Source organism: Lutra lutra, chromosome 10 (genome assembly GCF_902655055.1).
Source record: "Lutra lutra chromosome 10, mLutLut1.2, whole genome shotgun sequence".
Classification (NCBI taxonomy): Eukaryota; Metazoa; Chordata; class Mammalia; order Carnivora; family Mustelidae; genus Lutra; species Lutra lutra.
The window spans coordinates 100,164,664-100,236,752 of NC_062287.1; the positions used below are offsets into that span (position 1 = coordinate 100,164,664).

Here is a 72,089-nt window from a genome sequence, read left to right on the forward strand (position 1 = left end):
GGGTCCTGGGATCGAGCCCCGCATCGGGCTCTCTGCTCTGTGGGGAGCCTGCTTCCTCCTCTCTCTCTCTCTCTGCCTGCCTCTCTGCCTACTTGTGACTTCTGTCTGTCAAATAAATAAATAAAATCTTTAAAAAAAAAAGTCAGAAGAAAAACACATCTAGAAGAGATAATTGATGTAATTCCATTCAATGGCTTCCAGCATTGGACATGCACTGAAGAAAAATGCAACCTCAGAAATCTCTCTGGTTTTGTTCTTTTTTTCATACATTCCTATGAGTGGAAAAACCAGATGGCTATAGTTGCTTTTATTGGCTATTTATTTTGAGTTGATCCAAGTGGCCACTGTCTGTGTCTCCATCCTCTCCTTTGTGAGATAAGCATGAAACCCAGAACTCTGTCCTGGCTTGTTATTAGGAAGCTAAAAGGAATTAATACTTACATAATATTTAGAATAGTTTTCAACACCTAGCAAGAGCTCAGTAAATGTGATCTATTCTATAGTTATATGACCAGTAGCATCATTAATTTTACAGTATTTAAAGGAATTCTAATATGATATTTGTCGCTATGCCCTATAGGAAGAATCTAAGGGATTCTATCATGCTATTAGAAAGGAAGAAATACTCATGCTATTTCATTATGGTCTTAAAGCTGTGTCCCACACATTTGACCCTTAGATTTAATATCACATAGCACCATGAAGGCTGGGAAGGGGCATGTTTAGTCTTAAACAGTTGTTTCGCAAATTGGGATAATTCAAAAAATAAATTTTCCGATGACACGTCCTAAAGATTAATTATTAGGTATGTTACATGACATAGAGTCTCAGTTTGATTTTTATATATTTTGCCCTAGGGATTAGTAATTGGGGCCTAAGGAGCTCATTTCCCAGGAGCTTAAATTACAGTATAAGTCTCTGTCTACTCTATATGTCTTAATGTCTTCAACACCAGGGAGAAAATGTCTGTCACTCAGGTCTGTTAGCTAGAGCTAGACTCTGGTTACTTGAAAATAAAAATGAATGTATGTTCCCTATCCACAGTTATTTTAAAGATGTATTGAAGCCATCTCTCCTCTAATTAGATAATGTTTTAACAGGACTTCTACTTGTATGCAGTTACTGTTTAAAATTCTTTTGTGTTTTAGTTTTCAGAAACACTTATTTTTGAATTTAGAACATTTTCTCTGTAACATCAAACAGGGGTGTGTATGAAAGAATACAGAATAAGCAAATGGTAACCCTCTTCTCTCTCTCTTTCTGATTGCTCTTAACACCTTTTTTTCAGACCAGTTTCTGTGATGAAATCAAGAATTTGTGATCTTGGAAAGGCTCTTTCATTGTCATGCTAATGCCGAGGGTTGCAGTCACCTGCCCACCACACTGTTCACAGACAGTCAAGACCTGTGAACTCACTCTGCTCCGAAAATGAGATTAATTCTTTTGGAGTTGTTTAGAAGTTGACGTGAAATAGTTTCTTATCAACAGCCTAGAACATTCAGAAAAAAATTTAACAAGTTGGCTTTCCTGTTGAACTGGGAAGCCCGCAAATAACTCAGGTACTTTGTTTTGGTTTGGTTTTGGTTTTGTTTTATCTCTATTCTTGGCTAGATAATGAAAAAAACATGACTTCCGGAAAGTGATATGCTTCTACTTCTTTAAAGATAGTTCAATATATGGAGAAAATACCAAGTTATTCTTCTAGTCCAGAACGTCTTCACTCATTTTTCATTACACGTACATGCAGAGGTCACACGTATACTCCTCCTGCTCTTTAGAAGGGAGGCAGAGAATAGAGTCCCTCCGTGTCTATTGGCCTTTTCTTTAAGGAAAGGTCTCAGTGCTAGATCCCACTGTTTTGAGTAGACCAAATAACCACTTTTCCCAGCCAACTGCTTAGAGAACTTGAGAGAGTTTTCAGGTACCTCTCTTTGGTGTGGGTAAAGGATGAATATTTCAGTTATAGCCAAATTAGTAACAGACCTATCCAATGTATTCATACCTCTCTATGTACATTTTTATATACATCTACATATGCACACCAAGTAGTCTATTTGGTATCTCGTTTCTTTTTTTTTTTTTAATTAACCACCAGCATGATAATTCTCTCTCCTACATACGACCCATTGTAATTAAATAATTGCTCTATTGTTGATTAGTATTTTCCATTGTTTCCATTAGTATTTCCATTGTTATAAACAGTTCTGCCAGATAGTTTTAGAATTAGTTTTTCATGATGTTATCAATGTGATTAAATATTTCTAACTACAGCTTATATTATTAAAGATTAACTTTTTATTTTATTTATTTGGGAGATAGAGTGAGCAAGCACTAATGGGGTGGAGGGGCAGATGGAGAGGGAGAAGGAGAAGCTGACTCCCTGCTGAGCAGGAGCCCAATGTGAGGCTACATCCTAGGACCCTAGGACCATAACCTGAGCCTAACGCAGACACCTAACTGAATGAGCTACCCTGGCCCCCCTCTAATGACAGGTTATTAAGAATGAAATCTCTTATAAAATTACATAGATTTTATTGTTGTCAGGATTAAGACTTTATTACTGCAGATCATTACTATGATAATTGATTTAACTAGTTTGTTCTTTGGTATGTAAAATTTTCATTTTCAGTGTATATTTTAAATCTCCTGCCTCATAATTCAAATTTTTTAAAATTTCTTTTCAGCATAACAGAATTCATTGTTATGAATTCATTGTTATGCACAACACCCAGTGCTCCAGGCAATACATGCCCTCCATAATACCCACCACCTGGCCCCCACCCCTGCCCCTTCAAAACCCTCAAAATTTAAAAGGGTTTTGTGAGCTGCAGACCTCAAAAAATGTGTCACAATCTCTAAAGAGGATCGTTAGAAACTTTGCTTCAAATATTTGATCCTGAAAGACTCAGTGAAAAAAAAAAAAAAAAAGAAAGTGTATCTTTTATAGAATCACAGTGGGTACTGCTGTCTGAGCTTCTTAACGGTTTTCAGAGAACAGAGGAACATTTCTGTGTGGCTTTGAAATGTATCATTAACTCGATTTTGAAACCCATCCAGTAATCAAACTTAGTTAATCATCTCAATATATTGTGGTAAAAGCTGGAATCATTTAAGTTTTTTAATGTTTCTTCCAATGCTGAAGTCAATTTTGATCATTGGGATCCAGTGAGACACTTAACATCTTGAATTATTTAGCAACTGTGTTTTTGTTATATTGTATAAATACAATATTTAATATCAATGCTATATTTCTCTGAGGTTAATATGAATCTGTTCTTTTTCTTCCCATTTTAGAAGAAACACAAATTTAACGTTTGTTATCCTAAGGCTGACACATGGCAGAAATGAAGGAGGAGAACTGCACCGCCATGACTGAGTTCATCCTTCTTGGATTAACAGATGTCCTTGAGCTGAAAGTCTTCCTCTTCCTGCTGTTCCTCCTCATCTATGGAGTCACGGTTTTGGGAAATCTAGGCGTGATTGCCGTGATTCAGGTCAGCTCTCAGCTTCACACTCCCATGTACTTTTTCCTCAGCCACTTGTCCTTTGTGGATTTTTGCTACTTCACGATCATCGTGCCGAAGATGCTGTCCAATATCTTATACAGGGACAAAGCCATCTCCTTCCTGGGATGCACGGTGCAATTCTATTTGTTTTGCACGTGTGTGGTAACTGAGGTCTTCCTGCTGGCTGTGATGGCCTATGACCGCTTTGTGGCCATTTGCAACCCACTGCTGTACATGGTCACCATGTCCCAGGATCTCTGTATGGAGCTGGTTTCCTGCTGCTACCTCTGGGGGATGGTGTGTTCTCTGATCCACTTGTGTTTAGTTCTTGAGGTCCCATCCTATAGATCAAATGTGATTAACCACTTCTTTTGTGATCTACCCCCTCTCTTATCACTTGCTTGCTCTGATGTCTCTGTTAATGAACTCATGGTGTTCATTGTGGCCACTGTCAATGAGATCATCACCATTGTGATCATTTTCACCTCCTACTTGCTGATTCTTATCACTATCCTGAGGATGCGCTCTGCAGAGGGAAGGCACAAAGCCTTTTCCACCTGTGCTTCCCACCTCCCAGCCATCCTTGTCTTCCATGGAACTATTCTTTTCATTTATTGCCGGCCTAGTTCTGGCAATAGTGTGGATACTGACAAGGTGGCCACTGTGTTCTACACCATAGTGATTCCCATGCTGAACCCCCTCATCTACAGCTTGAGGAACAAGGATGTAAAAGAAGCTCTCAGAAAAGTGGTGAGCTCCAAGATATTTTCCTAGAAAATATTTTCTTAACAGGACTTGGAGTCCCAAAGTGGAGGCTTGGAGGCTGGTAGAGGGGTGAATGTGTGGACTGTAGTGTTTGAGTGGAGGGAAGAGCCAGGAGGTAGGTGTTTCTGAGTGATTCTTTTTGATTCATTTGTCTTTGTGTCTCTTCACTTGGCCTCAAGTTGAAATGAGCACATTTCAAACTTGAAGTCTACCTCTTTACTTTCCTTCAGTCTTTCATGTCTTAAATGGTTATTAGTAATGGATCCTTAAGATACATTTAATTTACTCTTTAACCTTCATGAGCTTAATGAACAGTGCTTAAAAATCAGTTTCTTTCATTATGTATTATGGAAATGTTAATCCTTTCCAAAGTTGAATTCTTCCTATTTTCCAATAAAGAACACATCTTTTCCCAACACTTTATATATGCAATGAGATTTCCATATGAGTATGTGTCTTTTTAATCTTTTTTAAAGCTTTATTGCTTATTTCTGGTTTTCTTTATTATTTTTGTTTTTGATGTTACAGTGTCTGGTGCTTTTGGAACTTCAGATATGATCTCAACTGAAATAAATGGAAATAATACTAATTACTTCCCATGAAGTTACATGTCATGTGCAAAGAGTCTAGAATGACCTCTGGCTCACAATTAGTTCTCTCCTTCCCATTCACCCACCCTCCATTTCTTATATTGTACTTTTATTACATATCTACTGTCTGTCTTATATATACACACAGACTCACATATACACACATATATAGGAGTGTGTCTATATAAAAATATCCCCCCACAGGTATACTTGCCATCACTGAATAATCATTCCTATAAGTACCTGCATCTCTGACTTAGGTCATCATTACATTGTTTGTTTGTTTGTTTGTTTACTCTAAGTCTCCCTTCTAACTTTCCATTGGAATAGAAAGCTGTCACTTAAAGGTGAATTCTAACCTATTTGTAGAACACATAAGTATTTCATTTTTAAGGCAAATTATGGAAGGAGCCCAAATGTCCATCAACTGAAGAATGGATAAAGGAGAAGTAGTGTACATATTATGTGAAATATTAATCAGCTATCAAAAAGAATGATATCTTGCCATCTGCAATGTTGTGGATGGCACTAGAGAGTATTATGGTAAGGTAAATAAGTCAGTCCTAGAAAGACAAATATCATATGATTTCACTCAGATGAACAGAACAGAAGAACATAGGGGAAGAAAAAGAGAACCAAACCAGAAAACAGACTCTTAACTCTAGAGAAGAAACTGAAGGTTGCTGGGGTAGGGGCAAGCAACAGATGGTTGAAAATAGGTAATGGGTATTAAGGAGGACACTTGTGGTGAGTACTGGGTATTTTATGTAAATGATGAATCACTGAATTTTATACCTGCAACTAATATTACACTGTATGTTAACTAACCAGAATTTAAATAAAAACTTGATGACCAAACTTATTATGATATTTACTAATAATACTGGCTTGTGAGGTTCTTGAACATAAGACTATGTATATCTTTCCTTGTCATCTATTTCACTAAATTTTAAATACAAAAATGATTGTTTATTTAACATCTACAATTTCTCAGTTAGCAGGGACGAAAAGAGAATAGGAATAGCATATATTGCACATATACAATATACCAAAAGATTCAACAAATTTTTGAGCTACTATTTGATGTCGCATACATACAAGGTATGTTGTTAGGTACTCGAAGCAATAAAAAGTGAAATAAGCTAAACCTAAATAGTTTAGATTTTTTCAGAAATAATTTCAGTGTGGGGGATACAAATATTTACAAGTTTAGAAATATTAGGTGTTTCACAAGCTTATAATGAGAACAAAAACAAAGAAAATGTGTTCATATTCTGTTTCATCATTCCTTTTTACCACTATCAATCAGCATAAATATATTACTAATTTATATGGTCACTTGAACAAAAGCAGTCTCAATTCTCTTCATAAGAACTCCCTAGGCATTCTTCATATAATTATTGAATAGATTTCTTGTACATATTGAGAACCATTTGCTTTCCTTAAATGTTGTTTTATTTTTTAAAATATTTTAGTTATTTATTTTAGAGAGAAAGAGAGAGTGCAGACAGGAGGAGGGCAAAGGGAGAGGAAGAGAGAGAACCTCAATCAGACTCCACGCCGAGTTCAGAGTCCATGTAAAGCTCAATTCCATGACCCTGAGATCAAGACCTGAGCCAAAATCAAGAATCCAACCTTTAACCAACTGAGCCACACAGGTGCTCCTTAAATGTTTTAAATTACCTGCCATTTTTTAATAACCTAAATAGATAAGTAATCAAAACTAGATTATTGTGTTTATTAGGAAGAATTAATTTTTTTCTAGTACTAATAATATTTATTATGAAATGGCAAAATAGATATGAGTTTCTAATTTTCAAAATTTTATGACGTAATATTTGCCTTTCTTCTATCATTAATTTTGTTTGGATTATTTATATATTCTTTGTCCTATATTATTTGTTTTTGGACAACTCCCTAATTAGTTCAGAAAATTATTGAGAGAGAAACTACTCACTATTTTGCTTACAGTAAAATAAAAACTGCATAATAATCTTATATTGGCTCATGAAACAATTTTAATGGTGATATGATTTTTAAAAATACACTAAGAAATTAAAACAACTTTATTTCAGAAATTTGTATATATAATTATATCCGACAATATTTTATATAATCATATATATTCACATATATGAAATTGCCTTCCTTTACACATTATCACTTAATTGATTTGTGCTTAACTGGAACACTGTAGAGAAGAAACAGAAAGATTATAGTGTTCCTGTTTGAAATCAATGATGAAAATGAAAACTAAACTATGGAATTTTAATAGGTACTTCCCAGGGTTTACAAGGAAATTTAGGTCTTCAAATAACTATATTAGAAAAGAAGAAAACTCTTAAAACTAGAAACTTAGCTTCCACATCAAGAAATTAAAGAAGAAGAAGAAAAGAAGAAGAAGAAACAACAAAGGAAAGAAATAATGACTAGAGCACAAGCCAATAAAGTAGGAAGATGAAGAGCAGACAAGACCAATAAGCTTATACTGTGAAAAGATTAATATAATTGACAAAATTTTAGCTAGAATTACTATGCAAAAAAAAAAAAAAAAACAAGGAACAAATTACCACAATCATTGAGGAAAGTAATCTTAAGTAAATTAAAATAATGAATAGTATAAAAAATTTTATGCCAAAAATTTAGTCAAGTTAGATGATACAGAAAAAATTGTAAAAGATCAATTTATCAAAATTGACAAAGAAATAGAAAGTCTGAATAGATATGTAACAATAAATTTGATTTCTAATAAAAATATTCCCTCCTTCTCCCTACCAATGTCCAGGCACAGATGGCTTCACCTTTTGTTTTCATTTTTCTTTAATTAAAATATAATGTATTATTTGCCCCAGGGGTACAGGTCTGCGAATCATCAGGATTACACATTTCATAGCACTTACCATAGCACATACCCTTCCCAATGTCCATAACCCAACCACCCTATCCTTACCCTGACACCCTTCAGCAACCCTCAGTTTGTTTCCTGAGATCAAGAGTCTCTTATGGTTTGACTCCCTCCTGATCTCATCTTATTTCATTTTTTCCTTCCCTATGTGCCAGGACCCCCTGCCCTGCCTCTCAAATTCCTCTTAACAGAGAGAGCATATAATAGTTGTCTTTGACTGAGTTGTTTTCACTAAATAAGTATATAACAATAGTATCATTATGTTTATTTTTTAAATTAACATATAATGTATTATTAGTTTCAGGGTTATAAACAATAGTATCAATTGTTAATTACCTCATTTAGATGACAGAGGACATGATGCTCTTTCCAGTTCATGCAGTTATGCTGGTATTCCAGCATACCAAAGCCAAAGACAAAGTGAGGAAGAAAATGCAAACCAATATCCCTCATGAATATAAACACAAGAATTCTCAAAAAAATATTATATCCAATCATGAAATAAAACAAATGCATTAAAACATATAAAAGGATTATGAACCATGACCAAGTGAGATTTATCCCAGAAATGCAATGTTGGTTTAACATATGAAAAACAATGTAATACATCACTTACATACAATAAAAGGCAACAAAATCACATGGCCACATTATAGATGCAGAAAAATTATTTGGCACCAACCAGCACCCATTCAAGATAAAATTTACCAGTAAGGAGAAATAGAGGAAATTACTTCAATCTCTGTGGGATGTCTACTCTCAGTACTCAAACAGAGATTGAAAGGTCAAAGATGCAGCAGAGCAACGCCAAGTTGAGGTTGTAGTCCCCGGGCTGCCATGGTAGCAGGCCAGCTCTCGGAAAAGAAAGGGTGAAAGCCAGAAAAGCCAGCCCCACCCCCAGCAAGAGCCCATGTCTGTCTCACAGTCAGACTGAGGTGTTAATAGATTGATAACTATACATAGAAAGATAAATATACAGATTAATAAATCAATCAGTCCACCAGTTACCCAGATTTAAAGTAAACCTGATTTTATTCACATTATACATGATCTAAGAGGAAAATTCTAAGCAATCCACACACATCCACACATGTGTGTACACTGTATTAGAACTATGAGAACTAATAATCAGATTCACCATGATCACAAAATATAGCATCAATATTTCAAAATAATCTTATTTCTTCACAGTAACACAATAAAATACCAATGTAACACTAAGAAAATAAGTTCTTGAACACGTCAAAATATTTCAGTGCTTAGAAATGAATAACAAAAGACTACTGAGAAACTGAAAGTTAAATATTGTAATTGATACTGGCATATGGTGAGCATATCCTAAAGCATAATAGAATTGAGAGTCCAAAAGTAAACAGATTTATGGTTTACTGATTCTGACAACCTACTGAGGCAGTCTCCTGGAGATGGACAGTCTTTTCAATAAATGGCAATGAGCAACTGGGTAGTCATATGCAAAAAAGATAAATTTCAACTTACCTCACACCATGCACAGACATTAGCTCAAAATTTGGGAGCAAAAAGTGCAAGTTCTATAGCTGAGAAAGGATGTGTGCCCATAATGTATAAAAAACACTTACTAATGGAACATAGAAAACCAAGTAAGGCAAATATTTAGCTAGATGTTGATAGAAGTTGTAACCTGAAACAGAAATTGTGTAAAATGGAAAGAGGGAGAGATGCATGCCATGAGTTGCAGGTGCCCTGAATGAGGAACTAAAATATGAAAAATGGCCTTAAGAGCACCAATAATCACAGCTCTTTCTTTCTTTTGGCCCACGGATTTCTACTCATGGGGCAACACAAAAAAAGATAGTTGGTGAGAATTTGTCTTCTGTTTTGTTGATTATGAGAGGTGATTTGGGAATGGAGAACCAAAGGGAATGTCTCCTCAAACTTGGGTGTTATCTTTGGCACAGTGATTTTAGGACTATATTATGTGATAGTTGAGAGTGTGCAAATTTATTTACTCGAGATTATTTGTTGACTACATATACCTTTAAAAATGTATGTGTACAGCCAGTGATACACAGAAACAAATAGAATCCTGTCCCCTAGAATGATATTATAAAGTCAGAAGAAGAACACATCTAGAAGAGAGAATTGATGTAGTCCCTTCAATGGCTTCCAGCATTGGACATACACTGAAAAAAAAAATGCAACCTCAGAAATCTCTCTGGTTTGTTCTTTTTATCATACATTGCTATGACTGGAAAAACCAGAGGGTTGTAATTGCTTTCACTGGCTATTTATTTTGAGTTGATCCAAGAAGCCACTGTCTGTGTCTTTGTCTTCTTCTTTATAAGATGGGCATGAAACCCAGAACTGTTTCCTGGCTGGTTACTAGGACCCTAACAGGAATTAATACTTGCATAATATTTAGAAGAGTTTCCAATTTCTAGCAAAGACTCAAGAAGTGTGATCTAGAGTTTTCTGACCAGCAGCATCTTTAATTTTATGGTATTTTAAGGAATTCTGATATGATATATGTCACTATGCCCTACAGGAAGGAACTAATGGATTCTATCATGATATTAGGAAGGAAGAAATACTCATGCTATTTCCTTATGGCCTTATAGCTGTGTCCCACACATATGACACTTCGATATAATATCACATAACACCATGAAGGCTGGGAGGTGGCATATTTGGTTTTAAATAGTCGTTTCCCAAATTGGGATAATTTAAAAAATAGATTTCCTGATATGTCATAAAGATTAATTATTAGGTAGGTTACACGAAACATAGTCTCACTTTAATTTTTATGTATTTTGTTATACCATAGGGATTAGTAATTGTTTGGGGGCCTAAGGAGCCCAATTCCCGGGAGCTTAAATTACGGGATAAGTCTCAGTCTGCTCTACATGTCGTACCATCTTCTGCACCAGGGAGAAAATGTCTGTTACTCGGGTCTGTAAGCTAGAACTAGACTCTGGTTACTTGAAAATAAACATGAAATTATGTTCCCTGTCAACATTATTTTAAACATGTATAGAACTCATCTATCTTTTAATTAGATAATAATAAGAAGATTCCTGTGCAATTACTATTTGAAAGGCTTTTTGTGTTTTAGTATTTAGAAACACTTAATGGTGAATTTAGCACAATTTTCTTTATAACATCAAAAATGTGTATGAAAGAATAGAATAAGCAAATGGTAACCTTCTTCGTTCATTCTCCTCTGTTTCTTGTTAACATTTTTTTTTTTTCAGACCAGTTTCTGTGATGAAATCAAGAATTTGTGATCATGGAGAGGCTCTTTCATTGTCATGCTAATGCCAAGAGTTGCAGTCACCTGCCCACCACACTGTTCACAGACAGTCAATACCTGTGAACTCACTCTGCTCAGAAAATGAGATTAATTCTTTTGGAGTTGTTTAGAAGTTGACATGAAATAATTTCTTATCAACAGCCTAGAACATTCAGAAAAAAATTTAACAAGTTGGCTTTCCTGTTGAACTGGGAAGCCCACAAATAACTCAGGTACTTTGTTTTGGTTTGGTTTTGGTTTTGGTTTATCTCTATTCTTGGCTGGATAATGAAAAAAACATGACTTCCGGAAAGTGATATACTTCTACTTCTTTAAAGATAGTTCAATATATGGAGAAAATACCAAGTTATTCTTCTAGTTCAGAACGTCTTCACGCATTTTTCATTACACGTACGTGCAGAGGTCACGCGTATACTCCTCCTGCTCTTTAGAAGGGAGGGCAGAGAATGGAGTCCCTCCATGTCTATTGGGCTTTTCTTTAAGGAAAGTTCTCAGTGCTAGATCCCACTGTTTTGAGTAGACTAAATAACCACTTTTCCCAGCCAACTGCTTAGAAACTTGAGAGAGTTTTCAGGCACTTCTGTTTGGCGTGGGTCAAGGATGAATATTTCAGTATAGCCAAATCAAAGCTATTGGTAACAGACCTATCTGATGTATTCATACCTCTCTACGTACATCTTTATATACATTTACATATGTACACCAAGTAGACTATTTGGTATCTCGTTTCTTTTTTTTTTTTAATTAACCACCAGCATGATAATTTTCTCTCCTAGATATGACCCACTGTAATTTAATAATTGCCCTATTGTTGATCATTCACATTTTCCATTTTAACATTATTAACAATACTGAAATGTAGAGTTTGATTAGTGTTTCACAATTTTATTTAAGGTGATGAAATATTTCTCTAACTTATTAAGAATGAAATCTCTCATAAAAATATATAGTTTTAAAAATATATATATATAGTTTTTATTGTTCTCAGGATTAAGGCTTTATTGCTGTAGATTATTGCTATGATAATTGATTAAACCACTCTGTTTGGTGTAAAATTTTCATTTTCAGTCTATATTTTAAATCTCTTGGCTCATAATTTGAAATTTATTAGTGTTTTGTGAGCTGCAGACCTCAAAAAATTTATCATACTCCCTAAAGATGGAATGTTAAAAAAACTTTGCTTCAAATACGTGTTCCTGAAAGACTCAATGAAAAAAAAAAGTATATGTTTTATAGAATCACAGTAGGTGCTACTGTGCTGGCCAAACTTCTTAAGGGTTTTCAGAGAACAGAGGTTCATTTCTGTGTGGCTTTGAAAATCATTGACTCTATTTTAAACTTGATCAAATAATCAAACTTAGTTAATCATCTTGATGTATTGTGGTAAATGTTGCAATCATTTAAGTTTTTTAATATTTCTTTTTTTTAAATGCTTTTGTTGATGCTAGAGTCAGTTTTGATCAGTGGGATCTACTGAGACATTTAACATTTTGAATTATTTGACAATACTGTTTTTGTTGATTCTTATAAGTACAATATTTGCTATCAATGCTATATTTTTCTAATTATTATTAATCTGTTTTTACTCCCTTTTTAGAAGAAACACAAATTTAACGTTTGTTATCCTAAGGCTGACACATGGCAGAAATGAAGGAGGAGAACTGCACCGCCATGACAGAGTTCATCCTTCTTGGATTAACAGATGTCCCTGAGCTGAAAGTCTTCCTCTTCCTGCTGTTCCTCCTCATCTATGGAGTCACGGTTTTGGGAAATCTAGGCATGATTGCCGTGATTCAGGTCAGCTCTCAACTTCACACTCCCATGTACTTTTTCCTTAGCCACTTGTCCTTTGTGGATTTTTGCTACTCCATGATCATCGTGCCAAAGATGCTGTCCAATATCTTAAACAGGGACAAAGCCATCTCCTTCCTGGGATGCACGGTGCAATTCTACTTGTTTTGTTCCTTTGCAATCACTGAGGTCTTCCTGCTGGCTGTGATGGCCTATGACCGCTTTGTGGCCATCTGTAACCCACTGCTGTACATGGTCACCATGTCCCAGGATCTCTGTATGAGGCTGGTTTCCTGCTGTTACTTCTGGGGGATGGTGTGTTCTCTGATCCACTTGTGTTTAGCTCTTGAGATCCCATCCTATAGATCAAATGTGATTAACCACTTCTTTTGTGATCTACCCCCTCTCTTATCACTTGCTTGCTCTGATGTCTCTGTTAATGAACTCATGGTGTTCATTGTGGCCACTGTCAATGAGATCATCACCATTGTGATCATTTTCACCTCCTACTTGCTGATTCTCATCACCATCCTGAGGATGCGCTCTGCAAAGGGAAGGCACAAAGCCTTTTCCACATGTGCCTCCCACCTCACAGCCATCCTTGTCTTCCATGGAACTATTCTTTTCATTTATTGCCGGCCCAGTTCTGGCAATAGTGTGGATACTGACAAGGTGGCCACTGTGTTCTACACCATAGTGATTCCCATGCTGAACCCCCTCATCTACAGCTTGAGGAACAAGGATGTGAAAGCAGCTCTCAAGAAAGTACTGGGATCTAGATTACCTTTTAAAAAATTATTTTCTTAACTATACTCAGAGTTTCATCAGAGACTTTTAATGAGTGGCTGATTTTGAGTGGATGTGAACAAAAAGTAAAGTAGGAAAGGATTTTATGACCTGGGGGCCTAAGCATGCTTCTTGCTTTCCAGTTGCTTATCTTATTAAACCATATGTTATCTCTTTATGGATCATTTGAATGCACTTGTTGCCTTTTCTGCTCTTCTTCAATGTCTGATTACTTTGAATTGGTTGGTGTGGTATTGTTAGACTTGATATCTTACTTGAGAAAACCATTACATTTCTCACAAAGTACACATCGATAGACATGTCTTTTCATCATCATTAGAGCATGTAACCTTTTTTTTACTAAATTAATTTCATTTTTTTACATGGAATGAATGTACATCTGTCTGATATCCTATGTTTTTTAATAAAAAGTGAGTAAATTTATGTGTATTTTTATTCACTCTTTAATTATTTTTACCTTTGCAATATTATAATTTTAAGACTTTTAAAACTTCTTTCAGGGGGATTAAGAAGCACAAACTTCAAGTTATAAAATAAATAAGTCACAGGGATGAAAAGTACAGCAAAAGAAATACAGATAATAACATTGTAATAATGTTGTATGGTGACAGATGATAACCACACTTCCCAAGGTGAATGCACAGGAATTGTCAAATAATGACATTGTACCCCTAAAACGAATATAACATTATATGTTGAGTATACTTCAATAAAAAAAAAAAAATAACTTAAAAAAAAAAACCTTTTGGCCTACAAGGTAGAGATAATACTCTAATTTTCTAATGAGATTTACATGAAAATTTAATGATGTATCTTAAATTCTTGCCACTATATATGGTATATTATAAGTGATTAATAATGTATTTGCTGATCTTGCTATTGCTACTTTTAGTTTTACCTTTTTTTCTCTATTCTATCTTATTTCTTAATAAATGAGTTAGATCATGTATTTGATGGTTTACTTTTCTTAAGTTTCTGGGGTTTTGTTAATTATTTTTGTTTTGTTTTGCCTGATACTATTTTAGTCATTTACTATATTTTTAAGCCTATTGTATTCTAAGCCTATTGATTGCATTAATTTCCTATGGCTTCTAAAAAAATACTATGCCTTTATTGGCTTACTACAATAGACTTTATTCTCTTACAGTTCTAAGGGCAGAAATTTGAAATCAGTGTCACTGGGCCAAAATTAATGTGTCAGCTGTGCCATACTCCCACAGGAGGTTGTCAGGGACAACACCTTCCCTTATCTCTTTCAGTTTGTGGAGACCACAGGCATTCTTTGACTTGTGGTTGTATTATTTCAGTCTTCAAGACTGGCATCTTCAAAATTCTCTACTCTTCATCTTTCCTACCTTTCTTGCACATACACCCACGCACGTGTGTGTGTGTGTGGAATAACCTCCCCTTCTTCTTTTTTTTTTTTACGATTTTATTTACTTATTTGACAGAGAGAGAGAGAGAACAATAGGGGGAGTGGCAGAAGGAGAGGAAGAAAGAGGCTCCCTACTGGGCAAGGAGCCAGACATGAGGCTCCATCCCTGGACCCTGGGATCATGACCTGAGCCAAAGGCAGAGAGTTTATTGACTGAGTCACTAAGGTGCCCCTAGTCTCCTTCTCTTGTATAAGATCATCTGTGAAGGCATATACAGCACCCAGATAATCTAAAATAATCTCCTGATATTCAGATCCTTACCCTAACCACATGTAAACACCCTTCCTCCAAATAAGGTGGCATTTACAGGTTCCATGTATTAGAACTTGATATATATATAAAGGTCCATTTTCAAACTTAACACACCCACCTTTTAAAGGCCAAAGTATGATTTATTTTTCCTGTATTCTTGCAATGTTAACACCTCGTTTTCTTACTTTCTTAGGATTTCATTTTATATTTGTTATTGTTTATATTTTTATTGGAATGGGTTATTTAAAATAACATAGGTCTTTGATGCTTTAATAAAGTATGATGGACATTGGATTTTTAAATAGCTGGGTCCAGGTTCGGAGCTTAAAAAGTGATTTTGAGGAAGATAGTTAAACTTGCTTAATTTTGAGTCTCTTAAATATAAACTGGAGATAAACTGCCAGCCACAGGGTTATCACTGAACTTAAACATAATAACTAAATAACTGCAAAAACCTGGCTTATGAAATTCATTCTTCCTAATGTTTCTTAAAAAGACATCTTTGAGGGGCGCCTGGGTGGCTCAGGAGGTTAAGCCTCTGCCTTCGGCTCAGGTCATGATCTCAGGGTCCTGGGATCGAGCCCCACATTAGGCTCTCTGCTCAGTGGGGAGCTGCTTCCCCCCCATCTCTGCCTGCCTCTCTGCCTACTTGTGATCTCTCTGTCTGTCAAATAAATAAATAAAATCTTTAAAAAAGAAGAAAGACGTCTTTGATATGGTCATTGAGGAGGGTATATGCTATGGTGAGTGCTGTGAATTGTGTAAGACAGATGATTCACAGACATTTACCCCCTGGGGAAAAAAATTATATGTTAATTTAACAAAAGAAAAAAAAGACATCTTTGAGGGCAAGAGTTATTTAAAAATATTCCAATAAAGACAGCTACTCATTATTTATTTTAATAAATGAATAAATATTGACTAATAGAATAGAATATATTGTGATTTGATGAAAATATGGCTCTGTATTGCTTTTCAAATGTTCTAAGTGGAGCAAATTTCCCACATCACACAAGGGACTTTGGGTTTTAAGATGAAGGTAAAGTAAACATCTTTCTCCTTTGGTCCTCCAACTGGAACAGAGTTTCTCCACCTTGGCACTCTTAGTCAAGGTATACCATACACACACACACACACACCCCTAGCATTATCACTCTTCATGAGGCAACACATCTTCTCTAAATCTCATTTTCATGTCTGCAATTATGCCACACACTTTCCAATCTTTATGCAATTGCTTATGTTGTTTCTTTTACCTTCTCTCATGCACTATTCTTTACCTGACAAACTTCTTAAATGTGTAGTGCAAATTATCCTCTTTTCTGTTTTGCCACCTGGCATACAAATTCACAGAGTATATGTATTTTTTTAAGTTTATTTATTTAAGGAAACTCTACTCCCAACATGGGGCTCAAACTTATGACTGTGAGATGAAGAGTTGCATGTTCTTCAACTGAGCCAAGCCAGTTGCACCTAATAGATGTATTTGTTAAAGAAATATTCTCCGATCTATGCTGGCCTTGGATGGCCAGAATTCCACGTGTAATAGACCCACACATAGCACATATCAGAATGATTAACTTCATTCATACTTGGTTTTCCACTGATGTTTGATTTTCAAGGTCTTCTAATTCTCAACAGCCAGATAGATATATTTTTGCTTCTTTCTAGTTTTTCTATTATCCTATCACATAGAATACTACTCTGATAGTTTGATAAATTGCTCTAAGCTGGTTAAATCAAATTAGACAGCAAATAATACAATCTAGTTTGTATATAATCTACCATTTCAAAACTAAAAATAGATTTTTCTTTGAGACATCCTCAAGATGTATAAAAACATATTGCATTGTTTCATATTGTTTTTAATCAATTCCTCATAGAACTGTTTAATTGCTCATGTATCTTTTCCCACTGGGATTTTCATATCAGATTTTGAGTTCCTGGGATCCTAGGTGAGCTCTGGAAGCTAACCTCAAAAGACTCTAGGCAAATATAAAAGGTCCCACATTATCTTAAGGAACCACTATCTTCCTAAGGGAAGCACAGGTTTCTTTTATGAAAACAAAAGTACTGCCCAAATGGATTACGGAAAATGTTGCAATGGGTTAATTTTTTAAATATTTAGCTGTCAACACTGATTTTTCAAGTGAAAAATGAATTGATGCTGACAACAGTCTCATAAGAAGGTAAATGAAAGATAGAATCTGGTAAGTGCTCTTCACATAATCCTGGGATATCAGAGTTGGGCAAGATTTTAAGTGCTCATCCTATAATTATTTATTTTACATGCAGGAAACTGATGTTTTGAGAATATATGTGCCCAGCATAACACAGGTTTTAATTCTCAAGGCATTTCCAACAAACACACCACCACCAACAAAAAAGCACATTTAATGGATGATAGTCTTAAGACAATCTTTAGTATTATTGGACTCAGATTAGAAATCTAACTATAAACACAGGGTTCATTGCCTATTATTTTCTTTTAAAGTTAAGCAGACTGAGATATAAAATAAAGGCTCACCCAATTTGTATATCATATCATTTATTCTATCCTGTGGTTATGTGTTGATATGAGCAGTTATCAATACACAGGTGACAGGACGGGGGTAAGGTTAAGGGAGTGGATTTGAGGGAACAGAAAAAAAAATGGTTTACAAAGGTAGGGACTAGGGCTCACTATAGAGAAGTGACTACAGGAATAGGTAATTTTGCTAAACACTTTTAGAGTTCATTCTCATTCTCACCTGCCAGTTACATAGAAGAACAGATATATTTGACTCCTCTTCGGACTCTTAATTTTTTTCTCGTATTCCTTTCCTCTTCTATTGTTCCCTTGACTTTCATATTTCATGTTTCAATTCTGAAAGCCTTTTTTGGTCTTAAAGTATATGACATCTTTGAAAGATTATTACAAGTAAATATTCTCTATATAAGTGGATTTTTTCAGTACCTCTACTTCTATGATTAGAAATTAAGGATTTGGGATGCCTGGTTGACTCAGTCGGTTAAGCATCTGCCTTCCGCTCAGGTCATGATCCCAAAGTCCTAGGATCGAGTCCCACATCAGGATCCTTGCTCAACAGGGAGCCTGCTTCTCCCTCTCCCTGCTCTGCCTGTTCTGCCTGCAGCTTTCTGTGCTTCTGCTCTCTCTCTCTCTGACAAATAAATAAATAAAATCTTTGAAAGAAAAAAAAAACAAGAAAAATAGAAATTAAAGATTTGGTAGAAAATAACTTCAACAAAAAAGTGGTTGTTCTACATGGCTCAGAACCCAAGCTTATTTAAGGATTGTCCTAAAGAGGAGCCTCTTTCTTTCATGCCTACTTTTTGATAATAATTTTTCATAATTTGCAAAAAAATGAATGGCACAACAAAGAAACATTTTCATCCACCTTTGCCTTTCTAGCCACTGACTATATATATATATATATATATACATATATATGTATATATATATATATAGTCAGTTTTTTTTTCCTTTTGCCTTGCTAGCAGTGGCCATTGTTCCACTTTTAGGTCGATCTACAATTTTGCCTCTCATATTCATAGACAGGAACAGATGGGATGTCACTCAATGAGAGTTGATATTTTCTAAGGAGGATGCCATATATATTTCAGGAAAGGAGAGTTCCAAATAGTTGACTAGTAAATCTGAGATGCTTCTTTCTCCAATTAACACTTTTTTTAAGATAAAGTATTTGGAGTGAGATGGAATATAGGAGATAAAAATGGGAATATATATGAAAACTGAGTGTATTTAAATACTGAGCTTGTAAGGAACAGGGAATAATTTAAGGGTTTAAGAAGAAGGAAACACATTACAAAATCTCTTTTATACAGGTGACTCTTATAGTAGTTTATGGATACATTTTGGATCATGTTTGGAAATAAGATGGGAATTAGAGAGAATGAGGCCAATTTAGAGGTTTGAATTGAGGAAAATGAGGGATGACATTAAATAATGGGATGTGATGACAAGAAAGAGACATTGGATATTTGCCACATTTCACAGATTGAATCAATGGCTCTTGTTCGGTTTTGAGGTAGAGGTTGTTTCTTATTTGGACTAGCAATGGAGGTGGTAGAGATGAATACCAAGATAGGGATCATAGAAAAGGCATAAGTTGTAGGAAGTGATAGTAATTAAATTTTGTTTTAAGCATGCTGAAACGTACACATGCTTATTTGGTAGTTCACTTTAGTTGGACAAATGCTTTTGGAATGGGTATATGGAAACTATCACTGTATACCTAGTATTGTAAGAAAAGGTGCAGAAAATGTAAGGAAAGTATGCATGGTGAGGAGAGAAGCAGGTTGAGAATGAAGCCCTAGGAAAGTGCCACGATGTATGAAGGAGACTGAGTAGGGGTATACTGACATTAGTACTGAAATCAAGAGAGGTATATAGAAGCCATAAGAGAAGGGGGTTTTGAGAAGAAAGGAGAGGTCAAAGCTCTTACATGGAGTAGAGAAATAAAGTTCACTACCTAACAAAAAAATCTTTGGATTTGACAGTGAAGGTATAGTTTGAGATTGAAACAAAAAGGGTTTTAAGTTGTTGGCATAAAAATCCTATATCAGTAGGCTGAAGTGAGAAAGTGGAAATCAGTGTAGATGTCTGTAAGAAAATTTTGGCATAAAATAAAAGAGAATAAATAGAAATAGATACAGAGTAATATTTTTTAAGGTGAGATTGACTTCAATGGTACATGCTGCAAGTTTATGAAGGAGACATTAGTAGTAATAGTATAAATATATTAACTGATATAGATAGTCAGAATTGGGTGCATAGTTGCAAGGATTAACCTCGGGGCACCTGGGTGGCTCAGTAGGTTAAGCCTTTGCCTTTGGCTCAGGTCATGGTCTCAGGGTCCTGGGATCGAGCCCCACATCAAGCTCTCTGCTCAGCAGGGAGCCTGCTTTCCTCTCTCTCTCTGCCTGCCTCTCTGCCTACTTATGCACTCTCTCTCTCTCTCTGTGTCAAATAAATAAATAAAATCTTAAAAAAAAAAAAGGATTAACCTCATAGAGGAGGGGCATGGAAAGAAAGGGAGAAAGGAGGTCACTGATGAGCCTAAATATTTATATGATGACTTGATGAGAAAGTTGAACACATACTTATTTGTTACCTGATATTTTTCTCTAGAAGACAGAAATCTTCTTCTAGCAGTGAGAAGAAGGTTGCAGAATGAGACGTAGGACAAATTATGAAGTTTTATAATAGTGATTAAAGGAGAAAAATAGTTGTGTGTGATATGCAATAGTAAAGAACAATTTATTCAACCATGTGTGATATGCAATACTAAAGAACAATTTATTCAACCATATATACAATATATATGTCTAACTTTTATACAAATATAAGATGAAACCGTGTCAGTGATTTTACTTCATTTATTCATTAATTCATTCAACTGTTCCAACTGGTATAAAAGATAATGCAAAGAATTATAGAACAAGAATTCACAAATAAATATACAAATAGATAGAAAACTGGCTTTTTCCACAGGAGGGAGGGGAATCAATTATCTCACTGGATTAAGTGTGCATATCTGTAGACAAGTACCACTTGTGTTGCTACTGGTTGTCCAACAACTTTCTAAACTAGAACAAAGACAATGAAAGGCAGAAAGGTAAAGTAGGTAGATGAGGCTTTTTCAACATCTTTTACAATTTTTCACTGCGGAGGGCATGGAAACATTCCTGGATATCATCTTCTCATTGCCTGGATTGAATTTAACACATTTGTGGGCATGAGGATTTCTCCAGTTTTAATCCATAGCTTAAATACCAGAAAAATAAAACAGATGTCTGGATTGACTCAGAATTGCTATGCTGCCAGCTTTAGAACCACAAAAGGACAAGATGGTGAGGAGATTGAATCTGTAGAAGGACATTCATTTAACACTTGCATTTTGATGGGAAAGGTACTATCACTCTCATAGATGACGGACTGAAACTCGGTGGTTCTTTGGCCTGACTGAGGTCTCACAACTTCTGAGCAACAGAGCTGGGATTCAGTGACTTTTATAACTAATGCAGACCTTTCTCTTTTCTCTTTTACCAGTGGATTTCAAACAACTCATAGGATTTCTTTGGTCCTCAGAGGTGAAACCACATCTCAAGGTGAGAAACGTATAACTTCTGCTCCTCTACCTAAATGGGGGTTCACCTGGGCCAGTGATACTGTCTCTTGTGAAAATAAAAACAACACAAGTGGGGATAGAGGCTATTTATTCAGTTTGTTATATAACCATGTGGCTAACCAACATTACTTGACATTGGTGGAAGATGAGGAAGTTGATAAAGAAGTTCAACAACTCATTTGATGGTGGTGTCTCTATGGAAAACAATAGTTTTAAGCAAGACAACTGATGCATTGTCAATTTAATAAAAAGTTGAAAATCTGGGGTACTTGGGTGACTCAGTCAGTTGAGCATCTGCTTTTGGCTCAGGTCATGATCCCAGGGTCCTAGAATTGAGCCCTGCCTTGGGCTCCCTGCTCAACAGGGAGTCTGCTTTCCCCCTCTCCCTCTGCTTCTTCCTGCTGCTCATGCTGTCATTATCTCTCTCTCTCTCTCTCTCTCACATAATTAAAATCTTTTAAAAAAATTAAAATCTGAAAATTTGAAATGCATAACTCTATCCTAGCAGTAGATGTGCCTAGCTGTTACCAGGATGCCCAAGTGGATGCAGAATTCCTCTTGTATCTATGTTGACTGTTTTAGTTCTTATTTTTTTAGTGAATGCTGAGGTTGCTATTAATATTGCCATCATAGCTGTGCCACAACTTCAGAAGTCCAAGGGCACTGCAGAGGATGGAGATTGGGAACCACACTGTGAAGACTGAGTTTTTTCTCTTGGGATTTAGTGACCATCCAGAACTTTGGAGGATTCTTTTTGCTGTGTTTCTTTTTATCTACTCTGTTACCCTCATGGGGAATTTTGGGATGATGTTATTAATCACAACCAGTTCCCACTTGCACACTCCGATGTACTTTTTCCTCTGTGTATTGTCATTTGTAGATGCATGCTACTCTTCTGTAATTGCCCCCAAATTACTTGTGGACTTGGTTTCTGACAAAAAAAACCATTTCTTATAAAGGCTGTGCTGCACAATTATATTTTTTCTGCTCTTTGGTTGACACAGAATCTTTCCTCTTGGCTGTCATGGCTTATGACCGGTACATAGCAATCTGCAACCCACTGCTTGATACAGTTATTACGTCCCAGAAGATTTGCTGCCAGCTTGCCCTTGGAGCATTTTGGGGAGGTACCATGAGCTCAATTATTCACACTACTAATACCTTTCATCTGTCTTTCTGCTCCAAAGAAATTAACCATTTCTTCTGTGATATCTCCCCACTCTTCTCTCTGTCCTGTGCTGATACTTACATGCATGACATTATTCTGGTAGTCTTCGCTGGTTTGGTGGAGGCGATCTGTCTTCTAGCAGTCCTTCTCTCTTATGTCTGCATCATAGCAGCTATTCTTAAAACAGGTTCTGCTGAAGGAAGAAGAAAAGGGTTTTCCACTTGCGCCTCCATCTGACCATAGTCACGATCTACCATGGCACTCTCATTTTTATTTATTTGCGCCCCAGCACTGGTCATTCATTGGATATGGACAAAGTGACCTCTGTGTTCTACACATTGATTATACCTATGTTGAATCCCCTAATTTATAGTCTAAGGAACAAAGATGTCAAAAAAGCCTTAAGGGAAATGATCAGCCGAAAATTGTTTTCTTAAGGAAGAATGAAACTGAGCCTGACAACTTTTCAGCAATGTCAGGAGAAGTCAGTTTAAAAGGATTGTTCCCCAAATCTGTGGGTAATGAGGTCTCAACTACAGAATAGGGCCCAAGCATGACATCAGAACAGAGTCTGTCACATTACCTGTATTATGTCTATCTCTTTATTATTTTAAAGTTGACATTTTATTTTTTTTATTTTTATTTTTTTAAAGATTTTATTTATTTATTTGAGAGAGAGACAGTGAGAGAGAGCATGAGCTAGGAGAAGGTCAGAGGGAGAAGCAGACTCCCCATGGAGCTGGGAGCCTGATGTGGGACTCGATCCCGGGATTCCGGGATCATGACCTGAGCCGAAGGCAGTCGTCCAACCAACTGAGCCACCCAGGCGTCCCTAAAGTTGACATTTTAAATATATATTCCAGGAATAGATTTACCCTTTGCCTAATGTCTATATTTCATATTTTTATTCCTTTTCTCTCCCATCCTAAATGTATTGCGATTATTCTCAATTTTGACTAAGCCATTAAAATACCACAACTCTTTTTTTTTGTGAAAGAAAATAAATGCAATTTACTGAAAACATTTTTCAGTTAATTTTTATTTCCATATAAATATGTGTGCACTGTAGCTTGGCAGTCTAATTATATTCTCTCTAAAAAAATTCTTCCTCCAATTTTAATTACCATATGATTTTTTTTTTACCAATTCAATTCAATTATAGATCCCAAACCTCACTAGAATCTTAAGTGTGCTACTTTTAAGACTCTTAAAATTTTCTATCTAATCTTGTAGTTGTATGTGTCTGTGTTTTGTCCCTCTACTAGACCTTTCATTAATTATTGTCCCTCATTTGATGCATTGCCTCTTTATCACAGTATTTTCTCCAGTGTAGATACTGAGTAAATTTTTATGAAATAAACATGAGTATATTTGTTATTGATTGTTTTTAATTTAGATTATATACCTGTAACTATTTCTCTTGCAGTTTTTTTGTTTGTTTCTTTCTCTAGGATGGTACTGTATATACATGTGACTACTGCAAAATATTGTCAAGTATGACAACTTATTTAAAAACAATTTGTAGGGGCACCTGGGTGGCTCAGTGGGTTAAAGCCTCTGCCTTCGGCTCAGGTCATGATCCCAGGGTCCTGGGATCGAGCCCCGCATCGGGCTCTCTGCTCAGCGGGGAGCCTGCTTCCTCCTCTCTCTCTGCCTGCCTCTCTGCCTCCTTGTGATCTCTCTCTCTCTGTCAAATAAATAAAATCTTTAAAAATAAATAAATAAATAAATAAAAACAATTTGTAAAATCACCAAAATTAAAGTCTGGCTAATAAACTAGTCCCTCAAGAATAGGTTCAGTTTGAGATCTCTTGATTGGTAAGCAAACTTTCTTGGGAGGTTAACCTCTGACAGCAAGAGATGGGATCAGAAGCCAACAGATGGTAGGATCACAGGTGGGCTCCTGGGACATGACCAATAGACAAGGTGTGGCGGAAAGCCTAAAGAAAGTGCTAAACCAAAGGTAAAGTTGGATAGTGGGACATTGTAAATTAGAGAGAAAAGCCATCTGTCAGTGAAAATGCAGGCTGGGTTATAAACCAAAATCACAGTTCTATTCACTGCAGTGGAAATTATCTTTAAAAGTAGGTTTTTGTCCATACAGCTCAGTAGTGAGTTAAGGCTCTGGTCAACGGGGGCTGTCAATAGGGAAGAGTAGAATGGCAGCTTGATGTCAATGAGAAGCAAGTGTTTCATCTTAAATACTGAGTAGAAAACGTTTACCACAGTGAATGGGTTCATCACAACAGATGGATATTTGTTCCTTTGTTGTTAAGTGTAAGTTGGATCAGAACATCACCCACACACCCACCTCACAGAGGCTGAGGAGAGATGGAAGAAAGAGGCTGACCACTCCAGACTGGTAGGTGGCAGGTGTAATGAACTTACATATGAAGCTTATCTTGGACAGTCATAAAATGAGCAGATCTTCACTCCAGAATCCTAGTTTATACAGAGGCCTTAACTGGGGTTCAGTCATGTATATCATCTAGGTCGTCTCAACAGCACATTGATCTCTCAAGGCTATGCCCTTGGAACACTTCAAACTGTGGGACTGGTGGGCAGAATGTACATTCCAAGGACAGGGGATGGGTGAGGATCCTCTGATTCCTTGGGTCCAGCTTACAGGTCGACCAGTGATCACATCCTCTCCACGACTTCCTCCAACAACATTCTGTTTCAGTGGTCGTCCTTGGGATAGGGACAATAGGGTAACACAAAATGTGGTATTCTGAGATTAATTATCTAAACTTATTTCTTGGTAATGTGGGGTCAGAGACTGAGATCAGAAGTACAATTTCAGGTATCTGGACTGGACATGTGAAGGGTGCGGGCCAGCATGGGTAGCAGTGAAGAAGTCTTTGCTCAGCTCCAACCAGAAGTAAAGGAAGCATCAGGAAAAACAAGTCCCAGTGGGCTGAGCTCCAAGAGGACCCGAGGTTACAATGTACAACTGGAATCTGAATGAATGGGCTCTAAAGTGAATGACAATGGATCCTGGAGACACCATTTCATGACAGGATGCCATGAATATGCCATGTTTTCTTTCAGGACCAGAGTTTAGTTCCTGAGAGGGAGTTGGTTGACTCTGAATGATGTTAGAATGTTAGAAACTCCATTATCATTCCTCAGACAAATAGACATTTAACCAATTATAATATATATATGTATGTGTGTATATATATATATATATATATATATATATATATATATATATAAAAGTCATGGTAAAGAGATGAGGACACTGAGTGTTAACAGGACGAGTAATCTATGGTCACGTAGCTAACAAGTAAATGACATATAGATGTGAACCATTTCTATCTCTCTTTGAATTCCTGTTCTTATCTTAAATTTTCTCTCATCTTTACCATTTTTTAAAAATGAAAATAAAGCACAAACAAAAACAAAACAAAACAAAATCCTGGTTTCCTGATCATGTGTAAAGGCTATTAAATTAAAATCTTTAAAAGAAAATATAAAGAGGAACAAATATATACTATTCTTACACATATATGAAAGCTGGCCAGTGAATCCAATTTTCTATAACACAGATAGGTTTAATCTTTACAGATAGGAATATATTTAATACAATTTCAATAAAGTACATTGTGATGGGAAGGGATTTGGACAGTGATGGAGAGCTCCTGATAAATGATATATTCTATGAACAACAAATAAATTGAGATTGTAAAGTAAAATACTCAATAGATAATGATATACTTTGATTTGTCTTAAAATTCTGTTCAATCAGTCATGAAAGACAAATAACTTGCTGAATATTACATCATTTAAATGTGTTATTTAATTCTTATGATATTCTGAAGTACACTCAGCCCATTTTTTACACTAAAGGAATGTATAAAAATAGGGAAGAAGATTTAAATGAAAAACCTTGTACTATCATTGCTCTCTGCTCCTGGAACCAGAAAAAAAAATTCCCCTTATTGTTCCCTTCTTGACAATGACCTAAAATAAAAAGAATACTCTTGAGAACCTTTTGTTATGTTTCTCATAAATGGATTAGTTGTTAGTTGATGACAGTGCAAACAACACATGCAATTAAGTTTATGGAAAAAAATACAAGATTACCTAACATCCAGCTACTCAGTGATGACCATTATTAAAATTGTGTTTATTTTACCGAAGCTCAGAGATCCAATTATTACAAATAAAATTCTACATAAATATTACTTTGTTCTTTGCTTTTTTTATTGAACATTTTATAGAGCTAATAAATTTTCCTTTCAACTTAAACTGTATAAATTAGGCAATTTTTTAAAATTTTATTCGTGTAATGCTATGAACACATCAAGAGAGACTAAGTCGTCTTTCCAGTGGCCTTCATTCAAGGTGCAGGTCCCAACTTTCTCTGTGCAGCATCTGTACAGTTGTCAACAGCACGATATCTGTTCTCCAGAGTGAGGTCAGAAGGGAAATCCACAGGCTGGTGTGCACTCTGGGGTAGAGTATAAATTTAGAGCAATTGTTAATTGCAAAGGCTCCTTTGCATCAGTTTTGCAGGGGACACTTATGCCTTTATTTAATAAATATTTTAAATGACATTTGGACCTGAGCTTTGTAAATCGTAAAGTAGAAATATTAGTGAACAATACTGGAAAGGGCATTGCAATTACGGAACCTTGAACAGAGAAGACAAGTATAAAAAAGATGTTTTTTGCAAACCAGCAATTGACCCTGGTATTACTTTTTCTTAGCTGGAACACAAGACCAAGATCAATAATGACTCTTCTCACACTCAATTTAGGTACAATGATAAATAATTGGAAACATCTAGAAAATTGTGTTGGTGAAACTACAGGAACATATGTCAAAAGACCTCAGCTTTAGTTCACAAAATCTTTAAATAATTACCATTGCGTGAAAAATACAACTTCACCCAGAGCACAATTTGGTGCTGATTGCTTTTTTCAGGGCACCTTTCACATCCTTATTCCTTAAGCTGTAGATGAGTGGGTTTAACATAGGAATGACCACCGTGTAGAAGACAGAGGACATTTTGTCTGTGTCCATGGAGTAACTGGAGCTGGGTCGGAAATACATGAACAGGAGTGTGCCATGAAATATAGCCACTGCGGTCAAGTGGGAGGCACATGTAGAGAAGGCTTTATGTCTCCCCTCAGCTGAGTTCATTCTAAGGATGGTAGCAATGATGTAGCTATAGGAGAGGAGAACAGTAATGATGCTGCACCCCACCACGCAACCGATGAAAGTGAACATCACTATCTCATTGATGGATGTATCTGACAAGGAGAGGGCTAGCAAGGGTGGGATGTCACAGAAAAAGTGGTTGATGACTTTGGAATTGCAGAATGACAGTCGGAATGTGCAGCAGGTGTGGATTGCCGAATCCACTAAGCCCACAAAGTAGGCAAGGGACACGAGCTGGATGCAGATTTTCCTGGACATGGCGATTGTGTAAAGAAGTGGGTTACAAATGGCAACATACCGGTCATAAGCCATGACAGCCAACATGAGACATTCCACATCTGCAAAGACCCCAAAAAAATACATCTGAATTGCACATAAATTATATGGAATCCTCTTTTGCTCAGATAAGAAGTCAACCAGCATCTTGGGAGAGACAGTGGAGGAGTAGCAGACATCGCAGAAAGACAGATTGCTCAGGAAATAATACATGGGCGTGTGGAGCCTGGAGTCAAGCTTGATCAGCAGGATCATCCCTAAATTGGCAACTATGGTTATCCCATAAACCAGCAGAAAGAGCACAAAGAGCCCCTGTTGCACATCCTTTCTGCCGGAGAGTCCTAGGAGTAGGAAGTCAGTAATCATGGTGCAGTTCTCAACAGCCATCTCTCAGATCTGGGAATCCCTGCTTGTGAGAGAAGGAAACGGAACCAGGATTAACATCATCTTACTATCTTAGTAGTTAAACTGCTGGTTCTCTCTGTTTTTCTACATTTAGGAAGAGAGACAAGCAATGTCAGGGTTGTTTAGGTGAACCAGACTATCCTGGAAATACACCCAAATCAATATAACTGATTTGATAATAGTATTGCCTATGTCTGTACACCACTGTACAGAATTTGTAGCACAATTTCATCCAAATTAAAGCATGCTGTTTGGGGCACCTGGGTGGCTCAGTGGGTTAAAGCCTCTGCCTTCAGCTCGGGTCATGATCCCAGGGTCCTGGGATAGAGCCCCACATCGGGCTCTCTGCTCAGCAGGGAGCTTGCTTCCTCCCCCCCTCTTTGTCTCTCTGCCTACTTGTGATCTGTATCTGTCAAATAAATAAATAAAATCTTAAAAAAAATTAAAGCATGCTATTTGCATACCAACATATGTTGCATTTATGATAAGTTTTGCTAATTATTTCTTCTATAAGGAGATTAATGTCCTCACTGTTTCAGGCCACAGTTCTTACAATTATTTGGCCAGGTTACCATGTGTTCAGCAAGGCTTTTTTTTTTTTTTTTTACATCTAGTAGAAATATTGTTATATTCTATAATAGAGAGGCATAACTGAGAGGCACTCAGTTATGAATATATTGAATAGGCATTCAGTAATAAATATATTCTTTTGTTTTCCCCCCAAAATCCAAAATAGTGTGCCATATGAAGAATTCCTTCAGACAACATGCTTCCACTTCCCCACCCACCCCATGTCCTTTCCAGTCTCAGTAAACAAGGGATAGAGCCAGTCTGAGGTTCAGGAGCCATTGGAGCAGGGAGGGTGTGGTTGCTGAGAAGAAAGTTGGAGGGTGTCCAGGAGCCACACTCTAAAATGGGCAGACAGGAAATTTCCAGGTCTAACCATGCTCCCTTCGGACACCTGCTCTTGCTCAGGGGAGATTATGAAGAACATTTGGGCTCTAATCATAGACATTCTGGTAGCAGGTGACAGAGCAGCAAACAAGGGAGTGTGGTTTACTGTGTGAGTCTCTCTGCCCCAATTTACTAGGATTTTGATGGTCTATTCATCAATAGCTCAGATCTATAAGAGGCATGTTAGAAGTACTCATGTCCCCAACCCTAAACTCCAGAGAGATTCAAATTTGAACTTCACCTTTTCCAAATTCCCAGACTTTTTAATATTGTTTTATTTTATCCCATCTACTTTTAAATATCTTTGAAATCTGCCTCCCTTTGCTTTAAAAAAATGGTCATTTGAATTATATGTTCAACTGTTTTATTTTACCCAAACCAATTATATTTTATGTAATATCATACAAGTCCTCCTCTGTTTGTGAGAATTTAGGAAATGTGGAGATGAAGTTAGATGAAGAAGAGATAAAAAAAAATCTGAATAATGATCTAGTGATCAATGAACAGGTCTCCAAACCCTTAGCTTAAACTCATTTAAATTAAATATCAGTCTCTGTAGAAACATATTTTTAAAAATATTTCCTTAAAAATTTTAAGAAAAAAATTTTAAGAATATATAAAAATACAAGACATGAAAAACAATAAAAAATAGGTGACATCTGTGCAATCCATACTTGCTTTCTTTGTTTTCCCTGCTTTCTACATGTGTATTTATTTTAAATAAGTAGATTCATAAAAGTAATTGAAATGAAAGTTTGTATAATATATCAGACACTTCCTTGGTTTTATATCATGCTTTCAGTTAAAAAAGGGTTAAAAAAATCTGGGGTATAAATGAGAGAAACAGCAAAAAATGTTAGTACATTTAGTTAGTTAGTACCAGAATTACTGACCTCCGTTCCACGCAGTTCTGCCTATAGGAGGCTTCAGCATTGTCTCCTGACTGACCTGGATTATATAATCATCTCTGAGTCTGGTCCCTGGTGCTCAACACTGGGTCTCATAGGAATAAGCGAGATAGCTTATACTGTGGTGGTTTGTTTTCTGATATTTCATAGGGGTAAGGTGATTGAATAAGAAATACAGACCATTAAAAAAATGTGTCCTTCTCTACCTTACCACTTAAAATTGTACCTATTTTAGGAATAGCAAAACGTCCCCATTCAACAAACATTCCTTATTTCTAATTCCCCAATCCCTATACTCTACTAGAATTGATTTTTGTGATAATTTCATAATTTACAGAACAAATACACACCCATTCATGTCCAGGTATTTACACAGATACACAAACTTGTTCCCATTAAATTGATTCACCACGTAGATTTTTGTGGAAACAGCAAAAAACCAATGACTGATATCAGATTGCCTATTGATAACTGCATTTTGTTGTCTGTGTTACTGAATTTTTATTTTTTAAATAAGTGATGTCATGATATAAATATCATATATATATAAATAAATATGATGAATACAGGCTGTGGATTCCATTGATTCCATATACAATGGATTCCATTGTATATAGAATATAGAATAAATTAATATAATATAGAATAAATTAATTATTAATTTATTCTATAAATTAATAATTAATTTATTCTATAAATTAATTAATTAATTAATTTATTCTATATGTCCTCTGTCAAATGACCACTTGATTTATATGTAATTCTACATATCATAAAAACTTTGATATGAATAAAATTATGCAAATATAATTTATCGTATCTATATATTCTTATTTTTTAAGGATTTTCTTTTTTTTTTTTTTAAAGATTTTATTTATTTATTTGACAGAGAGAGATCACAAGTAGAGAGAGAGAGAGAGGAGGAAGCAGGCTCCCTGCCTAGCTGAGAGCCCAATGTGGGACTCGATCCCAGGACCCTGAGATCATGACCCGAGCTGAAGGCAGAAGCTTAACCTACTGAGCCACCCAGGCAGCCCGCACATATATTTTTTTGAAGATTTTTTAAAAAATTTTTTTTAAAGATTTTATTTATTTATTTGACAGACAGAGATCACAAGTAGGCAGAGAAGCTGGCAGATAGAGAGGGGGAAGCAGAAGCAGCCTCCTTACTGAGCAAACAGCCCTATGCAGGGCTTGATTCCAGGACCTCAGGATCATGACCTGAGCCGAAGGCAGAGGCTTTAACCCACTGAGCCACCCAGGCGCCCCATATATCCACATATTTTTAAAAGTAAATTCTGTGAATGATTTTTAAGAGCACAGAGATTGACCTTAAATAAAGGCACTCTCGGCCTTTTTAACCATAGTCAGAAGTTTTATGTTGTCTAATTATAAGCACATATTATGATGCATTTCATATGTACCACATGTCCTGGCTTGTCTCTAACCACATCATAACATGATACAGAAATTGAAATGAGAAGTAATAAGTCAGGTTCTAGAGTCTCACTAAGTTTCATTGAATCTACAGAAAATGTTCACAAGAGATTCCTGCATATATTTCAGTGAAACAAATTTTGTCTTAAAAAGCTAGCACTCTAAACCCCCCAGCAGAACGTGATAGTGTGTTTGTGTTGAAGTGACATTCAAAAATTCACAAATTTCCCAAAGACTCCCTCGATTTCTAATAGATGAGAGATGACTCAGTCCCACTTCACCAAGGTGGAACCCCAATGACAATGGAGGGCAGAAGTGTTACCATATGGGAGGTAATTCAATTTAATTATATTAGCTGGGTACTTGAACATTATTAATGTTGGTGTGAAGAAAAAGTGATTTGAAAGCTCCCTGCGTTGCACAATTCCATGAACCAAATAGGAAAGAAATGTTATTTCCTTGCATTTGTGGAACCTCGAAGTTCAGGGGAATAATCCCAGTATTTTCTGTTTCCAGAGTCATAGTTTGTCATGTGTGTGAATCATTGCTACGCACTTTACAAGCACACATTGCTATGTATTCTTTAAATGCCTCCTCTTCTTTTTTTTTTTTTTTTAAGATTTTATTTATTTATTTGACAGACAAAGATCACAAGTAGGCAGAGAGGCAGGCAGAGAGAAGGGGGGGAAACAGAAGCAGGCTCCCTGCTGAGCAGAGAGCCGGATGCAGGGCTCCCAGGACCTCAGGATCATGACCTAAGCTGAAGGCAGAGGCTTTAACACACTGAGCCACCCAGGCGCCCCTTAAGTGCCTACTCTTGATTAATGTTACTAAAAAAGGTAAAAATATCACATATAGTATATTTTGAGGCAGGTAATTTAATTGCCCCAAACCTAAATGCAAAATGTGTGTAGGCAAACTCAAGAAAGTGAGAGCTTTCCTACTGTTCTCTCTCTCTCTTATTTGGAGGAGGAGCAGCCATCCTCTATCAACTTCTGATTCCTTTCCCTACTCATTTTTTTTCCCCCCACAGGTGCTTCTCTGTCTTCAGGGAGGTCAAATCTCCTCAGGCTACCCTCAGTTCACAGGGGAGCCAGACTTGAACATCATAAACATGGTTGCCCTCCAGACAACGTGGTCTCATCCTGGTCCCCATTAGATCTGGAGCGTGTGTGGTAATACACTGCACAAAATTGGATAACCTAAATTAATTCCCAAAGGGATTTGTTTGTTAATAGAGAACAGCTTTCTTTAATTATGAGGAGAAAGGCTAAAGGTAAAATTTAAGAAGTCAGAGACTTAACTAAGTCCTTAACTAAGGAACTCCCTTGGTGCCACTGGTATCCCTAAACATAGCACCACATAGGAACTGTCTACTTAAAAACGCCTTCCCTGAGGTGCCTGGGTGGCTCAGCCAATAAGCATCTGCCTTTGGCTCAGGTCATGGTCTCAGGGTTCTGGAATCAAGTCCCGTACTGGGCTCCCTGCTCAGCACGAAGCCTGCTTCTCCCTCTCCCACTCCCCCTGCTTGCGTTCCTTCCCTCACTTTCTCTCTCTGCCAAATAAGTAAATAAAATCTCAAAGGAAAAAAAAAAGTCTTCCTTCAGGGGCACCTGGGTGGTTCAGTCATTTGAACACTGGACGCTTGATTTTAGCTCAGGTCATGATCTTGTGGTCATGAGATCGAGCCCCACTTAGAGCTCTGTGCTGGGCATGCAGCCTGCTTAAGATTCTCTCTCTCCCCTTCTCCCTCTGCCACCCACCTCCCGTGTGTATCCTCTCTCTCAAAAACAAAACAAAACAAAAAACCTTCCTTCAGATAATAGTTTTCTGGCCCTGAGTCTTGGGCTGTTTTGAATAAGTTCTCTGCATGATACTGGTACCAAGTTCTGTGCATGATACTGACACCAAGTTCACTAAGTCTTTCTGTTATAGGAAACAAGAAAATCAGGAGTTGTGCATTGCTAACATCTCTATTTTATAAGCAAGCAGCCCATTTTTAGTAACATATAAGGTGACTAATGAAGTATTTCTAACAGTTAGAAATGCTTTATTAATTTTACAGCACTATCTTGAAAACATTCTATAAAATAAACTGGAGATTTTAAAAATTCATATGAAATTCTGCAGCTGTCTATAGTCTGATAGTAAATATCTTTAATTTTATGATTAATTTTGAAGTTGTGTGTGTGTGTTTATTATTAAAAAAAAAAAAAACTAGTGACTTTTCAGGAATAAAAATATCTCTGCACACATGACCTAAAACAAAACATGAACATGAAAGCATTTCAGAGACCATGAGCCCTAACACAAACTGATATCAGTATGATAGTTCAGTATGTTTCTTTAATACATTGAAGTGCAATCATTTGGTTTGTAACCTTGTACGTCTTACATTCCTTGTTATGCATATGATTCTCTTATGTTGTTGTACCTGATGGTAACTTACTAACTTTCTTCACTGTGTGGTATCTCAATGGACAAACATACCCTATGCTATTGTCCATTTCCAAATAATGCTACTACCATCATTTTTGTACAAGGTTTGGATGTCCATAGTCACTCATTTGTATTGGATGTAGAGGTAGGGAAGGAATTTTGGGACCAGCTATAGCAGATCCTGCCACACAGTTTTCCAAGGTTGTGGCTCAGTTCTGATCTCTGATCTCAGTGTGTGAGAGGGAAAATTGTCCCACCTCTACACAAGTACTTGATGTTAATATTGTGAATCATTTTCATTTTGGCCCTTCTTTAGGCGGGTCAAGGTACAGGCCTGAGGTTTTAATTTTTATCTACCTGAATACTAATAATGTTGTACCACAATTTCCGTGAAGTGTCTGTTAGATCCTCAAAGTGGATAGGAGGTTAGGAAAGAAGCTGTGTTTACAAGGACTCAGCCTTCTACCGCTTCTAGCCAATATCATACCATTAGGTCCAATCAGCCTCGAGACACAACGCCATTCTTTTGTATGAAGAGGAAGCCCCTTGTTTGCTTTGTTTGCTTACCTTTATCTTAACATTTCCAACAGTGGGGATACGTTTACACAGCAGTAGAATCACAGGCATAGGGCAATGGATTATGGCAAGTGGAAAGGGTCTTAGAGATAATCTAGTGAGGGATCCTCTTACAGAGTGGGTGTGAGTTCTTTTTTTTTTTTTTTTAAGATTTTATTTATTTATTTGACAGAGAGAGATCACAAGTAGACGGAGAGGCAGGCAGAGAGAGAGAGAGGGAAGCAGGCTTCTCGCTGAGCAGAGAGCCCGACGCGGGACTCGATCCCAGGACCCTGAGATCATGACCTGAGCTGAAGGCAGCGGCTTAACCCACTGAGCCACCCAGGCGCCCAGAGTGGGTGTGAGTTCTAATGAGGAAGAGCAAGTTGTTAAACACCACAGTGATTTCAAGTTGTATTCAGTGCCAGGCTCACAGCATATTTCTGGAGAGGACTGTCCAAAGAGGCTTAAAATTGCTGCCTCTGGCTTTCACACAGGTTTGGGTTATTGTGTTTTTACCTCTGTTGTATTCTAACACATGGTGCTAGACAGTCTATCGTTAGTATGCATCTATCTGCTCACTAGGTGGTCCAAATGCCCAAATCTACCATCAGTATTTTTATCCTTAGGGATTTCAGTGCAAGGCTGAAGGAAAGGAGTCCAGATACAGAAATGTGCCTCTTATATCCATAGTCACTTATAACATAATACTGGATAATAATTTTCTGTCCCTGGTGACTATGTGAGAACCCTGTGATGTAGCCATACAGAGAATGGAAGGGAACTGGTGAGGAAGGAAGTAAATGAGCCAGAATAAACCAAAGCCTTTTAATGTTGGGTTTTTGTTTTTTTTTTTTCCCCTACTTCTGTAGAATCCCATATGGAAAGGTTAGTTTAGGCCATCTGCCCCAAGTTCCTATTTAAGTCATGAGTCTACTAGTCAACATTCCTAGTGAGTGATTTTTAACTCTCTAATTACATAAATCAGGGAGATGAAGCCTACAGTTAATTAAATTGGTTTCTTCCATTTTTAGACATACATTCGTTGAGCCTAAGATATCTCATTTAATTGGTTTATGATTTCCTTCTCGTCAGTCCAGACTCATTAGATGTGATTCAAGAGGCCAATATGCAGATCAGATCAGTCTTTACATGATATTACTGTCATATGTCATATGGAAGGATGATAGCATATTTATAACTCCTGAATTAGAAGCCTCTGATCCACTCGCTGGTTTAGACTTCAATACATTTCAAAAAGAATGGCTTTTGCTATGTTGCTTCTCATAAGAAAGATTAACAAAAGAGTATTGATAAATTGGGAAAATATGGTACAAGTGGAAACTCAAAACTTTTTTTTTCCAAAAGACAACTTCCCATAGATTTTTTTTCATCACATTTTTCCCACAATCTGTCATAGTTTTCTACAAATGTCACCTTTAAAAGCAGAGGAGCCTTTTGAGGTTTGATTCTGAAATTCTTTCATCAAGGACAATTATAATTACTTAAGGGGTAATTATATACAAGGCACACATTATACCTTCATTTAATTATGTTTTCACAAACACCTAATGAATATTCAAAAATGTTATCAAGGGTGTAGTTTTATTATTTATGTGTTTTTCCATTTTGTGTCCCAGACATGATAAAGAAACTGGATTGATAAGAATGATACTCAACTTGCAGCAAAGAAAATTCATCATTTTACATTAGAGACAATGGTCAAATCAACTGAACCACAAGTACAGTGATGCCTTAAACCACAAAGAGGAGCATTTAACCAGGATGGAGAAGACAGAGGGAAGGAAAAGCCAAGTGGAAGTGACTGAATTGAATTTCAGCACAAAGATGTACTTTATCAGGACCTTCCACTTTGCACTTTTATCCTTCTCTTGTTGGACTTTGAAGGGGGGCAAAATACACCACCCCAAAAGATACCACTTTGGCTATTGATTTTTTTTTTAAGATTTATCTTTTTATGTAAGAGAGAGAATGTGTGTGCACAAAGGGAGTACTGGGCGTATGGACAGAGGGAGTGGGAGAGAAGCAGACTCCTTGCTGAGCATGGAACTGGCTTGGAGCTTGATCTCACGACCCTGAGATCATGGCCTGAGTGGAAAGCAAGAGTCAGATACTTAACAAACTGATCCAACCAGGTGCCCCAGCCACTGATTATTTTAAGTCAAAGTTTCTTAAGGAATAGCAGGTGCAAGAAGGACACTCTGAGCCTCTTTTGTCTTTCTGAAAGCAGGAAATAAATTTTCTATGTGAAATGTACTCCCTTTGCACCAGGAGAGAGACTTCCTTATCACCAGAGAGGGAACTGATGGCTGAGAAATCTATATAGACAAACTCTGTTATTTCTTTACTTATTTACTACATGGAAACCAAACTTCTTTGTCATGTCAATTCTTCACAAATGTATTGTTTCTTTTTCTAAAAATTGTAACAGATACCTTATTTGGCCACTTCTTATTTTTATATTTTTATGAGATCCTGCACACACAAAGTTGATTTTTTTTCTCTTGTTAATCTATCTTATATCAATTTAATTATTAGATCAGCCAAGAACCAGGAAGGGAAGAAAGGGAAAATTTTGTTTCCTTACAGTTACATCACCTCTAAGAGGACATTGTCCTATCCGCCTCAGGATCTGTAGTTCCAGCCTCTCCATCTGGATTCCTTTTTTTCTCCCCATCCCCATTGTACCCTCTTCACCATTTAGATCTGAAACAGAATTTCAAGGAATTGTTTCTTCTCCACACTCTACAGGTAGGCATTTTGTTTGAACTTAGAGTTTCTTACCTTTTCACTTCAGGGAGATTTAGAGGTTATCATGATATTTGTAAGACTATTTAATTTTATTTAATTAATTTTATTTATTTATTTTTAATTAATTTTATTTATTTATATTACATTATTGAATTCACTGGAATATAAACAATGTAATAAACACTTATAGTTCTTATAATAATTAAATTAATGCATAAAATAAACAATAAATGCAAAATTAACACACTAAGATGAAGACAGAAAAGTGTTCCAAATATTAAGTGAGAATTGCTTTAAATGGAGATATACCGTAAAATATACCATATTTAGGAAACTCCAAATATTGGTAGCATAGTGACATAGTAAAATACTTCTGTATTAATTAATTTATTTATGACAAGTTAATAGCATAGTATAATATAGTGAAATAATACAATATATGAAATCAGAAGAGTATGTTTATGTGTATACATATATAAATATATATTTTATACTATATAACTACTTACTTAAAATCAGATTTTATTTTTCAGTTTTTCCATCATCTCTTTCACATTCTTTTTCCATAGGCTGTGAATCAAAGAATTTAACACAGGACTCACAGGAGTATAAAACAAAGAGTTCATTTTGTCTTAATCTAAGGAGAAGGAAGAATTTGGCCAGGAATATATGAAAAGCATAGCTCCCCAGAAGATTGCCACAACTCCTAGGTGGGAGGTGTAGGTGGAGAAGCTTTGAATCTTCTCTCAGCAGAGTGGATCTTCAAGACTGGCAAGATAGAGTCAAGAACTCCTAAAATGGTGCTCAGTTCAAAGAAGACAAAAATGTAAAAAAAAAAAAAAAAATGAAATCCTTGACCTGTGTATCTAAGCAAGACAACAATAAGAGATGAGAGATATCACAGAAGAAAAGATGAATCACATGACGTATGGAAACATAAGTGGGATGTTAATGTCAGGGATATCAAAACATCTAACATTCCTACCATGTAAATCCTGGCCATGAGCAGGGAGCACAAGGTGCGGCCAATGACTTTGTACCAGTCAAAGACCATCACCACAGCAGTAGACACTTAAAATCTGCAGGTACAGAAGGTGAAGAATTGCGGAGCACAGCCAGTGATGGAAATTGATTTGATGTTGGCAAATGCAGCCAGCTGCATCTTGGGTCCAATTGTGTGCTATAGCAGAGATCACAGAAGGAGAAGTGGCTGAGGTAAAAGTATTGGTGTGTAATCCATTGTAATTATAATGAACATTCCAAGATCTACCAGGAAATTAATAAGTGCCTAGAAACATGGTACAAGGGTTCCCTTTGTTGTCCAGTTATTGGTAATTCCCAAGAGAAATAATTTCCCTGTCCATCTTCTTTATTCTTGTTGTAAACCTAACAAAAATAATGAAGAAAATGATAGTTCAGAATTTGACCTTTCCGTATATATCCAAAAAGTATTATCTCTAAGATAGAACATGATTTATTTCTGTAAATTGTCTTTTTTAACCTCAGAAAACTGACCAAGTGCCGCATTTATTTATTTATTTATTCATTTTAATTTACTCTAAATTTATTTTGGATAAATTTTTTCTTTAAGAAATACACTTCTTGGGGGGGTGGGGTTATGGATATTGGGGAGGGTATGTGCTATGGTGAGTGCTGTGAAGTGTGTAAACCTGGCGATTCGCTGACCTGTACCCCTGGGGATAAAAATATATGTTTATAAAAAATAAAATTAAAAAAAAATGCTAAGAAATACACTTCTTTATATATAGTAGAAATTAACACTTTAAAATTAAAGAGGAAACATATCATTACTTATGAGAACTATCTCTTTTCAGCAATTCTCCATCTTTGGAAGACTCTATAAATCATGTATTTATTTATTTGCTTATTTATTTATACATTCAATTAGCCTACATATAGTTTTACCTTAGCTGAACACTTCATTATTATTGTTGTTCAATGAGTTGCTATATTACACAAATCCAGAGAATACATAAAAAGTAAGTAACATAACAATCAGTTTGTTCTCTGTATTTAGAGGTCTGATTCTGCTTTTTGTTTATTTGCTTTGTTTTTCTTTTAGATTCCACATTTACCTGATGGCTGCCAGAGGAGAGGAGGGCAAATACAGGAAAGGGAGTAAGAAATACAGACTTCCAGTTATGGAGTAAGTCACAGGGATGAGAGATACAGCATAGGGAATATAGTCAAATGTACCACAGTGGCATTGTATGGTGACAGATGGTAGCTACCCTATGGTGAACATAGCATTAAAATACGGACTTGTTGAATCACCATGTTGTACACCTGAAACTAATGTACTATTGTGTCAACTATATTAAAAAAAAGAAAAAAAGTAACGTAGATGGCCCTAAAGTTGGGCAATATGGCGATGTTGGTGGGTACAAACTGTAGGAGCCATGTTCTGTGTGATACTTTCCAACATGTGAATCACTGCAGGATGCTAACATAAGGGCCTTGGCAGGCCACCCCAAATATGCCACTATGGCATATTGATTAGTTATTTAAGAGACAGCCTGTGCAAGGAGTGTATTCTGACTCTCCTCTGTCCCCCTGAAAACAGGAACTAAATTTCCCATGCAAAAGGTGCCCTCCTTTTATCAGGAGGTGAAAACAAATCCTTATCACCAGTTCTAAGAAATTCAGAGCCTAGAAGGCTGCATAAACAGCCTCGTTATATCTTACTAATTTACTACCACAGACCAAATCCTGTTTAGAATTTCTTAATTTATTGAAGCTTGCAAAGTTCAGTTTTCTTTGTCCGGCCAAATCTTTTTTTTTAAATTTAATTTAATTTTATCTTTTTTCAGTGTTCCAAAATTCATTGTTTATGCACCATACCCAGTGCTCCATGTAATAAATGCACTCCATAATACCCACCACCAGGCTCATCTAACCCCCCACCCCGTTCCCCTCCAAAACCCTCAGTTTGTTTCTCAGAGTCCACAGTCTCTCATGCTTTGCCTCCCCCTTTGATTTCCCCAAAGTCACTTATTCTTCCCCTCTCCTGATGTCCTCTGTGTTATTCCTTGTGTTCCACAAGTAAGTGAAACCACAAATAAATGAAACCATATGATAATTGACTCTCTGCTTGACTTATTTCACTCAGCATAATCTCCTCCAGTCCCGTCCATGTTGATACAAAAGTTGGGTATTCATTCTTTCTGATGGAGGCATAATACTCCATTGTATATATCGTCCTGCCAAATCCTTACAGATTTATTGTTTGCTTGTATAAATAATATAAAATCTGTCTGTATTGGTCATTTCTTTAGATCTCAATTTCATTACTGGGCCATATTGAGCATATAATAAAATTTTGTGTTTTTTTTTTAACTCCTATTAATCTGTCATGTCAATTTCACTCTTAATTCAGTGGGAAGACTTGAAGGGTGGAAGGAAGTTCCTTCACTAATAAGTGCACGTCTATGTGTCATTAAAGCCCACTGTTGACTTCAGTATACAGTAATATATTTAATGTCTTCTGTTCTATGTATTGCCCTACTTCAATTAATTGATTTCCTTCAAATGAATCAAGTAAGTGCCATATCTGTGTATTCAGAAGATAACTTAAGAAGTTACAAGGAGAACCAGTGTATGGGAACAAATATCCCAGGCAATTTTTTCATTAGAGTCCTCCCAGGGGACTAAACAGGGGCATTCTGGTTTTTCATGGTTCCTATAAATCTAGACCACATCATAGGTTAAAATCACTAAAATAAAGTATTCTTAATGTGGGGGAAATGGCTTTTAGTGATACATTTCAACAGCCTTTTCATTTATTACTATACAAACATGCTGAATCTACTGCCTTAGGAGATATGATAGAGGCTAAGCTCAAACTACGTAATTGTAGTAATTTGCCACCCATTCAACTGAAGACACCAAAGCGTTTGTGGTACCCTAGAACTTTATTACCATTATTTACTTCTCTGCTTCATATTAAAGGAATGAGATGTATCCTTGGTCACTTCAAATGATTCCTTTCCAAACTCATTTTCACATCAAGTGGTTCTCTGTCTCTAGGGATAACAAACCTCTTTAGGTTATGCTCTATTTAGATAGAATCTAAATTTACCTCCCTAAACTTGACTGCCCCATAGACCATTTAGTCTAACTTCCCGTTAAACTTTTCCATTAAAATCTGAGCCTTAGCAATTATATTATTATTAAAAATTGAATAATTAACATCTCAAAGGATTTATTTTTAATTGAAGATGAGTTTCTTAAATAATGAAAGAAAATGACTTCATTGCAATGTAAGACACCAGAGACAAGCAAGTGAGAAAAGAAACTATCTAAATGGCTTCCACTTCGAATATCCCTCCCTCAGAAAGTAGTTGTGCAGCTTAGTGATGAGCCTTTGGGAATAAGTTCAGTGAATGACAATGATACCAAGGAAAACTAGGTGTCCTAAGTCTCCTTATTGCTGAAAACAATATTAGAGGTTATAGGTTAAATAAGACACACTTGTTCTATTAAAAAGACAGCAATTTTTAATAAGAAAGTCATAGTTGTTCATTGAAATAGTCAATGAAATTTATGCCATGGATCTTATAAAATATATTTTGAACTTTATTGTCTACGTGGCCTTAATGGAGATAAAAGTTTATTATAATAAAATTCTGAAGTCTCCTACAATCTAATGGTGAAGGGACTCTGCTTTTGGAAAACGCTTTGATATTTAAAACATGTATAGAAAATACTTAAATAATTAGTATACTATTGGATAAATGAAAACAGAACAAAATAAAAAACCTGTAGTCAGGACACTGACCAAGAAACAAAACATGACCAGAATGACCAAAGCCTTCCACTTGCTACTTCCTAAGTTACTAGTTTCTTATCCACAAGGAGTATTTACTTTCTTACCTTTTATCAGAACACATTAGTTTCATATTTTTTGAGCCATGCATAAGTAGATGCCTGCTTCATGTACTGTGTTACTCAACAACATGCTTGTGTAACCCAGCACATTCATTCTCACTGTTGTATAGTATTCTTCTATACAGATATAGTATCCAATTGATGTGTTTACTTTAACGTGGATAGGCAGTTATCTTCTCTTTTTCTATTCTCAATAACATTGATGTGAACATTCTTGCATATGTCTTCTAGTAGAGATATACATTTATTTATCTTGGGTATAAAACCAGGAATAGGAAATGTGTGTGTGTGTGTGTGTGTGTGTGTGTGTGTGTGTGTGTGTGTGTAAAATTTAGTTTTATCTAATTTTACCACACAATTTTCCAAAGCAGTATGCCAACTTATGCTTCCACTATCCCATTATCAATGAGTGAATCCTGTGTGCATTTCACATAATATTGTCTGTCATTTTAATTTTAGCTATTCTGTAAACTTGACTAAGAAAGTTGGATATTCACTATGTCATCTCATAAAAGTCTCATAAAGTCAAAATGAAGAATTGAAAGTTAGTCAAATGGGTTCACTTTATGGTATGAGGGCTCTTGCAATCAGTGCTATCTGTCTGTCATCATTACCAATTACAGTTCACGTAAAAATTGGCCCAGCATTATAACGTAGTCCTACCCATCTGTTATATTCAAATCTCCCCAAAGATAGAAGTGGCTTTATGCATTATCCATTTATAGAATCATATCAGTATGGGTACTGAATGTGGTATCTGGAATGCACAATAAGGATTATTCAGTTTAAAACCCTTTTTTGATAGAATGGAAACTGAGGCCCAAAGGAGAAAAATGATTTATTGAAGGTCACAATTACCGTGACTTGACCGTAAAGATTCAGACCCAGTTTTGCTGTCATTGTTTTTCCAGTACACAGTATGTTTGCAGAGTTCAAGCAAAAGTTGCTTCCTCTTAAGAAAGAGCTACACAATAATCAATTTGTGAGAATTATTGCTGTTTTAATTTAACAAGTTTCCCTAACCAGCTTTTCCACAGTATGTAGCTCATTGCTTGTATCATTGTACATATTTCCTAATCTTTTATCACTGTAACATTAATGTTTAGGGATGCCAGTGCCTGGTCAGAATAAGAAAGTCTTAAGAAGAAACAGACCTATAATATTGACTCATTACATACAGGCATTGATAATGTCTTACTTGAACTATAGTTGCCACCATTGGAGATGGGTAAACTATGAGAAGCATATGAATTATGGATAAAGAAATTCTAGGAAATGGTTAGGATTGGATTAGATAATATGAATCAGATTAAAATACTTTGATACTACAACTCCCTGACTTTCTGTGTAAAACAAAGATATAAATTTCCTGCAGGTCATTAGCCCAAGCTCCTACTTCAATCATTAATTCCCTGAAGTTTATGTTAAGTGATTATTCATCCTCTGCTATTACAAATTTAGGCATAGGTGTCTCATAGATTTTACAAATCAGTCAAATTCCTTTTTAGCCACTCTTTTATTGAACTTAAAATATGTCATTTAATAAATATAAAATTTCTTTCTCTAATTCACACATTACACTTAGATTTGCTTATAGGAGCCAAGATGCAGATTGAATACATTGTCATTGTCCACAGGGGAGGAGCATGCTAGTCGATGGCAACTTGATGCTTCTGAGGTTGACACCCATCTATGCTTGGGCGTTAGTGTCATTCAAATGCACGTCGGCCATACTGCTTTTCAAGATAATTCCTAATTCATAGATAATATTTGAAAAAAATGGGGCATTTGAGGAGACATTGTAACTGAAAAATAGCATCCTCTGTTCCTTTTGTTTGTTTGTTTTATCTTTATACCTCCCCTTACCATGCCTCAGAATCCCAGAAAAAAATATCATCGACAACAGGATTCTCATTGTCCTAGGTGGGCTGTACTGGCAATCTGAAAGGTTTTCACCAAAGGCTTTAACAATGGCACTTAGGTAGCCTTAGACATTGAATGATTTTTAGTTTGTGTAATTGTAGCAAAGCTTTAAGAGTGCCCCTGATTCCTGTATGGTTCTTCAAATCCCTGTCTTTGTCCCTGCTTACTCAACAAATCACTGCAGTGATTTGATCATCAGCAAGCGAGAGCAGAGAGCCAAGGTAAGTTGCAAATAGGCTGTAAACACCTGGATAAAAGCTCTTTGGCTTAATTATTTTCCAAATAATTTATATGTCTTTAACTTTCCCTTATGTTAGCATCCACAACCATTATACGTGCTTATGTATATGATACAAAAATGTATTTAAGGCACATACTTGACTCAGTGATTTTTTTTTCTTTTGCCTCCTATAAATAAACATTTGATGAAAATTAACTTTTTTCAGTATCTTTCTTCCTTTCTTTACCCACATGCTATGGTGGCATTTGAATAAACAGACAAAAATGCACAGTCCTTAAACTCTGCATATTCATTTCCCCACATTGAAGGGAATGATTTAGGAAACAGTTAGGAATTCAACAATGCTCCTGGACAAGGTGATGTGTGAACCAAGTTTAACAAGTGTTGGAGAGAAGGAAAACCAGTGGAGGAAGTGAATGAGTTGTGAACTGCAGAACTATAATGCAACCACACTGGTTGTCTTTAAATTCCAAAGAAATGAAATGGTCTCATCCCCCTGAGGGCACCCTAGTTGCTGATCTATCAGCATAGAATGCTTTCTCTACTTACAGGTATCTCTCAGTTGATCCCTACTTACCTGTTAAGTCTCAGATTATCTCCAGTACCAGAAGCACTTTCCAACATTCTTCACTATATTTGAACATTGTGCATTGTTTTTCAGTGCTCAGTCTTTTTACTTTATGGAATAATTTCTTTTATTATAAATAATTTGAATGATTAATTAATATTTGTCACTTCCATTAGGTGATGAGATTCATTAGCATAAAACTACCAGATTTGCTATAAAATACAGAGTAGATGCAATAGGTACTGAGGAAACTCTCAATAACATTTAGAAACTTCATTTCATGCACAAATGAAAGATCGAGGAAACAACTATTAGGCAAACTAGAAGTCCAGAAATTTTCAATTAAAGAGTACCAATACAAAGTCAAGACATAAAGTGAACCAGAGAGTACTTAGGGAATGATACACTTGGGTATGGTTGAAACAGTTTATAAATACTTCTTGTTTCACATCACATCACATTAGTCAAAACAATTTTAATGTTTATAAATTTTACTGTAAGATTGGAAGGAAAATACACACGTAAAAGTTTTCAATGAAACCACTTTTTATTTTTAAGGTTCTTCAGGGCATCTTTCACATCCTTATTCCATAGGCTATAAATCAGAGGGTTTAGCATGGGAATCACAAGGGTGTAAAACAATGAGGTCATTTTGTCCTGATCAAGAGAGTAGGAAGAACTCGGCCGGAAATACATAAAGAGCAGAGTTCCCTGGAAAATCGCAACAGCTGTTAAGTGGGAGGTGCAGGTGGAGAAAGCTTTGAACCTCCCCTCCGCAGAGTTGATCTTTATCACTGCTAGGATGATATAGCAGTAAGACACAAACAGCCCTGAAAGAGTAATCAGTTCAATGAAGCCAAAAATGGTGAATATCACTAACTCATTAACCTGTATGTCTGAGCAAGACAACACGAGGAGAGGTGGGACATCACAGAAGAAATGGTTAATCACATTAGACCCACAGAAACAGAGCCGGAATGTTAGTATGGTATTTACTGAAGCGTCCACAATTGCCACCATGTAAACCCCAGCCATGAGCAAGGAGCACAGTCTGCTGGACATGCTGACCGTGTAGAGCAAGGGGTTGCTAATGGCTTTGTACCGGTCAAAGGCCATCACTGCCAGCAGCAGACACTCAGAATCTACAAAGGTATAGAACACCAACCATTGCAGAGCACAGCCATAGAAGGGAATTGACTTGTTCTTGGCAATGAAGCCTACCAGCATCCTGGGTCCAACTGCTGTAGAGTAACAGAGGTCACTGAAGGAGAGGTGGCTGAGGAAGAAATACATGGGTGTGTGAAGGTGGGAATCCATTCTGATTAAAACGATCATCCCCAGGTTTGCAATAAGAATGATTAGATAGACAATAAGAAATGTGATAAACAGAGTCATTTTAACTCCAGGTTCATTGCTAATTCCCAAGAGAAGGAATTCATTCACAGAAGAGCAATTTTTTCCATCCATTCTTCTTAATTCTTCCAAGATGCTACAGAAATGATCAAGGAATGGTATATCAAGATTTTAATTCTTCTTAACATTCACAAAAATATAATCTGTATGTCAGAAAGTATTTATTTCAGAAAATAGCCTGGACAAATTTCACTGTTATATTGTTGACAAAGTTAAAGTGTTTGGAATAGAATTTAGAGAGTTTGATTCTAAATTTGGAGATCACCTACAAGATATATAACTTGGGTGCTACCTTCCCTGCTTTATCTCATTGGCAATCACAAATAAAGGCTCAGTGCAGGTCAAATATAATATGAAAGTCATAGCTAAATTAAAGACAAGGTTGAATATACATTCTTATATCTGAAAAATAAATATCCAATTGAGTACAAAAGAGATTACTCTTACTGAGTTCCTCAGGAATCAAGATTTGTTTGAGACTCTGTTTAATTTAGAAATAGTACACATATCTCTGATTTAAAAATACTGAGCAATACAGTGATTTTTACTGCTTTGCCACATTATTGTTACTTACACTCAGGAGTGGTCTGGTGCCAAAAGTCATGTCTCTTGACCAGCAAAGGAAAACGGCTAAAAGCAAACAAAAACAACTTAACATATACAACTCCATCTCTTTGGATGTTAAATCTGAGTTTTTCATCAAAAATAAGAGATGGAAGGTATGCCTTGGTAGTGCCGTTGGTTAGGCATTTGAATCTTGGTTTCAGCTCAGGTCATGATCTCACGGTGATGGAATCTAGCCCCAAAGCAGGCTTTGCACTCAGCAGAGATTCTGCTTAAGATTCTCTCCCCTTTCCCTTTATCCTTCCACCTGCTCTCTCTCCCACTCTCTCTCAAATAAATAAACAAGTTTTAAAAAAAATAAAGCTGGGTACAAGAAATAGATATTTTTGATATATATAGGCTTCTATTTGTGTATATATGTACATATATGCATGCACCTGTCTTTCTGTTGATAGATGACAATTGGAATATAAGTGATGGCCTCAGTTTGTTTTGGATGGGCATAAATATGGTATGTGTTCATATGGGGCTGAATTTATACAAATTGGTATTTGTATTGTGATATCTCAATTTTTATTGGTTTAAAAACTAGAAAAAATCTTAAATTTACATATACCCTTTCTCATGATTAAATAATGTTTTTCTTCTTTACTTTGGTTTAGATATAAGAAAAACTATAAATTCACTAGTGAAAATTACTCCAAAACACCCTGTTTTATAAGAAATATATATTTTTGCCACTAGATGACAGATTATTACCCAAATGAAATAAGTAAAAAAAAATACTCATTTATATTTTCTGAATATTTGATTCCTCACTTTTCCAATAGAAAGTTTTTTATTCATCATTCTTTAAATTTGGTGACTTGGAAACCTACCCGTGATGAGCAAGTCTTGCTATGCTTGCCCCTGGTAGCTGAACACCACAAACAGATTGCATTTTGTTTTTATTTAGTGTCCTTTGTGACTGAAGTCTCTCACGCCTTTGCCCTCACACTTCTGTATACAAACATGTGATTAATCAGATTTCTAGTTCTGTATTTTCCCCTGTGACTGCTGTAACAATTTTAGCAAAGGCTGAATTTGAATTCTTTGCATTTGCATCACATGGATCCTCTTTAGGAAGGTAAAATGATATTACAGTATGAGTCGTTGCTATCCTGAGTCTATGGCATCTTCCTCCAGACATCTAATGAAATTTAAATAGACCCTTTATTTCATTGTTTTTATCTCAATTATTATTTATTTTGATTTATTAAATTCATAAATTTATTAAATAAGTATTTGTTAATCATTATTTATTATTACTTCTTTCTATACTGGTTCTTCCACTTCCAAAACAATCTCTTCCCTTTTCCCACTTAGAAGTATGACCATTCTTTAACAGTTATATTTAATACTTTGTTTTCATGAAGCACATTTGATCATTCTTACAACCATGTTATCCAGCAGGATTTGAATTAATTTATGACTATAACACCCATATACTTTTTTCTTGAATTATTTTTATTTCATTCAGATATGTGTCTTTTACTACACCATAAGCTTTTTTTTTTCTTTTTTTCTCTCTTTTTTTTTATTTTCAGCATAACTGACTTCATCAAAATCAAAAGCTTCTGCACAGCAAAGGAAACAGTCAAGAAAACAAAAAGCAACCCACAGAATGGGAGAAGATATTTGAAAATGACAGTACAGACAAAAGTTTGATATCCAGGATCTATAAAGAACTCCTCAAACTCAACACACACAAAACAGATAATCATATCAAAAAATGGGCAGAAGATATGAACAGACACTTCTCCAATGAAGACATACAAATGGCTATCAGACACATGAAAAAATGTTCATCATCACTAGCCATCAGGGAGATTCAAATTAAAACCACATTGAGATACCACCTTACAAAATTAGCAAAACAGGAAACAACATGTGTTGGAGGGGATGTGGAGAAAGGGGAACCCTCTTACACCATAAGCTTTTTAGAAATAATAGCTGGCCTTGGCTAAGTTCTGTGAAACCTGCAGCCCTAGCACCGAGACTGGCAGAAGTAGTGTCTAATTTAGTATCAGTTGGTAAATATTTTAAGTGATTGGATGAATTGGTGGCGGAGAAGAGGAAATAAAGAGGTTTTGCAAACTATTTCAACTCATATAGCTCATACTTGCATTTGACCATGAGGGAGGCTTTCGGGAACGCCCTGATTCTATTTTTCTTTCAGTTAGTTTGTTTTTATTCATTTCAACTTTTACAAAGTTAAGAAGTATTGGAGTGTAATTTTGTGTCCTCTCTAAATATTGTCAAAATAGCCATCTTCAATACAATTCCTATCAAAATTCCAATGATGACTATCACTGTAATAGGAAAAACCACCTTAAAGTTTGTATGAACAAACAAAGGAAGACCTTAAAAAGCCAAAATACTTGAGAAAACAGAAAAAAACTGGAGAACAAAATACTTCCTGATTTCCAACTGACAATTCTTTCAGTGTATGAGCTTGGAATATCTTTCCATTCATTTGTGTCTTCCTCAACTATCAATATCTTATAGTTTTTAGTGTACAGTTTTCACCTCCTTAACTAAATTTGTACTTAAGTATTTTATTTTTTCATGTTACTGTTAATGGCATTTTTTTATATTTGTCTAACGGATCATTGTTAGTATATAAAAAAGCAAGCAATTTTTTGTTTGTTGATTTTATATCCAGCAACTGTACTGATATTTTTATTGGTTCTGTTTTTTCCTGGAGTCTTTAGGATCCTGTTATATAATATCATGTCATCTCCAAATGGAGACCATTGGATTTCTTCCTTTCCAATTTGGACACTTTTGTTTCTTAATTGTTGTGGTTAGGATTTTCACTATTGTTTTGAATAAAAGTGGTAAGGGTGGGCGTCCTTATCTTGTTCTTCATGTGAAAGGGTAAGTTTCACCTTTGCACCATGGAGTATTATGTTAGCTGTGGTCTTGTTATATGGGATCTTTGTTCATGTTGAGGTAATTTCCTTCTCTACCCAGTCTATGGAAAGTTTTATCACAAAATGATATTGAATTTTGTCAATTGTGTTTGCTGCATCTATTGAGAGGATCATATGATTTTTTTTTACAGTACTTTATAAATAATTATTTTATTTTATTGTTATTGTTCTTAATCTTTTACTGTGCTCAGTTTACAAATTAAACATTATCATAGGTGTGCATAGGAAAAGGGAAAAAAAAACATAGTATACATAGGTTATGGTACTAGCTGAGGTTTCAGGCATCTACTGGGGGTATCTTGGGAGGTGTCCCCTGTGGATAAATGGGAGCTACCATATTTCAGACTCACAAACAGCAGGAGCTGTTAAGTATGCTAAAATACAGGACATATTTAGGTTAGTGGTTTTGTGTTTTGTGTTTTGTGTTTTAAGATTACTGAATAAAATTTTGTTGCCTCAAAAACTGTCAAATCTAAGAGAACTGTCAAAAATGAGAGAAGTTATCTGATGCAGAGATGTCCAATATATGGCATGTCTGATGCCATTTCAATTCTCTCTACCCTACTCTGACTGTGATCAGTATTATTAACTGATCATAGTTCTCTTTCCCACTAACCCTAGATTTAGCCTTAAAGTCTTTCTCAAATCAAGAGGTACTGACAGTGTTTTCTAATTAATAAATGAAAATTATTGGAAATTTGTTTGCTATCCATGATAATTCTAAATTTCCTGAGAGAAGATAAAGAAGATAGTTGACTACGACTTAACCCAAATCACTGAGGTATTTAGAAACTGAGACATAATTGAAATAGGTTATCTGGCTCTTTCTGTTAGCCTATACAGACTAAAAACGATTTTGAGACATTATGAGAAAAAGCCCTTTAGGTGTCTGATAAACCGAAGCTTTGTCTTATGATTTTTATCTCTTGTTTTGTTAATGTGCTATAACATATTGACAGATTTAAGAATGTTGGACCATCCTTGCATCCCCAGACTAAATCATACTTGATTATGGATTATGACTCTTTTTTGTTCACTGTTGAGTTTGGCTTGTGATTATACTGTGGAAACTTTTGCCTCTATGCCCATCAGGGATATTGGCCTTTAATTTTCTTGTAGTGTCCTTGTTTGTTGCTGATTTTAGGGTAGTGATGGTCTCATAAAATGAGTTTGGAAATAATACTTCTTCTAATTTCTGGAAGAGTTTGAAAAGAACTATTTATTACATCTTAAAGTGTTTGGTAGAATTCACCAATGAACACATCTCGGTCCTGAATTTTCTTTTTGAGGAGGGTTTAGATTACTGATTTAATCTCCTTAATGGCAATTAATCTATTCAGATTTTCTATTTTTGCATGATTCAGTCTTGGTCAGTTTTATGCCCTAGAAACTTATTCGTTTCTTCCAGGATGTTCAAATTGTTGACATATAATTATAATTATTCATGGTAAGCCGTTATGATTCTTTATATTTGTGTGCTATTGATTCAAGTGTATCTTCTTTCAGTTATAATAATATTTATTTGAGTTTTCTCTCTTTTTGTCTTGGTAAATCTAGCTAAAGATTTGTTTGTTTTATTTATCTTTCCAGAAAACAAGCTCTTAGTTTGATTGAACTTATTTATTTTCTTTATAATGTCTCTTTCACTTCTTTAAGCTCTGATCTTTGTTAGTTCCTTCCTTGTACTAATGTTGGACTTTGTTTTTCTTTTCCAGTTCCTTGACATGTAAACTTAGGCTGTTTATTTAAGATCTTTGTGGGTTTTTTTTTTTCTTAATTTTAGCATTTATTACTATAATTTCCCACTTAGTACCGTTTTTGCTTCATTCCCTAATTTTTGATATGTTGTGTTTCCATTTTTGTCTCAGGACACTTTTTGAGGTCTTTCTTGGTTTCCTCTTTAACCTGTTTATTCAAGAACATGTTGTTTAACCTTCATACATGTGTGAATTTTCGTTTTTGTCTTCTTTTTGATTTCTAGTTTCATGCCATTATGGTTGGCATAGATAATGTAAATGATTTTAAAATTCTTTGGCATTGGTGAATGGAAACACTTTTGACTTCAGAATCGGGTGGTCTGGGAACACATTCCTCAGGTGGCAATTGCAAAATTGGGTGCAGACATGTGTATAAACTCTTTTTTTTTTTTTTTAATGAGATATTGGTGACTTCAGGTCAGCAGGAGGGAGAGAATGGGGGGCATGTCCACGGGCTTCTCTGGTGTATAAGGAGGATCCCAATCAGCTCCTAGTAGCATGCAAAGCCAGAAGCCTGACCCACGGGCTTTTAAATTGTACAAATAGACCTTCTTTGGGGAAAGACTGAAAGATGGGCTCTTCTGTTATCCCTGCTCTGAGCCCTGGTATGATGGCTGCAGCTCCCATTTTATTTGCTATAGTCTTATGAATGTTGTGATGTTAAGGCTCATTGGTCTTTGGAGTGAGGGAATTTGGAAGTCTACCCTTTTAGTGGGACTGTTAAATGTTGGGAGACTAGATGTGGGCCATAAACCATAAGCCAGGGGATCTCTCCCAACTGTATGCCCCTGTGCCAAGGGTGGGGTTTATGGCAAAGCTGTGTCAACTTTTCCTCTGATTTAATGTGGGTATTTTCTCATTTGCTCAATGTGTAATAGTTACTGAGGTATTTTCTTGATTTCTTTTAAAGGGAATTGTACTATGTAGCTGTTAATTTGGGGTATCCATGGGAGGAGGGGAATTCAAGGTCTCTTGTATCATCACTTCGAAGACCTCCTCTTTACTCCTAAAAGTCTCAAGTGGACAATAATATTTACTATCTGTCATTGGGTATATGCAAGAAGGATGTGATACAGAGATTACAGAGGGAAGGGAATGATGAGGATTGACCTAGGCTGAAATACATCAAAACCTTTTGAAACGATGTTCCCCATCTAGGTAAAAGTAACAAGATAAAAGAGACACTGCAAACCATCTACACAAGTTTCCATCTGAGTTACAAATCACCTAAAAATTGTCCCCTATAATGTGTTATGAAACCTCTCAAAATCCAGACAAAGGAAGCCCACAATTAATAAATTAGTCAATTCTAAAATTTTATTTCTTCTAGTTCAGACCTACTAGATCTGATACAACGGTCAATATGTATGTAGATCAAATCAGGTTTTAGATGTTGTTAATGTATAATTGTTGGCAGGGAGAGTGATGGGTTAACTAGATAACATATTTACATTTCCTGAATTACCAGCAATCTACTTCACCCAATTTTTTATGGACAATGTATTTCAAACAGTATTTTCTACTAAGCTGCTGCTCCTAAGTTACAATTTCAAAAAGAGTATGTATTAATTGAGAGCTTATGGTTCAGGTGGAAACACTTAAAGCCTTGTATTAAAAAAAAAAAAAAAGTTCCATAGATTTTTCCCCCCCACAAGATATGGTATAACTGGGAAGGGTCCCACGATTGCCCCTTTGAAAATTAAAGAATCTCCTTGGGTTTGTCTCTTCTGAAATTTTTTCATAGAAATGTATTTCAAAACAGTTAACTAGAAAATTTAAGACATTCAATGGCTTTAAAAAATATATTTATTTATGTGAAGAGAAAGAGCGCACATGAGTGGGGGCAGGGTTATAGGGAGAGAATCTTCAAGCAGACTCCCCACTGTGTGTGGAACACAAAAGGGGCTCTTTCTCACAACCCATGAGATCATGACCTGAGCCAAAACCAAGAGTTGGTTGTCCAAACAACTGAGATGTCCAGGCACCCCTACATTCAATAGCTTTTAATTTCTATAGTTACAATTGATAATTAAGAGTGTCCTTGCATCTTATATGATCCTTCAAGTATATGCCATTCTCACAATGTCACAGAAAGCTAATTTAGTACATTAACCATCAGAAAGTAGAGCACAGACAGATGAAATTGACAGATACCAAGCATGTGCGTGGAAAAATGCTCTTACTTCTGGCATAATTAATCTGTAATTTTGTAGAGATCCATTACTTTAGTAACCACAACCATTTTATGTACTTTCTGAAGAATTATAAAATATATTTATTCAAGCCACATACCATACCTTCAGTTAATTATTTGGCCATTTCTTGTCTTTGGCACAATGCAGGGACTGGATAACAGGGATGGGATGTTCAGTCCTTGAACAAAGAAGGCTTGCCATCTTATTTTGGGGGCAGTGATTTAACAAACCAAGCAATATTGAAACAATACTTAAAGGAGATGGTTATCTGTGAATATAAAATGGGACATTTAATCAAAGCTGAGAAGAGGGAAAGATGGGAAGGAAACCTTCTTTGAGAAAGTGATGCAGGAATTCTTAATAATCTCAGCACAATGATGTAATTGACCCAGGCACTTTGCATTGTTTTTTATAACCTATACCTGTTGGACTTTCTTAATTCCTAAGGGACAGAACTGCTCACCTCAAGACCTCTGTAACTTTCAGACCCTCTACCTAGAATCTCTTACTTTTTCCATCTTACTTTTTTTTTGTTTTTATTCTTTTGGTTTTTTTTTTTTTTGTTTTTTTTTTTAAATATCTGGGACTATATCATCATCTAGGTAAGCCTTTCTTTGCACACTAGTTTTTAATGTTTTCTCTAGATTTTTTTCATTTCTTCTTGATTTTTTTCATTTTTCTAGATAGTTAACCCTTAGTTTTTACTTCATGAAAGTTTTAAGACTTATTATGAACTATTTGAGTGCTTAGTTAATTAATGTTTGTTTATTCTTCTAGATTATAAGATTCATTAGTTTGGAAACCCCTGGATTTATCATGAAGTGCAATATACCTAAGCGAACGAAAAGTACTTAGTGAGTACTCAATAATAAATCCAAGTATACTTGTAATAATGCTTAAATGAAAAATAAGCAAGTAAATATTTGGCAAAATATATGGCCGGGATGTTTTGCACAAAGAAATAGTTTCATAAATAAATGAAAGAACATAGTGAAACATAACAGATTAGAGGAACTGTAGCTTTTTCTTATGGTTGAATTTCAGTACAGATACTTATTTAAGTATTTGAGGAAATTATATTTTTCATAGATCATATTAAGTAATTTTATGAAAATAATAATCACTTTCTGTATGTGAGTGTATGTGCTCATTGGAATATAAATACTTAAAGCCATATTTTATTTTTCAGTTTTTCTAGGGCCCCTTTCACATCCTTATTCCGTAGGCTATAAATCAGTGGGTTTAACATGGGAATCACAAGGGTGTAGAACAATGAAGTAATTTTGTCTTGATCAAGGGAGTAGGAAGAACTCGGCCGGAAATACATAAAGAGCATGGTTCCCTGGAAAACTGCAACAGCAGTTAAGTGGGAGGTGCAGGTGGAGAAAGCTTTGAACCTCCCCTCAGCAGAGTGGATCTTCAAGACTGATAAGATTATATAACAATAAGAGACAAGCACTCCTGAAATGGTACTCAGTTCAATGAATCCAAAAACGGTGAATATCACTAATTCATTGACCTGTGTATCTGAGCAAGACAGCAATAGGAGAGGAGGCACATCACAGAAGAAATGATTAATCTCATTCGATCCACAGAAACATAAGCGGAATGATAAAGTCGTGTGTAACAAAGCATCTGCTGTTCCCAGCATGTAAACCGCAGCCATGAGCAGGGAGCACAGTCTGTTGGACATGCTGACTGTGTAGAGCAAAGGGTTGCTAATGGCTTTGTACCGATCAAAGGCCATCACTGCCAGCAGCAGACATTCAGAATCTGCAAAAGTACAGAAGATCAAGAATTGCAGAGCACAGCCGGTGATGGGAATTGATTGGTTTTGGGCGAATAAATCCACCAGCATCTTGGGCCCAATTGCTGTAGAATAACAGAGGTCACAGAAGGAGAGATGGCTTAGAAAAAAGTACATGGGTGTGTTCAGTTGGGAATCCATTCTAATTAGAATAATCATTCCAAGATTTGCCAGGAGATTAATGAGGTAAATAACCAAAATGATGGTGAATAGAGTCACTTTCATCCCAGGGTTATTGGTAATTCCCAAGAAAATGAATCCAGTCACGGAAGAACAATTTCCTTTATCCATTCTTCTTTGTGCTTGTTCTAAACTGTTTCATAAATAATCAGACAAGTGATAGATCAGGATGTGACTTTACTGGATACCCAAAGCACTATCTCTAAGACAAAACATGGCCTTATACTACCTTCTTTACCCTCAGGAAAGAACCCAATGAGTGTCACTTTTAAAGAAACATTGTTGTGTTATGAAAAATATAAAAAAAGATGTCTGGTATAGAAAGTTAATAACTATGGATTCTAACTACATATGTCATTGCTGAGACGTATTACTTGTCTTGGCTTCTGTTGTCCAGTGTCAAGTAGTAGATCTGAATAAACTGAAAGTTCACTCTATATCTAAAATAATATGAAGGAAACTACAAAATTGTTGAAAAAATGTCAGAAGATACTGAACAATATGTGTTAGGCAAAAAATAAATAAATAAAAGGGAAAGGGGGGGTTGAGAAAGAGAAAGAGAGAAGGAAAGAAAGAGAGGGAGAGAGAGGAAGGAAGGAAGAAAGGAAAGGAAGGGAGGAAGGAAGAAAGAAAAAAAATGAAAATTATTATGTTACGGTGTTTGGTGTATGCTGACTTTAGTGTTTACCGAAATATGAACAATTTCTAGAGATTATTTATGTGAGAGAGAGAGAGAGAGAGAGAGAGAGAGAGAGATGAAAGGGAGAGTAAGAGGGAGAAGCAGACTCTCCACTGGGTAGAGAGTCCCATGTGGGGTTTGATCTTAGGACCAAGGGATCATGATCTGAGCTGAAGGCAGATGCTTAACTGAGAGAGCCCCCCAGGAGCCCCGAACATGTTTTGTACAATATTCTATCACTCATGTTCACCAATGTGCCACAGCATTTAGAATCCATTTGTATTGTTGACCTTTGCTATAGGACAAACCTTGAAAGACAAAGAGAGGCCATAAAAAGAAGGGAAACAACAAACTAACAGGTTTAAATTTGCATATCTTTGGGTTTTAAGTTGTATTTTGCATTAAAATTTAAAAAAAAGGAAGAAGAGGGATGCCTGGGTGGCTCAGTCAGTTGAGCAGCTGCCTTCACCTCAGATCACAGTCCTGGAGTCCTAGGATTGAGTTCCACAGGCACTCTCTGCTCAGCAGGAAGTCTCCTTCTCCCTCTGACCCTCTCCCTTCTCATGCTGTCTCTCTTTCACTCTCTTTCTATTTCTCAAATAAATAAAATCTTAAAAAAAAAGGAAGAAATAAAATAAATGTTTCTGAGATAGATGGTCTCCTTTCTTGTGTTTATATACACATTTTGTACATATGTGTCTATTGATATATGAAAACTATAGCATTGGGTGGTCTCATTTTTATTTTTCTAGACTTAAATACTACAATATGTGGTTTATATGGACTGGGGTTTATTTGTAATGTGTTATCTCTTTTATTTTTGATACAACTAGAGCCAAGTTTACATGTCCAATATCACCTGCACAGTGATATAAAGTGATGGTGTACCTACTGATCTTGGTTAAAATATAAATAAGTAAAACCTTTACTATCCTTATACAAATGACAAATGAGGTCAAATCCACACAGGTTTAATAAAGAAATATGATTGTTTGGATGATAGGTTGCATAATTTATTTAACTTAGTTAAGCAGGTATAAAATGAATCATTTATAAATTCCTTAATATTGGATTCCTCATTTTCCCCCCCCAAAAGGAAAGTGTCTTATGACCTATATTTATTTAATTTAGTTGTTTGTTTAGAAACTTACCTAAAATGAGCACCTTTCTGTTCTTATTTCTGGCACAGGGACAGTAAACAGCATTTTATTTCTACCTGGTGACTGTTGGGACTTTGATCTCTAAAGACCCTGCCTTCACTCCTCTGGGTTATGGGAATGTGATTAATTAGATTTCTGCTTCTATATTTTCCCCCATGACTGTTGCATCAAATGCTAACCTTTCAATTCTTCACTCCGTCCATACCAAACTGATCAATGTCAGCAATTTAGGAGAATTTATCCTAAGGCTATGCTCATGGCCATGAATCTACACACTCTTCCAGTGAAACCAGATGTCTAATTAAATTCAAATAGATGTTCTACTTAATAATCTGTATTGCCTTCTCATTGTTCACTCTGTTTCTTCCATTTCTGAAACATCCCCTTTACCTCCCATTGAGAAGTATGATAATCTGACATACTGCTTTTTTCATTAGTCATTGTTTCCTTTCTGTCAAGTACATGTCAACCATTTCAATGGTTTTTTTTTTTTTTTTTTTGACTGTATAGAGGTACAAAACTTTTCCTTCCTTGTAGGTCCTTTCAGCAGCCTCATAATTACATTGACATAAGACAGATTAATAGGAGAAAACAAATTTCACTTCATACATATGTGAACCCATAAAAAAATACGAGACTCAAAGAAGTGACCAAATCAGTCAGCTTTTATACCTTTTAGACAGGAAATGATGAATTTGTGAAGAACTGACAAGACAAAGAGGTTTGTCCTTGGGGGCAGTAAATTAGTGAGGAATTAATAAGGTTTTTATTTATACAGGCTTCTTGGCCCTAAATTTCCTCTCTCTGGTCATAAGGATGCCACTTCCTGGTACAGAGAGTGTACTTTTCACTAATTTTCTGCTTTCAGAAGCATATACCACTCTCTTTCCACTGTAAAACATCTATACCTAGCACATTCTTTACCAAATTATTTGTCTTACCTATTTATATTTGTGTCTTTCTACATTCCTACAATCCATAGTAAAGGATATGCATGAGTGATGACTCAGTAAATGTGTGGTATTAAATATTTTCCTGTTGTTAGTAGATGTTCAACAAAGGGGAGAAATAAACCACCTTTCTACTTCTATAGTTTACATGTATAAGGATGAACTTCTATTTATTTTTTTAAGATTTTATTTATTTATTTGACAAAGAGAGAGCATAAGTGGGGGAGGGGCAGAAGGAGCAGGACAAGCCGACTCCCTGTTGAACAGGGATTCCCCACATGGGGCTCCATATCAGGGCCCCTGGGTCATGACCTGAACCAAAGTCAGATGCTTAAGTGATTGAGGCACCCAAGCACCCCATGGGATGAACTTTTATTAAAAAAAGGTAACAATGCTCTTAAAACAAAGCCAACTTCTATTTATTTAAAAAGAAGTTTTGTGTGCTATTATTTGTGGCAGCACTTTGAGAACTGAGAGATACTGAAGTGTGAATTTGGTGTCTACCCAAATCCCTCCTGTACAGATATTAATGTAATGCTCCACCCACCTTCTTGTATCCTGGTTACCCTTGTTGGTCACTGACTCATTTGGACTTCTTCATTGGGACTGAGAGCTAAATCCTATGTTGCCATTATTCTGCCCTATAAAATGTCTCTATTCTGTTTTCTATAAATGTGCCTTTAAGCACCTCTCTATTCGCCAATAGGTTGGTGATGCATAAAGTACAGAGATCTGTGGTTTTCATATATTATTTAATTTATCCATATATACCATCATATATTTTTAATATTATTTTGTGTTTCCTGAGCTGTCTTTGCCAACCTAATTACACAGATACTGAAAGTGAGATCCAGATGTAATCAGTAAAACTCTGGACTTTGATAGCATTATGTTCTTAAGACTCAAAGAACTTGCCCATAATAGTTTCCTGACTAGAGTGTAATGAACTGCAGGGCATTATGTTAAGTGAGCTGAGCCAGACTGAAAAAGAGAGACACCCATATGATATGACTTATATGTCTAATCCAAAAAAGCCAAACTCACAGAAACTTGTAGAGTGTAGAATGGTGGTTACTGGGGCAAGAATTGGGTGGGGAAATTGGGAGATGTTGGTCAAAGGGTACACACTTGCAGTTATAAGACAACAAAATTCTTGGGGTGCCTGGGATGCTCAGTCATTAAGTGTCTGCCTTTGACTCAGGTCATGATCTCAGGGTCCTGGGATGGAGCCCCTCATCAGGTTCCCTGCTCAGTGGGGAGCCTTCTTCTCCCTCTCCCTCTGCTGCTTCCATGTTAATGTTCTCTCTCTCTCTCTCTCTGTCAAATAAATAAACAAAATCTTTAGAAAGATAAGGGACTAAATTCTGAAGACCTAATGCACAATATTGTGTTTATAGTTACAATACTCTATGCGATACTGCAGAGTTGCTAAGAGACTAGATCTTAAATGGCTCAGCTGGTTAGGCAAGAGGCTCTTGCTTTCTGCTCAGGTTGTGGTCTCAGAGTCATGATCTCAGCATCCTGAGATTGACCGCCATCTCCAGCTCTGCCCTCACTGGGGAGTCTGCTGGAGTCTCCCTATACCACTCTCTCTGCTCTCTCCTTCTGCACGCTCACTCTCTCTCTTTCTCAAAATAAATATAATAAATCTTTTTTTTTTAAACCACACACTTAGCAAAGTAGTGAGTATTAGTGCTGTGTTAGCAAATTTTGCTAACCAGCTTTCCACAGTATAGAACTAATTGCTTGTATCATTATGCATATAACTTACTCTGGATTCACTGGCTATGCCTATGTTTAAAGATGTCAGTGCCTCTGCAGAGGTAACAAACTATGATGAAAGCATGGACCTATATTATTGACTCATTACATGCAGACATTGATAATGTCTTACTGAGACAGTTATATCTGTCACTAACTGGTAGCAGGTACACTATGAGAGGCATATGAGTTACAGATATAGACAGTGAAGGGAATGAGGGGGACTGGATTATCTAAATTAACATAATTTATTTTGATTTAACTTTCCCTGAATTTCTCTGGAAAGTCAAGAGAGATTTCTGTAGTGAACTTTTGCAGGTCATTAGCCCAACCTCCTATTTCGGTCTTGAATTCCCTAGTTTCCAGAAGTGGTTACTTGTCTTCCACTCTCACAAACTTAGGCACAGGGATTTCACGAATTTTATAGATCAGTCTATTCCATTTCTGACACTCTCTTATTGAACTTAAAATGCCTCATTTAATACACTTCATCTCCTTCTTTTTAGTTCACACATTAGACTAAGACTTGCTTATAAGAGCCAAGATACAGATAAAATCTGATCTTAAATGCATTCCAGTTGTCTTAGGAAAAGCAATGTGCTAGAAGCTGGGCTTCTTTATGCTTCTGACATTGACACCCATCTGTACTTCAACTTCAGTCTGATTAACTTATGTTCCTGCCATGTTGTTCTTTATGACAGCACCTAATTTATAGGTAAAATGTCCAAATATGGGACATTTGGACATGGGTGGCTCAGTTGGTTAAGCATCTGCCTTCGGCTCAGGTCATGATCCTGGGGTCCTGGGATTGAGCCCCACTTTGGGCTCCAAGCTCTGTGGGGAGCCTGCTTTTCCCTCTCCCACTCCCCCCTTTCTAGAGCTCTCTCTCTCTCTCTGTCAAATAAATAAAATTAAAAAAAAAATCCAGATACTATTAGCTAATTGAGAGGATATTTTGACAAAAGGAAACAGAAACATCCCCCATTTATTTGTTTGTTTGTTTGTTTTCCTACTTCTATACCATCTGCTACTATGTCTCAGAATTGCTGAAAGAATTTCACCCTGGACAACAGAGGAGTCTCATTGTCCCACTTGGGCTTTACTGGTAATCTGAAAGATTTTCACCAAAACCTTCTACAATGGCACCTAAGTAGCCTTAGACATTGGATGAATTTTAGCTTGTACAATTGTAGCAACCATTTAAGAGTGCCCCGTATTCCTTTTATTTTTTTTTTTAAGTTTTATTTATCCATTTTGGGGGGTGTTGCTGAGGGATAGGAAGAGAGTGAATCCCAAGCAACTCTGTGCTGATCATGGGCCAGATGTTGGGCTCAATCCTGTGACCCATGAGATCACAACCTAAGCTGAAACCAAGAGTCACGCTTAACCAACTGAGCCAGCAGGTATCCCAAAAGTGCCCCCTATTTTTGTATGGTCCTCCAAATGTATGTTCTTATCCCTGTTTACTAAACAAGACACTTCAGTGAGTTTGATGCAGGCAGGCTGTCTCCAAGCACCCAGAATGTCCTGCAGGATCAGCCAAGGGAGTCCTTGGTTTCACACGGGATAGAAACCAAACCTGAGCCAGGAGGAGGTAAAAGCAGACTTTGTTGAAGATATATATATAGAGAGATACAGATGGAACATCCAGGAGACTTGGAAAAGGAAAAAGGGAGACTTGTCTTCGGGGTATGGTGTTTTTACTGGCGATTGTGGTCTGGTGCATGTATCTTTTCAGGCAACAGGAACTGGTCAGAAGGATGGAGTCAAGGGTGTTTTTCCTACATCAGTCATTCCCTGAAGCCAGGGGTCTTGGCCCTGAGATAGGGACAGTGGTCTGGAATAGGCACATGATGGCTCTGCTCAGTCATTCTCTATACATCATCTACTGTGCTGGCAGACTCCAGTGACATCTCTACATCTGTGTCCCTTACAAGGAGGACATATGCTATTCATATTATGAGGCATGTGGAGAGTGGGGTGGGTTGTAGGGGCTAGAAGAATAGAAGTCAGGAAAAAAAAAAAAAACGGAAAGATATCTAGGTTTTTCTCTTACAGGGTCCCTTCGGGTTCCTCTGTCTCAATTTGATCATGAGCAAACCGGAGCAGAGCCAAGTTAAATCGTCAAATACCTCGTAAACACCCAAATAAGAGCTCTTTGGTAACATTATTTTCCAAATAATTTGTATGTCTTTCACCTTCCCCTACACATAGCACCCACAACTAACTTTATGTGCTTACATATATGATACAAAAATATATTTGAGGCACATACTTGAACCCAGTGTTTTATTTTGCCTCCGTGAATTTAATAAAAATTAACTTTTTTTTTTTTATATTCCTTTCTTTTTTTACCTGGATGGTATGGTGGTGTTGAGTAACGAGATAAAAATACACAGTCGTTAAACTCTGAGTATTCATCACCCGACATTGAGGGGAATGATTTAGGAAACAGTTGGATTCGACAATGCTTTAGGCATAGGGTGGTATGTGAACCAAGCTTAGTAAGTGCTGGAGGGAAGGAACGCCTGTGGAGGAAATGACTGAGCTGTGAATTGCAGCACTATAATCCAGCCACACTGGTTGTCTTTAAATTCCACAAAGGACTTGGTCCTGCCTCCCTCAGGACCCTCTAATTGCTGATCCATCAGCATAGAATGCTTTCTCTACCTACCTGCATCCATCTGCCTATTCCCTACTTATCTTTTAGATCCCATATTAATTGTCTGCATTGACAAGAAGTACTTTTTTTTTTAAAGATTTTATTTGTTTATTTGACAGACAGATCACAAGTAGGCAGAGAAGCAGGCAGAGAGAGAGAGAGAGGAGGAAGCAGGTTCCCTGCTGAGCAGAGAGCCCAATGCGGGGCTCGATCCCAGGACCCTGGGATCATGACCTGAGCCGAAGGCAGAGGCTTTAACCCACTGAGCCACCCAGGCGCCCCAGCAAGAAGTACTTTTTAACTTCTGTTTTGTTTTGGGAGGCAAATTAATGCTCAGAGTGTTAGTTTGTCTTTGCACACACACAAGTCCACCGTGAGAACTTTCCTAGCCTATAGCACATACAACAATGTCTTTTAATAAGACGATAAAGGAATTAAATACTCCAGTCAATGATAGAGTAATTGCAGTATGGCTCCAGGCAGGGGAAGGAATGAAGTCCAGATTTAGTCGAAGTAGACTTTTATAGGAGTTGGTACCCAGGAGAGATGGCTTAGTGAACCCAGAGCTGATGTCCAGCTCCCTGGACAAAAATAATTTTTTTTTTAATTTTTGGGCAAAAATAAAAGCCCCCTACTGCTAGAGGGTGTTGCTAGGGAACGACAAAATCAGCTGATGAGCAGGATGATCTTCACAGGCTGCTACCTGGCTCTCTGCTACCACCACTGCCAGTAGAAGAGTCACCTTTACCAGGCAGGAGCTAGTTGCTCCAAGGTCATTGGAGAGCTAAGTATAGTCAACATGCAATTTACATTAGGCTCATGTGTGCAACAGAGTGATTCCACACATTACTCAGGGCTCACCAGAAGTGTGTTCCTCATCTGTTGCCAACGGTGTTGCTGTAATATTATTGACTATATTATCTATACTGTACTTTTCAATCTCTGTGACATAGTTTATAACTGAAAGTTTGTGCCTCTTAATCCCCTTCACCAGTGTTGCCCACCTCCTCAACCCACAACCCCTTTGGGAAACAGTAGTTTGTTTTGTGTGCTTCTGCTTTTTGTTTGCTTGTTTATTCATTTGGGGTTTTGTTTTTTGTTTTTTGTTTTTTAGATTCCACGTGTAAGTGAATTCATATGGTATTTGTCTTTCTCTGTCTGACTTATTTCACTTAGCATACAATCCTCTAGGTCTGTCCATGTCTGCAAATGGCAAGATGTCATTCTGTGTTATGACTGAATAATATTCCACTTCATGTATCTATATCCATCCCACACCTTCTTTATCCGTTTGTCTATTAATGGACACTGGCTTGCTTTCATATCTTGTTTATTGTAAATAGCACTGCAGTAAACATAGAGGTACATATTGTAGCTTTGTCCAGACAGTACTTTCTCAGGGAGTCCTCCCAAGTCTCAGTACTTATAGTTTAAGTGCCCCTTTGCCAAAGTTGATTCTTCATGTGTTTTTAGTAACAAGCCCCCTGAGCAGTTGAGCTACTGAATTATTATAAATGAAAACAGATGAGGTAACAAAATCCTAGAAGACATATTTCATTCTTGCATGAAAACAGCATTACTCTTTATTTTTTATGATTTTTTAAAAATTTATTTGAGTGAGACAGAGCTCTTGTATGAGGAGGGGCAAAAGGAAAAGGAGAGAAACTCAAGCAGACTCTGTGCTGACCACAGAGCCCAGTGCAGAGCTCAACCTCACCATCCTGAGATCACGATCTGAGCTAAAACTCAGGAGTCAGATGCCCAACAGAATAAGCCACCTAGTTGTCCCTAGCTTTGCTCTAAAAAACAATTTTATTTTGTCATAAACAAGTAAATTTGTCAACTCAAACAACAATTTCCTTCACTGGATTTGAACAACGTACTTTGGATTTATACTGTCTAGTATTTTTTCTTACATTATGGGTAATTATAGTTCATTATAAACAATTTAGTATTACTTAATTAAATTATAATTTACATTAGGCAATAATATTTATTAGTAAATAAGCTGCCAGATTCATCATGAAATTCAGAACACGTAAAGATACTTAGAAAATATTCAAGAACATTTAGAAAATCCAGTTCATGCACAAATGAAAGATTGAGGAAAAGAAATTTTGCAAAGTAGGAGTCTAGAAATTTCCCACAAATAAGGAGTACCAAATATAAATTCAAGACATAAAATGAATCATGGAGTACTTAGGGAATGATATATTATGGCATGACTGGTAAATGTATAAATACTCATTGAATCACACCACAGTAGTCAAAATGATTTTGATTTCCATGAATTATAGTGTAAGATTGGGAGAAAAAATACATACATGTATGTTTTCAATGAAACCACTTTTTACTTTTAAGGTTCTTCAAGGCATCTTTCACATCCTTGTTCCGTAGGCTATAAATCAGAGGGTTTAGCATGGGAATCACGAGGGAGTAAAACAATGAAATAATTTTGTCTTGATCAAGAGAGTAGGAAGAACTCGGCCGGAAATACATAAAGAGCAGAGTTCCCTGGAAAATCGCAACAGCTGTTAAGTGGGAGGTGCAGGTGGAGAAAGCTTTGAACCTCCCCTCCGCAGAGTTGATCTTTATCACTGCTAGGATGATATAGCAGTAAGACACAAACAGCCCTGAAAGAGTAATCAGTTCAATGAAGCCAAAAATGGTGAATATCACTAACTCATTAACCCGTATGTCTGAGCAAGACAACACGAGGAGAGGTGGGACATCACAGAAGAAATGGTTAATCACATTAGACCCACAGAAACAGAGCCGGAATGTTAGTATGGTATTTACTGAAGCGTCCACAATTGCCACCATGTAAACCCCAGCCATGAGCAAGGAGCACAGTCTGCTGGACATGCTGACCGTGTAGAGCAAGGGGTTGCTAATGGCTTTGTACCGGTCAAAGGCCATCGCTGCCAGCAGCAGACACTCAGAATCTACAAAGGTACAGAACACCAACCATTGCAGAGCACAGCCATAGAAGGGAATTGACTTGTTCTTGGCAATGAAGCCTACCAGCATCCTGGGTCCAACTGCTGTAGAGTAACAGAGGTCACTGAAGGAGAGGTGGCTGAGGAAGAAATACATGGGTGTGTGAAGGTGGGAATCCATTCTGATTAAAACGATCATCCCCAGGTTTGCAATAAGAATGATTAGATAGACAATAAGAAATGTGATAAATAGAGTCATTTTAACTCCAGGGTCATTGCTAATTCCCAAGAGAAGGAATTCATTCATAGAAGAGCAATTTTTTCCATCCATTCCCCTTAATTCTTCCAAAATGCTACAGAAATGATCAAGAAATGGTAGACTGAAGTTCTAAGTCTTCTTGACACTCAGAAAATTATCATCTGTAAAGCAAAAAGGATTTATTTCAGTATATCATATTCTTTATGGTCTTATTCTTCAGACAGTCCAGACAAGTTTCACTGTTTGGTTGCTGACAAAAGTTACAGTATTTGGGATAGAACAAAAGAAAGTCTGATTCCAAATTTGGAGATTGTCCATAAGGTATATAATCTGGGTGCACCTGCATAGCTTTATCCCAGTGGGCAATCGTGAATGAAAGCTCATTACAAATCAAATATTACATGAAAGGAATACCTCAATTAAAAACAAGTTTGGAGGGGCACCTGGGTGGCTCAGCAGGTTAAAGCCTCTGCCTTCAACTCAGGTCATGATCCCGGGGTTCTGGGATCGAGCCCCGCATCTGGCTCTCTGTTCAGCGGGGAGCCTGCTTCCTCCTCTCTCTCTGCCTGCCTCTCTGCCTTCTGCCTACTTGTGATCTCTGTCTGTCAAATAAATAAATGAAATCTTAAAAAAAAACCAAGTTTGGAATATGCATTCTTATATTTTAAAAATAAATATCTAATTGACCATAAAGTGATTACATTTACTGAGTTCTTGAAGAATCATGATCTGTTTAAGCCTCTGTGTTAAGTTCAGAAACAATAAACATCTCTCTGATCTAAGAATAATGAGCGAAATATGTTTGTGACAGTTCCCATTCACACTGTTTTTAATATTTTTTGAGACATTAGATATATTTTAATAAACTTTTCTCTAGTAATATATTACTACTTTGCCATGTTTTTATTGCTTACAATCAGGAGTGACCTGATGCCAAAGGATGTTTCTCTTGGTCAGTTAAAAAAAAAAAAAAAAAAGAATACTAAAAACAAGTGAGAACTATAGTATTTAACACATACACTTCTGATTTCTTTGGATTTTAAACCTGACTTGTTTATTAAAAATAGAAGTGGGAACAGAAGTAATAAACGTATCTTTTATAGCCTTCTGTGTATGTGTGTGTGTGTGTGTGTGTGTGTGTGTGTGTGTGTGTGTGTGTGTGTTTGCATGGACCTGTCTTTCTGTTGGTGAAAACTGAAATATGGGTGATCTGATTTTGTTTCAGATTTGAATAAATACAATATGTGGTTCCTAGGGGGTTGAATTTATACAAATTAGCATTTGTGTTTTGACACCTCCACTATCACAGGTAAACAAAAGTAGAAAAAAAGCTTAACTTTCCATATACCCTTTTGCAATCATTGAAAAACCCAGTGTTTTTCTTTTTTAAATATGATTAAGATATAAATAAGTAAAATTGTTTATTTGCTAATCAAAATGAATCTGATTCACCCTACTTATATGAGAAATACCTCCCTTTTTGCCATTAGATTACAAACTATTAATCAAAGGAAATAAATTAAAAAAAATCATTTTTTTTAATATTTGATTCCTTATTTTTCCAAATATAAACATTTTTTCTTGACTCTTTAAATTTACTGATTCAGGGGTGCCTGGGTGGCTCAGTGGGTTAAAGCCTCTGCCTTCGGTTCGGGTCATGATCCCAGGGTCCTGGGATCGAGCCCCACATCAGGCTCTCTGCTCAGCAGGGAGCCTGCTTCCCCTTCTCTCTCTGCCTGCCTCTCTGCCTACTTGTGATCTCTGTCAAATAAATAAATAAAAATTAAAAAAAATAAATTTACTGATTCAGAAACCTACCTGTGATGGACAAATCCTTCTGTGCTTGCCCATAGCAGCTGAACAATACAGACAGGTTGCATTTTATTTTCACTCAGTGTCATTTGGGACTGAAGTCTCTCATGCCTTTGCCCTCACAATCTGTACTATACAAATCTAATTAATTAGATATCTAGTTCTGTGTTTTCCCTCATGAACGTTGCAACAATTTCAGCAAAGGCTGAATTTCAATTCTTTGCACTTGCACCGAATGGATCATCTTTAGGAAGATGAAATGATTTTTATAATATGATTCATTGCTACACTGAGTCCATACCATCTTCCTCCAGTCAGAGCAGACTTCCAATGAAACTCACATAGACTTTCTACTTAACTATTTTATCTGTTAACTATTATCTATTCTGTTAAATTTATTCCATTAATAAGTCTATTAAGTAAAATGATTATTTCCTGTTTTGTATTTGTATCCTGTTTCCTTTCTTTCTGAAACAAATTCTTTCACCTTTTCACTTAGAAACATAACGATTCTTCAGTGGTTATATTAATACATTTTTTTCATAAGTATGTGTAATTCCATTTATTCAACCACATCACCTAACTGGATTTCAATTATTTATGACTATCATATCCACCGTGCATGGCACTTTCTCTTGCATTATCTTTCTTTTATTTAGATATGTGTCTACATTGTAAGTTCTTTAGTAGTAATAGCTGCCCTGAGCTAATTTCTGTATATCCTGCAGCCCTAGCACCAGCACCGGTACAATTAAAGTCTAATTGAATCTTTGTTCTGAAATCTCTTAGGTAGAAAGGCTCATGAGTGATGGACAAATATTTGAAATAAAGAGGTTTTGCACACTGTTTCAACTAATATAGATCACATATGTGTGCATGGAAGAGGGTTTAAGAAAAAACAAGATTCTATTCATTTCTTAAAATTTTTCTTTGATATTATTTCAATTTTTACAAAGTTGAGAAGTTTGGGAGTATAATTTTGTGTCCTCTCCAAATCCCTTCCAACAGTTATGATGTAATATTCAATGATGTCTGAACCTTTTCCTGTCCTTTTGGTCCCTGGGACTATTGATGACCATCAGCAGTAACCAGAGCTAACCCACCCTCCCCACTGACCTGACTGGTATAAACTTTCATCTACCTTTCCTTTCTGTAATGTGAAAATCAAGTATCTCTTCAATCAGTGCATTTTGTTCTGTGTGTGCTTGCAAGGAATAAGAAAAATTCATTCACATGTACCTATGTATTTAATTTAAATATATGAAAAGCTAATAGCAAAAGAATGGGAAAATGAGAATTTCCAAGGTTCTCCTACTGATGATGATAGTTGTGTCTAATTAAAGATGGTTTCAAATTCTCTGACATTTCTCCCATGATGTCTTTTCCTCATCCCATTAAATTGGGCTGCCCTTTGGCTGCTTTGATGAATCCAGTACAGAAAAAATAACTATCTTTCTGGGAATAGCTTTCAAGAGGCATATAGTTTTTTTACAATTATATTTTTAACAAAGTTAATAGTAATCAAATTAGAAACAAAGAGATGCTCCTGAATAGGGGAATAAATAAATGGATTAACATAGTTCCATGATGTGGAACATTATATAATCATTAAAAAGGAATACATTAGAGTCCTGTATGCTGGTGCAGAAGGATTTGCAAAAGACTACAGTTAATTGGGAAATTTAACATGTGATGAATTATATATACACTATTTTCTGAAAAGCAAGTGATGATCATATACTTACTAATGAATGGGCATGATGAAAAATAAAAGAAAAATAACAAGCTGTTATCAGCTTGAGGTGTATATTAGGAAAAAAAGATTTAGCGTACTGGAGAGGAATGTGTGGAATCTAGTAATAAGGGGATAGATTATCACTAAGAAAATAAAATTCAAAAGTCTATAAGATAATCTCATTTAAAAAATTGTGTGTGTGTGTGTTGTGTGTGTGTGTCTTTTCATTTATGTGTTTCCATGACTGTATTGTTTCCTAGTTTTACTGAGGCACAATTGACATGTAACATTGTACAGGTTTCTCCCACTTTTTGAAAGTTTGTGTCATACCACATCCTTTTTACAAAAGACCTACATTTGTACCTGCTTTTGCTAACTTCTCTGATGTGTGGGAGTCACTCAGTTTCTTGATCTCTTTCAGAGGGAACTGTACCATGTGTAGCTATTCATTTGGTGTGTCTGTGGGAAGAGAGGTGTTGGAGCCTCCTATGGTACCCTATTTAAAGACTTCCCCTTGGCCCTGATAATATTGCCTTTGGAAATAGCTATTTGCCATCGGTCTCTGTGGATAAGTGAGAAGGATGTGATGTAGAGTGACTAAGAAGGCAAAGGAATGATGAGGATTGAAGTTCACAAGTGAAAATACATAAAGCCTTTTGATACGGTGTCCTCTATTTATGTAAAATACTGAGATAGTCATTATAGGCCATCTGCCCCAGCTTCTATTTGAGTCATGATTCCCTAAAAAATATTTTCCATAATATGTTATTCAATTTCACAAATTCACAGAGAGGAGGCCCACAACTAATTGAATGAGTCAATTCTACTTTTGTAATTCCATTTATAGGGCTTCAAATGTCCTATTCTCTAGTTTAAACCACTAGATTTGACAAAACAGCCAATACATAGATCAATCCATTTTTAGATGCTGTGATATATAGTTTTCATAAGGCAGAGAGATGAGTTAATCATAGGTTTACACACTCTTAAATTAGTAGTAATCCACTGACAACACATATTTCTGGGGCAATAAACTTCAAACATTTTCTACCATGCTGCTACTGATAAGGAATATCTCCGAAAGAGGATGTGTTAATTGGAAAAGCTCATAGAGGTGGAAACCTTACAGCATTTTATTAAAAAAAAAATAATAAAATTGTCCATAGGTTTTTGTAGTAGTAGTTGTTGTTGTTTTTCCATCATGATACTTTGTGAAAATTCAGAGCATCCTACAAATACTCCTTTGAAAGCCAAAGAATCTTCTTGGGCTTTGCTTCCATTCTGAAATGTTTTCACACAAAGGCATTTTGCAACAGCAACGAAAAAATTGAAGACATTCATTGACTTGTAACTTCTGCAATGGTAATGGTTAATTAAGAATGTCTTTTTAAAAAATATTTTATTTATTTTACAAGTAGGCGGAGAGGCAGGCAGAGAGAGAGAGAGAGGAAGAAGCAGGCTCCCTGCTGAGCAGAGAGCCCAATGCGGAACTTGATCCCAGGACTCTGAGATCATGACCTCAGCCGAAGGCAGAGGCTTTAACCCACTGAGCCACCCAGGTGCCCCAAGTTAAATTCATATTCTTAATAGAAGTCGTTGTTAAGTGCATTTACTCTAAGGCTGTAACTATTCATGAGCCAAGTTACAAAAGCAGAAATCCTTGATGTATAACATTAGAAGAAATCACGTTACAATAACTATAAATGGGTGAATATACATAGCAGTTTGAGCAGGACAGTCACAGTTCACGCTTATTTTCCTGGCATCATTACTACTAGAAGCCCATCATCCTCAAGTGTCCCAACGTACACATTTACCCGGGCTCTACAGCATGTTTTTTGGATTTGTACAGTATTCTCTTCAGAAAAATAACAGTAACCCAAGGAAATGGCTGGAGACCTTTAAAAGGTAAAACGATTCCATCTTTAAGAGCTGTGATGGTTTAGGGAAAAAAAATGGTACTAGGAAAAATGTCTGTGCCTATAAAGAATAATTACTTTTGGAGTATCATTTTTTATTATAATT

At 36.3% G+C, this 72,089-nt stretch overlaps 6 protein-coding genes and 2 pseudogenes across 6 annotated transcripts; 3 read left to right on the forward strand and 5 right to left on the reverse strand.

Annotated features, from left to right (window-relative positions):
- Positions 1-3,344: 3,344 nt before the first annotated feature.
- On the forward strand, positions 3,345-4,280 carry LOC125079423 (olfactory receptor 5L1-like). Its single transcript, XM_047693016.1, has one exon. The coding sequence runs from the start codon at positions 3,345-3,347 to the stop codon at positions 4,278-4,280; it is 936 nt and encodes a 311-aa protein (XP_047548972.1).
- Positions 4,281-12,702: 8,422 nt separating this feature from the next.
- LOC125079841 (olfactory receptor 5L1-like) lies at positions 12,703-13,653 on the forward strand. The gene has a single exon (XM_047693570.1). It carries the CDS (start codon positions 12,703-12,705, stop codon positions 13,651-13,653), a length of 951 nt encoding a protein of 316 aa, XP_047549526.1.
- Positions 13,654-22,093: 8,440 nt separating this feature from the next.
- LOC125078116 (olfactory receptor 5I1-like) lies at positions 22,094-23,098 on the forward strand (annotated as a pseudogene).
- Positions 23,099-27,554: 4,456 nt separating this feature from the next.
- LOC125079204 (olfactory receptor 5W2-like) lies at positions 27,555-28,493 on the reverse strand. Its single transcript, XM_047692667.1, has one exon. It carries the CDS (start codon positions 28,491-28,493, stop codon positions 27,555-27,557), a length of 939 nt encoding a protein of 312 aa, XP_047548623.1.
- A 9,598-nt stretch (positions 28,494-38,091) lies between these two features.
- Positions 38,092-45,272, reverse strand: LOC125079842 (olfactory receptor 5W2-like; annotated as a pseudogene).
- Positions 45,273-45,747: 475 nt separating this feature from the next.
- Positions 45,748-46,683, reverse strand: LOC125079498 (olfactory receptor-like protein OLF2). The gene has a single exon (XM_047693134.1). It carries the CDS (start codon positions 46,681-46,683, stop codon positions 45,748-45,750), a length of 936 nt encoding a protein of 311 aa, XP_047549090.1.
- Positions 46,684-55,285: 8,602 nt separating this feature from the next.
- LOC125079452 (olfactory receptor 5W2-like) lies at positions 55,286-56,221 on the reverse strand. Its single transcript, XM_047693054.1, has one exon. The coding sequence runs from the start codon at positions 56,216-56,218 to the stop codon at positions 55,286-55,288; it is 933 nt and encodes a 310-aa protein (XP_047549010.1). The 5' UTR covers positions 56,219-56,221.
- Positions 56,222-65,653: 9,432 nt separating this feature from the next.
- On the reverse strand, positions 65,654-66,589 carry LOC125079483 (olfactory receptor-like protein OLF2). The gene has a single exon (XM_047693113.1). It carries the CDS (start codon positions 66,587-66,589, stop codon positions 65,654-65,656), a length of 936 nt encoding a protein of 311 aa, XP_047549069.1.
- Between the last annotated feature and the right edge of the window lie 5,500 nt (positions 66,590-72,089).

Coding starts and splice junctions, on each gene's coding strand:
- LOC125079498 (XM_047693134.1), bottom strand. CDS start 46,683: ATGGATGGAAAAAATTGCTCTTCTGTGAATGAATTCCTTCTCTTGGGA.
- LOC125079841 (XM_047693570.1), top strand. CDS start 12,703: ATGAAGGAGGAGAACTGCACCGCCATGACAGAGTTCATCCTTCTTGGA.
- LOC125079483 (XM_047693113.1), bottom strand. CDS start 66,589: ATGGATGGAAAAAATTGCTCTTCTATGAATGAATTCCTTCTCTTGGGA.
- LOC125079423 (XM_047693016.1), top strand. CDS start 3,345: ATGAAGGAGGAGAACTGCACCGCCATGACTGAGTTCATCCTTCTTGGA.
- LOC125079204 (XM_047692667.1), bottom strand. CDS start 28,493: ATGGCTGTTGAGAACTGCACCATGATTACTGACTTCCTACTCCTAGGA.
- LOC125079452 (XM_047693054.1), bottom strand. CDS start 56,218: ATGGATAAAGGAAATTGTTCTTCCGTGACTGGATTCATTTTCTTGGGA.